The sequence below is a fragment of the Diceros bicornis genome, chromosome 4 (genome assembly GCF_020826845.1).
Source record: "Diceros bicornis minor isolate mBicDic1 chromosome 4, mDicBic1.mat.cur, whole genome shotgun sequence".
Lineage (NCBI taxonomy): Eukaryota > Metazoa > Chordata > Mammalia > Perissodactyla > Rhinocerotidae > Diceros > Diceros bicornis.
The window spans coordinates 61,792,865-61,864,953 of NC_080743.1; the positions used below are offsets into that span (position 1 = coordinate 61,792,865).

The 72,089-nt window shown below is 37.5% G+C and overlaps 1 protein-coding gene and 1 pseudogene across 1 annotated transcript; both read right to left on the reverse strand.

Moving 5' to 3' along the window:
* Window positions 1-12,551: 12,551 nt before the first annotated feature.
* FCRL3 (Fc receptor like 3) lies at window positions 12,552-44,415 on the reverse strand. The gene is made up of 14 exons (XM_058539515.1): window positions 44,348-44,415; window positions 43,023-43,043; window positions 41,684-41,926; window positions 40,961-41,221; window positions 40,427-40,711; window positions 39,320-39,607; window positions 31,753-32,031; window positions 23,642-23,920; window positions 23,163-23,330; window positions 18,662-18,689; window positions 17,648-17,760; window positions 17,378-17,446; window positions 15,862-15,893; window positions 12,552-15,774 (listed from the first exon to the last, which is right to left on the reverse strand). The coding sequence occupies exons 1-14, from the start codon at window positions 44,376-44,378 to the stop codon at window positions 15,631-15,633; spliced, it is 2,241 nt and encodes a 746-aa protein (XP_058395498.1). The 5' UTR covers window positions 44,379-44,415; the 3' UTR covers window positions 12,552-15,630.
* Window positions 44,416-72,030: 27,615 nt separating this feature from the next.
* LOC131401329 (voltage-dependent anion-selective channel protein 1-like) overlaps window positions 72,031-72,089 on the reverse strand; it is a 6,901-nt pseudogene continuing 6,842 nt past the window's right edge.

Genomic DNA, 72,089 nt, shown 5'->3' on the forward strand with positions numbered 1-72,089 from the left:
AAATGCACATGGAACATTCTCCAGGACTGATCACATATTAGGCCACAAAACAAGTCTCCATAAATTTAAGAAGATTGAAATAATACCAAGCATCTTTTCTGACCACAATGATATGAAACTAGAAATCAACTATAGGAAGAAAATCAGAAAAGTCACAAATACGTGGAGATTAAACAAAATGCTACTGAACAACGACTGAGTCAATGAAAAAATCAAAGAAGAAATCAAAAATACCTGGAGACAGGTGAAAATGAAAATACGGCATGCCAGAATTTATGGGATACAGCAAAAGCGGTTCTAAGAGGGAAGTTTATAGCAATACAGGCCTATCTCAACAAACAAGAAAAGTCTCAAATAAGCAATCTAAAAATGCACCTAAAGGAACTGGAAAAAGAAGAACAAACCAAGCCCAAAATCAGTAGAAGAAGGGAAATAATAAAAATCAGAGCAGGAATAAATGAAATAGAGACCAAAAAAAATAGAAAAAAACTAATAAAACCAAGAGCTGGTTCTTTGAAAAGATCAACAAAATTGACAAACCTTTAGCTAGACTCACCAAGAAAAAAAGAGAGAAATCTCAAGTAAGTAAAATCAGAAATGAAAGAGGAGAAATTACAACAGACACCTCAGAAATACAAAATATTATAAGAGACTACTATGAAAAGCTGTATGCCAACCAATTCGACAATTTTGAAGAAAAGGATAAATTCTTAGAATCATACAACCTTCCACAACTGGATCAAGAAGAAGTAGAGAATTTGAATAGACCAATCACCAGTAAGGAGATCGAAACAGTAATCACAAACCTCCCCAAAAATAAAAGTCCAGGACCAGACGGCTTCCCTGGTGAATTCTACCAAACATTCAAAGAAGACTTAATACCTATCCTTCTCAAACTCTTCCAAAAAATTGAGGAGTGGGGGAAGCTCCCTAACTCATTCTATGAAGCCGAAATTACCCTGATACCAAAACCAGACAAAGACAACGCAAAGAAAGGCCAATATCACTGATGAACATCAATGCAAAAATCCTCCACAAAATACTAGCAAATCGCATACAACAATATGTTAAAAAGATTATACACCATGATCAACTGGGATTTATTCCAGGTATGCAGGGATGGTTTAACATTTGCAAATCAATCAATGTGATACACCATATTAATAAAATGAAGAATAAAAATCACATGATCCTCTCAATAGATGCAGAGAAAGCATTTGACAAGATACAGCATCCATTTATGATAAAAACTCTGAATAAAATGGGTATAGAAGGAAAGTACCTCAACATAATAAAGACCATATATGACAAACCCTCAGCTAATATCATCCTCAATGGTGAAAAACTGAAACCTATCCCTCTAAGAACAGGAACCAGACAAGGATGCTCACTGTCACCACTCCTATTTAACACAGTACTGGAAATCCTAGACAGAGCAATCAGGCAAGAGAAGGAAATAAAAGAGATCCAAATTGGAAAGGAAGAAGTGAAACTGTCACTATTTGCAGATGACATAATTTTATATATAGAAAACCCTAAAGAATCCACCAGAAAACTTTTAGAAGTAATAAACGCGTATGGTATAGTTGCAGGATACAAAATGAACATACAAAAATCAGTTACATTTCTATACATTAACAACGAAGTAGCAGAAAGAGAAATTAAGAATACCATCCCATTTACAATTGCAACAAAAAGAATAAAATACCTAGGAATAAACTTAACCAAAGAGGTGCAAGAGCTGTACACGGAAAACTATAAAACATTGCTGAAAGAAATTGAAGAAGACACAAAGAAATGGAAAGATATTCCTTGCTCTTGGATTGGAACAATTAACATAGTTAAGATGTCCATACTTTCCTAAAGCAATCTATAGATTCAATGCAATCTCTATCAAAGTTCCAACAACACTTTTAATGGAAATAGAGCAAAGAATCCTAAAATTTTTATGGAACAACAAAAGACCCCGAATAGCTAAAGGAATCCTGAGAAAAAAGAACAAAGCTGGAGGTATCACACTCCCTGATTTCAAAATATACTACAAAGCTATAGTAACCAAAACAGCATGGTACTGGCACAAAAACAGACACACAGATCAATGGAATAGAATCGAAAGCCCAGAAATAAACCCACACATCTATGGACAGCTAATCTTTGACAAAGGAGCCAAGAACATACAATGGAGAAAAGAAAGTCTCTTCAACAAATGGTGTTGGGAAATTTGGATAGCCACATGCAAAAAAGTGCAAGTACACCCTTACGTTACACCACACACAAAAATTAACTCCAAATGGATTAAAGACTTGAATGTAAGACCTGAATCTATGAAACTTCTAGAAGAAAACATAGGCAGTACGCTCTTCGACATCAATCTTAGCAATGTATTTTCAAGCACCATGTCTGACCAGGCAAGAGAAACAATAGAAAAAATAAACAAATGGGACTACATCAAACTAAAAAGCTTCTGCACAGCAAAGGAAACCATCAGCAAAACAAAAAGACAACCTAACAATTGGGAGAAGATATTTGCAAACCATACATCTGATAAGGGCTTAATCTCCAAAATATATAAAGAATACATGCATCTCAACAACAAAAAACTAAAAACCCAATTAAAAAATGAACAAAAGACCTGAACAGACATTTCTCCAAAGAAGATATACAGATGGCCAACAGACACATGAAAAGATGTTTAAAATCATTAACTATCAGGGAAATGCAAATCAAAACTGCAATGAGATATCACCTCACGCCCGTCAGAATGGCTATAATTAACAAGACAGGAAACAACATGTGTTGGAGAGGATGTGGAGAGAAGGGAACTCTCATACACTGCTGGTGGGAGTGCAAACTGGTGCAGCCACTATGGAAAACAGTATGGAGATTCCTCAAAAAATCAAGGATAGAACTACCATAGGATCCAGCTATTCCACTGCTGGGTCTTTATCCAAAGAACTTAAAAACACCAATGTGTAAAGATACATGCACCCCTGTGTTCATTGCAGCGTTATTCACAATAGCCAAGACTTGGAAGCAACCTAAGTGCCCATCAAGGGACGAATGGATAAAGAAGATGTGGTATATATACACAATGGAATACTACTCAGCCATAAGAAACGATGAAATCCAGCCATTTGTGACAACATGGATGGACATTGAGGGTATTTTGCAAAGTGAAATAAGTCAGAGGGAGAAAGTCAAATACCGTATGATTTCCTTCATTAAGTAGTAGACAATAACAACAATAAGCAAACACTTAGAGACAGAGATTGGATTGGTGGTTACCAGAGGTGAAGAGGGGAGGGAGAAGGACGAAAGGGATAATTGGGCACATGTGTGTGGTGATGGGTTGTAATTAGTATTTGGGTGGTGAACATGATGTAGTCTATGCAGAAATAGAAGTATAATGATGTACACCTGAAATTTATACAATGTTATAAACCAATGTTACTGCAATAAACAATACAAAACAAACAAAAAAAAAGAGCACAGTTGGTAGGTGGAGGAGTCTTCTGTAGGGGCAGATTAGTGCCAAGGTTCCCACAGCATCCCACCTTCTGATTCCAGTTCATTCCTAACCTTCCTTACCAGTATTCTAAAAGCCATCCATTTTTAATGTAATAAATTCTCATTTCTATTTAGGGTCACATAAGTTGGTCTATGTTCCCTGATAGGAAAAAAGTCCTGTCAATATTTTATGAATAAAAGACAAATTCCTACTTTCAGTAGATTTAAACCTGTGTGGAGAGCTTGTCTATTTTCTTTTCCATATTAGTGTTGGGGGCCTTTCTTTCAACAGGTACTGAGGGACAAAAGGAGTCTGTATAAAGAAATATTTGAGGCACCTGGTTAATCTGAAGCTGAAGCTAAATACCAGGGTTGGATGTTGAAAACAGATGATGATCACAATGATACTACTTTATTCTGGACATGGAACATCAATTAATCTGTAAGATTCCCTTTATGCATATTTGTTTTCAGGATCCATCTCACTGCAGTCTGTCAACGGCTGAACCCAAAGGACATTTATAGCACAGACATTGTTCCATCAATAGCCACCTGTAAAACCTTCCCTATCTTTGAAGATCTCTTATCCCTTTCTCAGAGTTCCTTGGCAGATATGGTTACCGTTTAGGTTGGGCCCTGCTCACAAAGAATAACAGGTAGGTAACTGGAGTGCCGATGGGTGTCACTACAGAGCTCTCTTGGTCTCAGGTGACAGGGGACCACACTCTTGTAGCTGTTAGAGAGAAGGGCTTAGATAGATATTAATGAGTCTCCTGGGCACTGACCAGCCAACCTTGTCTGGAGATTGTGAAGAAGAGACATAAGTTGCAGACTTTTTTTTCTTCTTCCTAGAAGAAGAAGAAGAAATCACAGAGAATAAACCAGAGACTTGTACAGAATTGTTCATTTTCTAATCTTTTCAATTTGCAACTTTCTGAGCACTTTCTCAGCAACCCACTAATTACTACTTCTTTCTTTTGTGCCTACTTCCCTGTCTTCCTTTTTTACTTCTAGCACCCTACGTAAAGTAGCCCTGTCCTAGTTAAAAAGCTGAAGAAATAACAACTGTTGAAGCAGAATCACATTGATTATCCATTGATAGGGAAGAGGGGAGAGATTGATTTTAAGAGTGACTTGTGCAGAAAAGTCCGTTCAACATTCTTCAACCCAAGGAAGAGAAAGAGAATTTACAATTGTCAGGAGAGTAATTTGTAAAAACGATTTCATCTACAAAAAGTTTAGCACTGGAGGAAACTGAGACATCAAAGGGACCTGCGAGAGGCTACGGCATTGTCAATTAAAATTCTTGATATAAATGTCTCTTTATTGATCAACAAGATACTGCTTATGGCTTGCATATTAAGAGTATTTCCCCTATAAGTGCGTAGTACAGACAAAATGGATGTGTCAATCCATACTTCACCATTTTTGGAAAAATGTAGTTGTTCTCTAGGTGGAGTAACCCAAAGATTATGGTTCTCTTAAACAGTAACCCTTACTCAATGATTCTGGAATGATCTTTTGCTGTTAGTGATTCCCATCTTTAATTCTTTGTCTGTAACACCTAATTTTCAGAGGTCTTGACCATCAAGACACTCTGCTTTGGAAAACAGAGTTGAAGAAGTGGCTTGTTTTCCACATTACACATGGGTATTTCCTCTCTTCAAACCAAGTTTTGGTTTCAAGTTTAGAGAAATTTAGAGAAGTCTCAGCAAGACATCCTTATGTCCCTTAAGCCATGGCTTGAAGAGGGCAGCTTAGTAAATGAATATGTCTTCATAATCTATTAGATAACTTTGGAATGTTAAAATACCATAAACAAAAGTATAATACAAATGACATACCATGAATATCTACACCACACATAATGGATAAAGGTTTAGTATCCTTAGTTCATGAAGAACACATATAATTCATTAGGAAAAGAGTATTCCAATTTCTAGAAAAATTGTAAATTTCTTATCCTAAACTGACAATTAATTTAAAAAAAGAACACTACTCAAAACACATAAAATGATATTCAACTTCACTAACAACCAAATATGTCAAAATTTAAACAATAAAATATAATTTCTATCATTTTTGTAAAAATAAAAAATTTAAACCACCTACTGTTGAACATCATGTACAATGTTTCTGGACATTATAAATTATAAAGCTTTCCTTGATTAAGAGCCATAAAGTTCTTTACCTTCCTTTTCCCAATAAGAATTTATTGTGAGAAATAATCAGAAATGCAGACAAAAGTTTCATCTCTAATTTACATTACAGTACATCTATATGATACAATATTATAAAGCTATTAAATTCAAATTTTAGAAGAATATTTAAAAGCATGAAAAATGTCCAAATATATTAAGCTAACAAGTATTTAATACTTGTTGGAACCCATGTGTGTAAAATACATAAACATACATATGTGCACATATTCTGAATGACCCAGACTTCATCAACCAATGAGTACAAATGTGTCAATTTATAGTAAAGCTGGAATCTCACTTCTGGTATAATGTTGTAAACTCCCTACAGTCAAGCCTTCCAGCTGATAACAATTATATATGCTGATTAAAATGCAGAAAACAACTACCCGAGGATTCTGTAGAGTAAAGGAGCAGGAAGCCTGTAGAGGAAAGTTGAAATTTGGAGAAGTGACTGACACAAGGGTGAGTTTTCCACTTTTTTGTGGATTTTACCTAATGGCAGGTTACAGCATGAAGAGGTACTTTGTAGGAACTTTAATAGAAAGCTTTCAGTCTTTCTCTCCAGAGAAAATAAGGAATGGAGCCTGGTTAATTGCAGCTACTAGAAAGTGAGGGGAGAATTCTAGAGAGGAGAGAAACAAAGAAGGAGATGCCTTAATTTCCTGTATGAATAATGCACAAGTCTTGGACCCACACGTGAACCATATACACAGAGAACAGTCTTAAAGCAATGCAACAGAAAAAGTAAAGAATTGAATTAAGATTTGAGCTACCACCTATAGAAATAAACACAGAACTACACATTGGGTCTAGCTGGGTTAAATGCCTACTAAAACAAAACATCAACATTCTTCAGATGAATTTAACAGAGCACAGAATATACACACCATAACATTTCTAATGTCCAAGATATAATTCAAAATTACTTAATATACAAAAGACCAGGAAAACGAGATCAATTTTCTAGGAAAAAGACAAGTAATAAACACCAATTTCAAATGCCTCTAATGTTGGAATTATTAGACGAGAATTTTAAAGCAGCCACTGTAGTTATGTCCAATGAGGTAAAGGAAGACATACACAAAATGAATGAAAATGCAGAAAATCTCAGTCAAGACATATAAATATTAAAAAAACAAACAAAAATTTTAGAAATAAAATTTATAATATTTGAAAAATTTACTGAATTCACTTTATAGCAGAATAGATAATACAGAGGGAAGAGTTAGTGAAATTGACAATATATTAATAGAAATTATTCAATCTGAAAAATAGAAAAAAATTAGAAAAAAATGAACAGAACCTTAAGGACATGTGGAACAATATAAAAAAGTATAACATACACGTACTTGGAATCCCAGCAGGAAAGGAAAGAAACAATTGGACAAAAAAAGATATTTCAAGAAATTATAGCTTCAATAGTCCAAAATTTGGTGAAAAACATAACTTTACAGACTTGAGAAATTCAATGAACTCCAAAGAGGATAAATTCAAAGACAATCATAACTAAGAACATCATAACCAAACTGCTGAAAGTCAAAAATAAATGGAAAATCTTGAAAGTAGACACAGAAAAATACCATATTATTTGCAGAACAATTATTTGAATGAATTACAAACTTCTCTCAGAAACCATGGATACAATAAGACAGTGGAATAACATCTGTAAAGTATTGAAAAAAATAACTTGTCAAACCAGTTTTCTATATCCAGAAAAAAAACCCTTCAAAAATGAATGCCAAATTAAAGAAAAAATTCTTAGTTAAAGAAAACCCAGAGACTCATTGCCAGAAGACATGGGCCAGAAGAAATTCTAAAGGAAGCTCTTCAGGATGAAAGGAAATGATATCAGTGGGGCACTTTGATCTTCAGAAAAAACTAAGAATGTTGAAATGGTAAATATCTATGGAAAAATAAAAGATTATGTTTTTCTACTTAAAATATGTATGGCTACTTAAAACATAAATTATAATAATTGTTTATGTGATTTTTTTAATGTATGAGATGTAATACCTATTACAACTATACCATAAAAGATTAAAGGGGCAGGGATATAAAGATACCTATATGGTTTCAAGATATCTACATTTTTTTTGGAGAAGTAGAATATTAATTTTAAGTAGATTAGGAAAGGTTAAGAATTCATATTCTAATTTCTAGATCAGCCTCTAAAAATAATACAAAGACATATAGCTAAAAAAGATAATTATATTAAAATAGAATACTAAAAAATATTCAAACAATCTAAAAGAAGGAAATGGAGAACAAAGGAACAAAAAACAGTGGAGACAAATAGGAAGCAAAAAATAAAATAAATAGATCCAATCATATCAATAATTACCTTAAATGTAATGGTCCAAACACTAATGAAAAGAAAGAGATTATCTGAATGGGTAAAAAAGTAAGATCCAACTATATGTTGCTTATAAGAAACATGCTTGAAATATAAAGACACAAGCAAGTTGAAAGTAAATTAATGGAAAAAGATATATTATTCAAACAGTAAGCATAAGAGAACTGGAGTGGTTACACTAATGCTGGATAAAACAGACTTCAAGACAAAGAATATTTTTAGAGATAAAGAGGGATAATTCATAATGATAAAAGTGACAATTTCAGGAAGACAATTATTAATGTGTATGCATCTAGTGCCAGAGCCTCAAAATATTTGAAGCAAAAATCGATGGTATAAAGTGAGAAATAGATAATTCCACATTTATAGCAGGGAATTTAACATTCTTGTCTCAGTCACTGATAGGACACTGACAAAAACTCAATAAAGACACAAAAACCCAACTTGCAATGGCTCGACTTACAATTTTTTGGCTTTATGATGGTGCGCAAGTGATACACATTCAGTAGAAACTGTACTTCAAATTTGAATTTTGATCTTCTCTTGGGCTAGTGATACGTGGTACAATGCTCACTCATGATGCTGGGCAGCAGCAGTGAGCCACAGCTCCCAGTCACTCCCGCGACCAGAAAGGTAAACAACTGATACACTTACAACTATTCTGCACCCATACAACCATTCTGTTTTTCACTTTCAGTACAGTATTCAATAAATTATGTGAGATATTCAACACTTTATTATAAAATAAATTTATGTTAGATCATTTTGCCCAACTGTAGGCTAAAGCAAGTGTTCTGAGCGCATTTAAGGTAGGCTAGGCTCAGCTATGATGTTCAGTACGTTAGGTGCATTAAAGGCATTTTTGATTTATGATGTTTTCAACTCACAGTGGGTTTATCGGAATGTAAGCCCATCATAAGTAGAGGAAGATCTGTATGCATGAGATACTTGGGAAAATCCCAAATACTTGGAAATTAATAACACATTTTTAAATAATTAATGTGCTAAAGAAAAAAATCATGTACACTATTAGAAGCTATTTAGAACTGAATAAAATACTGACAAATATACAAACAACCTAGAAGAAAGCAGGAAGAGTGAACAGAGAAATAAAAATCAAGAGAACAAAAAACAAATAATGAAATGGAAGGCCTAAATCTAACCATGTCAATAATAATAAAATGTATGGGATGCACCTAAACCAGTATTAGTAACAAAATCTTATAGCTTTTAATGCTTATATTAGAAAGAAAGAAAGGTCTAACATGAATAATCCAAGGTACCACTTTAAGAAGCAAAAAAAAGAGGAACAGAGCAGACAATGCATTCACTTTCTATTATTGTGTAACAAATTACCACAAATTTAGTAGCTTAAAACCACAAACATTTATCTCACAGTTTTGATGGGTCAGGAGCCTAGCACATTTCAGCTGGGTCTTTTGCTCAAGGTTTCACAAAGCTGAAATCAAGGTGTCAGCTGACTGCACCCTCATAAGGAGCCTTAACTTGGAAGAGATCCACTTGCAACTTCCCTTCATTTCCTTTCGATTGTATGACTGAGATCCTCTTTTTCTTGCTAGCTGTTGGCTGGGGACCACCCTCAGCTCCTAGAAGCCACCTCTCTCTTCATAGGCATTTCTCAACATGACAGTTTGTTTCTTCTTTGAGGCCTGTAGAAAAATCCCTTTGCTGCTTCATTTCTTTCTAAAGACTTACATGATTAGGTAGCCTAGGAAGATCTCCTTTCTGATAAGTCAAAGATAAATGATTAGTAATCTAATCACTGAGTGACATCCCATCATATTTACAAGTCCTGATCATACTCAAGAAGAAAGGATAATACAAGGGTGAGGGTCATGGGGAGCAGGAATCTCGGAAGCCATCAAAGAATTCTGCCTGCCACACACAAAATAAGTAGAAGGAATAAAATAATAAAGATAAAAGCAGAAATCAAAAATATAAAAAACAAAAAAAGATAGATTCAATTAACAAAGACAAGGTTGATTCTTTAGAAATCAAAATTGAGAAACTCTTAGCTAAACAGCTGAAAAGAAAAAGAGAACAAATACATCAACAATCTTAGGAATAAAAGAGAAGTTAACACTACAAACGCTTCAGATATTAAAAAGATAATAAGAAAATACAATGTAAAATTTTATGCTAACAAATTTGACTACTAGATGAAATGGACATTCTCCTTGGAAAATACAACTTGCCAATATTGATACAAAAAGAAAAAAATGTATAAAGACTCCTTTATCAGTTAAGAGCTTAAATTCCTTATCAAAACACTTTCTCACACAAAAAACTCCAGGTCTAAACAACTTCATTGGTGTAGTCTATCAAATATTTAAGGAAAATAAAATATCCATCCTACACAAACTCTTTCAGAAAATTGAGGAATATTACCAAATAATATTAGAAATTATAAAATGAAGTAAAAACTTCCCTTATATTAACATACAATATAAAATAATTAGGAATAAATTTAATAAAAGATGTGCAAAAAGGAAATTAAAGAAGAACTGAAGAAATGGAAAGTTATATAAATATATAACTTTATATAACATCACAAAGTTCTTGGATTGGAAGACTCAATGTTGTTAAGATGGCAATTCTCTTCAAATTGATGTATAGATTCAATGCAATCCTAATCAAAATTCTAACAGGCTTTTTCAAATAAATTAAAAAGCCAGTGTAAATGCTTACATGGAAAGGCAAAATACCTAGATTAGTTTAAACAGTTTTGGGGGAAAAAAACCCACAAAGTTGATGAGTTTATACCAACTGATCTCAATTCTTAATACAAAGTAACAGTAATCAAGAAGGTGTGGTTTTGGGATTAGGATAGATGTATAAGATCAATGGAATGGAATAGTCCAGAAGTAGACCCACATTTATGTACTCAATTGATTGTTGACAAAGGTGAGTAGATATTTCATTGGGAAACAGGTAGTTTCTTAAAGAAATGGTGGTGAAACAAATAGATATCTGTATGGGAAAATATTGACATAAACTCTCACCTCATGCCATATACAAACATTAACTTGAAATGCATCACGTATCTAAATACAAGAAGTAAAACTATTAAATTTCTAAAAGAAAATGTAGACAAAAGTCTCTATGACATTCAGTTAGACAAATTGTTTTTAAACAGGATCTACAAAACATTAACTATAAGAGAAAATAATGATAAATAATTTCCATTATATTAAAAGTGTTTGCTCTTTGAAAGACACAGTAAAGAAAATGTAAAGGAAAGTCACAAACCAGAAAGAAATATTTGCTAAGCATAAATGTAACAAAGGGATATATATCCCAAATATATAAAGAACTCCAGTAACTCAATAATAAGAAGGCAAACAACTCAGATTAAAAAGAGGTAAAAGAGGGGCTGACCCAGTGGTGTAGTGGTTAAGTTCACATGCTCCACTTCGGCAGCCCAGGGTTCACTGGTTCAGATCCTGGTGTGGACCTACACACCACTTGTCAACCCGTGCAGTGGCAGGCATCCCACATATAATGTAGAGGAAGATGGGCATGGATATTAGCCCAGGGCCAATTTTCCTCAGCAAAAACAGGAGGATTGGCAACAGATGTTAACTCAGAGCTAATCTTCCTCACCAAAAAATAAAAAAGAAGTAAGAAGGTTTATTCAGCAAATAGTGCTGAAACAACTGCATATACACAAGAAAAAAATGAACACTTTTCCTCACACTATGCACACACACACACAAATTCACTTTAAATGGCACATAGACCTAAATGTAAAAGAGAAAACTATAAAAAATAAGAGAGAATCTTTTGACCTTGGGAGGGTGTACTTTATAGACAGGAAACACAAAGCGTACTCATAAAATAAAAAAGTTGATAAACTGGAATTTATCAAAACTAAAAAAATTGCCCTAAAAATAACACCATTAAGAAAATTAAGGACAAGCTACAGACATGGAGAAAATATTTGCAACATATAAATCAGACCAGAATATATTTTTAAAAAACTCTTGCAACTCAATAATAAAAAGGCAAACAACTCAACAAAGAAGAGATGAAAGGTGTGAACAGACACTTCACAAAAGAAGATCTATAGAGAGCCAATAAGGACTTAAGAAGATAATCAATAGCATTAATCATCAGAGAAATTAAAACCACAATAAGATAACACTAGACTGCACTACACACTCCTTAGAATGACCAAAATTAAAGACTGAAAATACCAAGTGTTGGCAAGGATGTGGAGCAACTGTAACTATCATACACTGTGCTTGGGAATGTAATATGGTACAGTCATTTTGGAAAAGAGTGTTGCAACCTTTAAAATGTTAAACATAAATCTACTATGTGACCCAGCAATTACACTCCTAGGTATTACAAAGGAGCAATAGAAACATATGTTCACACAAATACTTGTACATGAATTTTTATAGCAGCTTTATTTTTAATAATGACAAATGAAACAATCCAAATGTTCATTAACAAGTAAGCGGATAAGCAAATGTGGCATGTCCATACAATGGAATATTACTTAACAATGAAAAGGAATATACTATGGATACATGAAACAATGTGAATGAATCTCAAAATCTTTTTGCTTAGTAAAAAAAGCCAGACACAAAAAAAAGTATATACTGTAGGATTCTATTTAAATAAAATTTCAGAAAATACACATTAATCTGTAGTGACAGAAAGCATATTTGTGATTGCATAAGATGGAGGTGGAGGGAAAGATGTATTGCTTAGGGGACAAGGAAATTTTGGGGGGTGATGGAGATATATGGGATCTTGATTGTCATGGTTGTCTCATGGATGTATATTATCTGTCAAAATTCATTGAATTGTATAGTTTAAATATGTGCAGTTTATTATGCATAAATTATTCATCAATAAATTTGTAAACGAATAAAATGAATAAATTGTAAAGAAAGAAATTATAGTAACGCCTCAAATCTTGATGCCTCAAATGATACCTTCTTGACTAGTTGGAAACATAATTTCCTCTTCGATCTTTTCCCAAATATTCCTTAGACTCTTCCTGACTGCTTACAAGTACTACTATTTGCCCTCAGTTTGAGGACGTGGATAAGAAGTTCTGGGAGGGAGGTCCCCACACACTTGGAGTTATTCTGTGCACTGTAGAGTCCCTCTGGTCCCCATCTCTTGCTGGCATTTGTCGATTCTCTTTGTCTTAGAGGCTGCTGTCCTTGGTGCTGATGCACCATTGTTATGCATTCCCGGAGAGTGACTCTCACCATCCATGGGATGCTGCCTAGAAGCTGTCGTTCTCCTTTAGGAATTTTCTCTCTCTTAAGTCAATAAAGAAACATTTGTCTTTTTTCACCACTCTTTCAGATGGATTTCTCAGAGCTGGCACTTAGTGACATGTCCCCCTCCGCCATTATACAGCTTTATTCTTCCTGGATCCCAAAGTGGGGAGGCATTTGGAGAAAAATTTAAGCACAGAGATAGATTACACCTATAGATTACAAAGATTACATGAATTCTTTGCACCTCTAAAGGTCAAGCATACATTCTAGATTTAATTTTGTACCTACTAATATGCAGACAAGACATTTAAGTCCTCTTTCATAATAAAAATATGTATCTCCTCCTTAAGAAAGAAATATTTTTTTTCCTTGGCAAATTAGCTTGCTAGTTGAATTCATAAGCCTATAATTAAAAACCTCAAATAAGATTGCATTTTTCTAAAGTATATGTTACACTTGCTGTTGTCTAAGCTTCTGACCCCCAAGGGGAAAAGCATAAAATTGGAAATACATTTAATACTTTTATGCTTGAGCTCTTTTCCAGGTTCTCAAAGCATTATTGTGTTATTTATTTAAAGTCATGAACAATGGCTGGTGTAAAATCAATGACGTCCATAAATTGTATCAGTTGATATACATCAGTCATCAGTGAACTTACCAGCTTCTTTTCTTCAGGTCTATTGTTTTCAGAGCTATAAAACGTTCAGTGTAATACTGGGTGATAGAGGCTAACAATTTCAGTTATTCCTTTCCTGCCTAAGCAGAACTTATAAATAAAAGTGATTCTGCCATTTTTCCTGAAACTTAAGCACAAACGGCATGCTTTTTTAAAATTTTTTCTTCAGTGGTAGTTGCTCAATATTTGCCAGTCAGTTGAGGAAAGGGTTAGGAGTCTTTGAGCAATGGGAGGGAGTGTCCTCCCTTGAGCCCACTGATTGCCTTGCATCTATCTCTACATCCACCGTAGCTCAGGTCATGAGGGCTCCCAAGTGATGCTAAGCTTTGTCATCTGAGTCATGTGAATCATTGGCTCTACTGGGCTTCCAACGTTGGTGCTGATGCTTCTGTAGCTTTCAAATAGTGGATGTTTCATAATTAGACAGTAAAACTGAGCTGCTACAGGTAGAAGGAATGTTTAGTCTTGTGAAAGAGGAAGTATCTTGAAGACATAAAATTCTGCGTAGGCTGGGAGTGTGTGTGTGTCATATATTTGCATCTATTTTATTTATCTATCATCATCATCATCATCATCACTAATCATTTATCATCTATAAATCTATGTTTAAATCTGTTTTAGTCTGCTCTGGCTGCCACAACAAAATGCCACAGACCAGGTAGCTTAAACATCTGACATTTATATTCTCATAGTTCTAGAGGCTGGAAGTCCAAGATCAAGGGGCTAGTAGGGTTGCTTTCTGGTGGGACTTCTCTTCCTGGCCACCTTCTGGCTGCGCAGATGGCTGCCTTCTTGCTGTGTACTCACGTGACCTTTCTTCTGTGTGCATGAAGAGAGACAGAGATATTCCCAGTGTATCTTCTTCTTGTAAGGACACCAGTCCAATTGGATTAGGGCCTGCCCTTATGACCTCATTTAACTTAATTACCACCTTAAAGGCCCTGTCTCCAAGTATAGTCACACTGGAGGTTAGGCTCGAACATATGAAATTTGAGGGAACACAATTCAGCCCATAATACTATTTAGTCAGATAATTTGGAAGCTCTCTCCCATTAAATATATTGGGTTATTTTTTAAAAATTTCTTAGTACTGATGCACATTGCATGAAGAAATAGTACACATGTAGATAGAATCAATCCTTTAGGTCATTTCCAATTTGGTAGCTGAAACATAGTATATACACCAGAACATCAGCAAAGCCACTATCAACCACACACAAAAGGAAAAAAAATGTTTAGAGCGAATTGTTTATGCAGAGATAGTACTTTAAAAGCTTTTGATCATGCTTAGATCAAATGACCATGTAATACCCTCTTGATCCTACCTAGACCTTTTCCCCCTCCTCCTCTATTCCACAGGCCCAGGTGCCAAAGGCCCACCTGCCTTCATATGTATCTCTACTGTGAAAAGAATGCAGCATTTACTCAAATGCTGCCCACTCTGTTCCTAGAGATCACACAGACTTGGGGACAGAGCAGGCTGGCAGATATTTCACACAGTCTCACATCCCCCACTGCCCAGCCTCCTGGGAGACTGGGTCCTGGAGGCAGAGGGTGCACGGTTGGAGAAAACAGGGAGAATGGCACGGGCTGCTTTGCAGGTTCTCTGGGGGCCGCTCTGGTAAAGGGCTAGTGGTCCAAGGCTGATGATGCACATGGGACATTCTCATAGTTTTCTGTAGCATCTCCATGGGTGCTGCCTCTACTGCTAGCCTGCACTGCAGAGTCATCTGGATGTGCCTTCTTCAACTCTGAATAGATGACTGTAGGTCCCTAGTGGGAAAAAAAACATAAACAGTAAGTACTTAAATATAGGTGAGGAAGAACAGAAGGGAAATAAAGCCAGTAAAAGTGACCCACCTTATGCTCCCAATGCATCCTTGGTGCACTTGCTGTTGGATGGGAGGGGGAAAAAAAGTATGAAACTGTGGGTGATATATTCTAACTTAAAATCTACTCACAGTGCATTCTGAGACAATCTTTTCTCTGCTGACTCCTCTCTTGACTGTTTCCTCTGCTGAATTCTTCCAAGTCCTCACAGACAAAGCATTCTACCAACACCCTCCCCTCCACACACACACTCATAAGCCTTTCCCTTGCCTATCAAATGCCCAGAATGACTTTCTTGATGATTTCCTTCTTTCTCCACTGCCATCACAACCCCAGCAGAGAAGCTTCCCACAGCACCCCCCAGAGCCTCTATGACTATACTGATCATCTGGGAGAAGGTGGCAGATATGATTCACTTCATTTTGCATAGGGAAATTGGAGGAGGACAGAGAGGGGGTTGGTATTCTAAGGCCACACAGCAATTTCCCAGGAAGCCAAGGATTTGCAGTAGAGCATTAAGGAAATTCAGTATGTGTATTTCTTCCATTCTTCCTAGGGGTTCTTTGGATCTCTTTCATTTATTTATTCAGCCAATAAGCATTCATTGAACAACGACCTTCTATTAAGCCTTGATAAGCTGTAAGGAGACAGAAACCACACAAACTCAGTCCATATGATCAAGAAGCCTATAATTTTTAAAGGGAGGAATAGACATGGAAAAATGCAACAAGTATTATGGGCACCAAGATAGACATACACATTGAACTACACTACGTAACTATGAAAAGGTAATCAGTTTCTCCCAGGTTAGGACATAAGAAGGGCTGGTGGAAGTCACTCAAAGTTTCACAGTGGCTCCTGAACTGTGTCTTGAAATGTGAGCAAGGGTCAGCAGATAAACTAAGGGCAAGGACATTGCAAGACAAATAAGAAGCATGAGTACCAAAGCATGAAACAGCCCAGTATGATCCGAAAAATGCCAAGAGTTCAATATGGCTAGAATAAGGACATAAGGAAGAGCTTAGAGGAGAGCCAAAGTGCAGAGGGAGGTGAGGGTCATGCTTGAGGATAGACAGTCATTGCAGGCAGTTAATCTAGCCAATGATGTGAACAATTGTGCATCTCAGAGGGATCATGCTGGAAACAGATTGTTGGAAGGTTGGAGGAGAACAAGATTAGAAATAAAGAGACTAGTTAAGAGAATTACAGTTGTCTGCACATTAGATTATGAGAAGCTTAATTTAGCAATTATGTTCATTCATTCATTCATTCAAAAAATATTTTAGTTTTCTAAGCATTGTACTAGATGCTATTGATACATTAATGAAAAATTATAGTGTCTGTCTTCAAAGAGTCTGTGGGGTAGTGGTAGCAGTGTAGACAGGTAAGAGGGAATGGATATGATTATATGATTGGCAATACAAGAGAGGCAGGTAATTTCTTCCATTTTGGACTCACAGTTGAGATGACTTTTTGATCAAAGACTTCTTGCTAGATCTGATAACACACTGTCACCTCACCTCTACTTGGCTGGAAGGTGTCTTACCTAAATTTTCTTTTGTATGCTGGATGCTCCAGATCTGGGAATAAACCAGTTCACTATCTCCAGGATTCACTGTGAGAGAATAGATCATAGCTGGCTGTACTCAAGAGCCCACATTCTAGATCCTTCCTCCCAGCCACCAAGTTCTATCCCCAACATAGTAACAGGAATGCCACTTTTAAATTTAATGTGACTGGGCCATGGACTGTTGCTCAATCTCTCCTCCCTCCCTGGCTCGTCTCTGGAGCCCTTTGCACCTTACAAAGTTCTCACCATTGCTGTACACTGGCTGCAGCTCCATTAAGGCTGGTGGCTCAGAATGAGTGGGCTCTTGGGGGTCTATCCTGAAGGGCCTGGATGAGGAAGGCTCCTGACACTCATTGGGACTGTAATTGTGACAGAGGGGGAAAGAGACAAGGGAGAAGCATTTGTATATTATACAGAGTCTCAGGGAAATCAATACCCAGGAAGAGACTAGCAGTTCATGCAAAATTATCATGGCTGCTTACTCTAAGAATCTGCATGACTCTTTCGAGAAAATGTCAGAAGGGATGTGGCACAAGATGAGGCCCAGAGCAGCAATACAGAGAAAGCTGGCTGAGGCAAGGTCAGAGGGCAAATGCTACACAGTCTCAAGGTCACTTTGATAGAGTAAACACTTGTATTTGCCTAATTTTTTATTTTGAAAAATTTAAATGCTTCAACATTGATACACAAAGACTTCTGCATTCTCACAGAATTTGACTTTTGTCTTTTGTAAAAGATCCCTTTCAATTTTCTATCTCATATTACAATAATCTACCTTTCTTGTAAGTTACCATGCAGGCTCTTCATGAAAGGTGTTGTGGTTTTCTCCCACAATTGCATTTCCTTCTACAGTTAATATTATGAATTGAACATTGCAGGCATTCAATAATCATTTCTTGAATGAGTGTGTGAGTGGAGGAATGGGCAATAAGGCAATGAATGAATTGTAGCCCTATGAGATATGATGTCATTAAGATGTTAGTGGTCAATTCTCTACTGGAGCACAACTAAGGAAGCAGATAAATTAACATGGATAGCAAATAACATGAATTCTGTGTATAAGTAGGTATAAGTGAGTATTAGTCACAAATGTGATTGAAAGTGGCCTTCTTAATCACAGTTTTGGACTTAATAAGAATTTGAAAATGTTAATAGGAAGTCCCATCAAATATTTTTTTAATGAACGTAATTCCATGGCCCTATCTTGTGAGTATAAATAAATCATGAAAATGTTGACAGCGCAAGAAACAGAGACCTCACCTAGGTGTTCCAGTGGCAGAAAGTCCTCCTGAAAAACAAACAAAGGAACATTGATGATAAGTGAGCTGTGTGGATAACATGCTCTATGTTAGAATGCCCTTTCCTAGATATCAGATTCATTCTAGATCTCAGCTACGGTGAATCTTAGAAAACATCCAACCCCACCCGCCATGTCATGTTGTAGATAAGGAAGGTGGGGTTTTGAAAGACATTTGCCCAGAATAATGATTATTCTGAATCTTTATTCAATCAGTAATAGCAGCGCGAACTCTAAGTAGTTGTGACCAAGTAGCAGAAGAGAGACAACTAAATGTTTAACCTGGGCCAACTCCTTGCCTCACTCCCACTCATCTATCCTGACTGCAACCTTATGAGGAGAGACAAGGACACTAAGGCCTCAAGAGGGGTTAAAACTGATACAGAATTCTTAAACAAGCATGAATCAATAGGACTACCATAATAAGCTCAGATCTCTCTTTATTTATGACTCTTGCAAAGCCATTCCAACACTAGGTGCATATTGTTTTCTCCATACCCTTTCTTTCCTTCTCTTTTCCCTGGCTAATTCCAACTTACATTTCCTTCTCCAGAGCTTTCCCTGATACCAGCTGGCTGGATTAAGTGATCTATCTCCATGCACATAGAACCCTGCAATATTAAAATTACTATATGTATTATAATTATCTATTTCTACATTTGTCTGTCTCTCCTTCATGAAATGGTGTGTAACTTGAGGCTGCAAACATTGTCTTAATTATTTTCTATTCCTAGTGCCTAGAATGTTGAAAATATTCTCTTCATTTGTAAAAGAGAAAACAGACCCAGAAGGTGGCTATTTATAATACAAGCTAATATTCACTGAAGATATATGGGCCAGGCACTGTGCTAAGCAGTTTACATAGATTGTCTCATAGCACCTAAAATGTAGGTACTATTATTATGACCATTATATAGCTAAAGAAACTGGGGTTTGGAGAATTTAATTTAGTTGCCAAATACTTGATACTGGAATTATAAACCATGCAGTTAATTATAGAGTCAATAAATTTATCACTCCCTCTGGTAACTTGTATGATACAGTCAGACTTAAGGAGCAAAACTGTTCACTTTGAGAAAAATTTGGAAGGGCTGAGCTCCTCCCTGAGAAGTCTGGCCAATAATGAGAAGGAAGAATTTACTATGAGGAAAGTACAGTAGGCAAGATTTTGAGATAAGAAAGGAAGAGAACCTCTGATTGGTGGACTGTCAGAATTCCCTAGTTGAGTTTGCTATTTAAAATAACACTTCCCCTAGATCTGGAATGACAGGACTTCCTGGGCTCCTGCCCTCATGGATCACATAAAATGATGGTTGTTGATCTTTCCTTCCCTGGTGGTGTTGGTGTTGGTGTTGTGTTGACTGAGCAATCTGTTTTTTGAATATTATCAACTTCAACACTGAGGTTCTGATGTCTGCACTTCTAGTATATTAGGGATTAATAAATGACATCCCAGATAAGCAATGAGATATAAAAGTAATTTTGAAAGTAGGAGGTGTGACCAGCCTTCTACAAGGCATCAAGGTGTAATGAAGAGAATATGGACCCAACGGTTAGAAAGACCCAAGTTAAGCCCTAACTCTGACTCTTAATAGATATGTGAATTTGGAAAGGTTACTTAACTTCCCAAAATCTCTATTTCTTCTCTCTAATATAGTGATAATAATATCAGTTGAATTGAACTGAAATGTACTTATTGAAAAATTGGGAAAATGAGACAAACTATAAAATTGCATGTAATAGACCCCCCAAAAATGACAGATTTTGTGATGAGTACTATTGGGATTAGTGCTCTGATTCTCTTTACATATTTTTTAAAATTATATATACACATAATTTTATATGTAATTTTATTTAAGAAAATACTAAGTAGCTTTAAATTATCAATCACAATGTTGATGCCATTTTTCATACAAAGAAACAGAAGAATGGAAGCTCATTGATTGACATGAAAAGAGGGGTAAGAAGACAATGCTTGAGCAGCATCATTAAGAAAAATATGTAAGCTTTTTCATTGAACTGAGATCCATATCTTTCATTATACATTTATTTGCTTGATTTTCAGTATGAACCTTGAGAAAGGGAGAACAGAAAGAAGCATTTAGCCTGATAGAAAAGGAGTCGCCATGTTACACCACATAGAGAGAAAGACAGAAAGTAAAGGATTAGTAATTCCAAAATATAAAGTCTTGAAACCTTAGAAGCACCCAAAGCACTGTGTAAAACAGTCCATACATTCAAAGATTCCTGATCCACAAAAAAAATATTCAGAGAGAAAAATAAGTAGTCTCACATTGAGGGTATTATGCAAAGTGAAATAAGTCAGAGGGAGAAGGTCAAATACCGTATGATTTCCCTCATTAAGTAGTAGATAATAACAACAACAAACAAACACATAGAGACAGAGATTGGATTGGTGGTTACCAGAGGGGAAGGGGGGAGGGAGGAGGGCGAAAGGGATAATTTGGCACAAGTGTGTGGTGATGGGTTGTAATTAGTATTTGGGTGGTGAACATGATGTAATCTATGCAGAAATAGAAGTCTAATGATGTACACCTGAAACTCATACAATGTTATAAACCAATGTTACTGCAATAAACAAAAAATTAAAAATAAATAAATAAATAAATAAATAAATAAATAAAATAGAAGAACAAAGATAAGAATAATAGCAGATTTCTTGTCAGAAACAACTCACACAAGAAGACAGTAGAGCAATATCTTTAAAATACTGAAAGAAAAAAATTTTCAACCTAGAAATATATCTTTCACAAATGAATGCAAAATACTTTTACAGACACACAAAAGCTGAAATAATGCATCACCAGAAGACCCATACTATAAGAAATGTTAAATGAAATCTTTTGGGCAGAAAGAAAATGATACCAAATGAAAATATGGATATACAAAAAGGAATGAAGGACATTGGAAGTTACTACATGAATAAATATATAAGATTTTAAAATTATGTTTAATTTTCTTTAAAAGATAATTGTTTGCAAAAATAAGAATGATGTAGCCAGGAGAGGAGAAATGGAGTACACTACAGTAATATTTTTATACTATATGTGAAGTGATATAATATCACTTGAAGATAGACTGTGATGTTACAAATGCATACTATAAACCCTAAAACAATGACTAAAATAACAAAGAGTTATATAGCTAAAGCCAACAAAGGAAATAAAATTGAATCATGAAAAATACTCAATTGATCCAAAAGAAGGTAGAAGAAAAGGAAAACAAAGAACAGCTGGTACAAATAGAAAACAAAGAGCAAAATAATAGACAAATCTAAGCCTATCAATAATCACATTAGTGAATGGAATGTGGTAAATAAGTAGGTATTGCCTTGACGTCAATTCAGAAAAAAGCATGACAACAAAAAGCAACTACCAACCAATATCCCTTATGAACATAGATGCAAACATTCCTAACAAAATTTTAGCAAATCAAATCCAACAATCACGGCCAAATGAGGTTGATCCCAGAAATGCAAGGCAGGTTCAGTGTTCAAAATTAAAAATCCATAGCAATAGACTAGAAAAGAAAATCATATGATCATCTCAAGTATGTAGAAAAAATATCTGACAAGCATTTTTGCCTATAAAAACTCTCAGCAAATTACAAATAGTAAGGACTTCCTGAGCCTAATAAAGAGCATCTACAAAAAATCCATAGCTAACATATATTTAATGGTGAGAGAAAAAATACTTTCCTCTTAAGATCAGGAACAAGACAACAATGTCTGCTCTCACCACTTCTGTTTAACATTGTATAAGAGGTTCTAGCCAGTGCATTAAGGCAAGAAAGAAGTAAAAGGAATCCAGATTGAAAAGGAAGGAGTAAATCTATCTTTATTCGCCAATGACATGATCACCTATATAGAAAATCTGACAAAATCTACAAAAGAGATGCTGCAACTAATAAGTGTGTTTAGTGAGGTTGCAGGATATGAGGCCATACAAAAATCAATTGTTTCTATACACTAGCAATAAACAAACAGAAATTTTAATTTAATTTAATTTCATTCTCAGCATTCTGTGTTAATTTTATCCAAATTACACTATATTTGACAAGAATTCCAATATATCTCAGAGTTTATGGTTTACACCTATGGCTATTGGCTTTTTGTTGTTACAAATAGAGGACTTTATTCTTCATTCTTTTTGTTTTCAGTAAGCTTTGGACTGGGGGTAGAACAGTAAGTACTTAACTTTCTAATTTTTAATTGGAAGCAAAACTCTGCTACCTGATTTAAATCTCAAACACATGGAATAACAACTTCATTGAAAAACTCATTCTATCTTTTTGTCACTATTGCCTACAGAGTGGCAGTGATTAGAACTGAGAGCCTAGTACTTGGAGGGAATAATTGACATTTATCAGATGCACCACACAAGTCCAAATTATTATAGCAATGGCGTAAGTCACAATATCAAAAGGTAAGAAGTAGATACCCACCTGATTTCCTTTGGGTCTTGAAGTTGCCCACCAGAGCAGCAGTAGCAGCAAGGCCAAGGATACTTAGCAGCCCCCCGATGACTCCCACAGTGATAAGGATTATTTTGTTCCTGGAAGACCCTAAGTGGAGAGACCTACACGTGAGTTCCAGTGGCAAATATTTGTGATCTAGATAAAAACCATGTAGGTGGGAGCTAGAGATTGATAGACAGATTTTTGCCAGGTTCTGATTTCTCCATTTTAATTATCACTAGCATATTTCATAAATTTCAAAATAATGGCATATTGATTGGCAGCATCTAAGATTAAAATTTATTCCCTTTTCCTCTCCTCCATGAAATCAGTACCAATCTCCAGAAGTCTCAAGCCTTGGTGTCATGTTCAAAAACTCTTTGACATTAATAGTATTCATACAACCTGTTGGAGAAATATTTTATTGACCATAACTGTAACCTATGGCCCAGATACCACCAACCCACCTGTAAAGTTGAGTGTCACCATCTCACTGCATTTGACCCCCAGGCCATTGTCGGCCCCACAGGAGTAGTTCCCAGAATGCTGTGCCATCAGAGAGAGGTTGAAGGATGCTCCTCCTCCAAAGGGGGCCAAGCTGTTCCCCAGTGTGTCATTGTCATGATAAAACCAGTACAGGATTGGGGGAGAGCCTCTTTGGGCCTCACAGTGAAGCTCCAACAGTTCTCCCGCCACAGGCTGGGCCCCAGCAGGGTTGACAGTGAGGACAGGGCGAGACACTGGAACTGAGGAAGGAAACATAGTTCACCGGAAGTTTTAGTTAAGTATATATACAAGATCACTTAATAAAGGAAACACCCAGCATAGTTTTGGAATTCAGGAAAACCTGAGTTTGAATCCTGTTTCTGTCCTTTATTAGTTCTGTAATCTTGGTGTTTTAAAACTTTTTTATCTCTCTGAGTCTCAGTCTATTCCTTTGTAAAATGGAGCTAATAATGATTATATCTCAAGCCATTAGTAAAAAGAATCATATATGTAAAGTGTTTGATAAATCTTAGAAATTATTATTGATAGAAATAATAACTAAAAACAAGGTTCATTTCTCAACATTACTGACACCTGAGTCTTAGCTTTAAACCTATACTTCCACACCTATCTAAAGTAGGATCTCATTACTCTCTATCCAATTACCTTGCTTTATTTTTCTATACAGCATTTAGCACTAACATCTATCTATGTATGTATCTGTCTCTCTCTCTTCATCTGTCTATCATTGTTGTACATCTGATGCCCGCAATAAAATGTAGGTTTCGTAAGAGTGAGAACTTATCTATTTGTTCATTGTTGTATTTCCAGCTGCTGGAACTTTGCCTGGCATGCAATAGTTCCTCAATAATTAGTGATTGTATGGGTGATCAAATTGATCCAGATTGGCATAAAAATATCCAGAACAGCAATAGCAACAGTGATTTCCATTTTAATTGATGATTATAGAAATAGGACAGCCAAGAAGAACAGAAAATAATTATGTTTTTTATTAATATACGGGATTATTAATAAATAATGTGGAACGTGAACTGTAAGATTGCTGCTTCTGCTAACCTGGATGAGCCAGTCTGTGTGCAGTGCTTTAGATATAAGCTGTGTGCGTCATTGGCAAGAGAACATTGGTAAGGATCTTAAGCTCTTCTTTGCATCAGAGATTGGCTAAAAGGGAAGAAGTATGGGGACCATTCCTTGAATGGGAATGATTCGACTTGAAAATGTACCGTGTGTTGGCTGCAAAACAGGTGGCACCAGCTGCTTAATCAGGGTGGAAATGCCAAGTCCTGCTTTTGATGTAGGGTTCCTGCTAAATCTAAATAGATGGCTTGAGTTTGGCCCTTCTGTACATCCTTTGCAATATAAAGTGACCTAGGCCAAATGCTAAGGGCCTCAGGGGTAAGTCTTTACATGTACTTTGTGCATCTTAGTGTGCCTTTCCACCCATGTCAGGCCTCATATTTCTTTTTTTCCCAACTTTTTTTTTATTGTGGTAAAATACACATAACATAAAATTTACCATCATAATCATTTTTAAGTGCACAGTTCAATGTCATTAAATACATTTATAATGTGATCCAAACATAACCACCATTTATCTCCATAACTTTTCATCTTGTAAGACTGAAACTCTATACCCATTAAAAAATAACTCTCCATTTTCCCACTCTCCAGTTCCTGGAAACCACCATTCTACTTTCTGTCTCTATGATTTTGACTACTCTAAGTATCTTATATAAGTGGAATCATATAGTATTTGTCTTTTAGTGACTGGCTTATTTCACTTAGCATAATGGCCTCAAGATTCATCAATGTTGTAGCATATATCAGAATTTTTTTTCTTTTTAAGTCTAAATAATATCCCATTGTATGTGTACACCACATTTTGCTTATCCATTTACCTACTGATGGATACTTGGGTTGCTTCCATGTTTTAGCTATTACGAATAATGCTGATATGTACATGGGTGTACAAATATCTCTTTGAGAACCGGCTTTCAATTTTTGAAGATTTATACCTAACAGTGGAATTTCTGGATCAGATAGTAGTTCTATTTTTAATTTTTGGGAGAACCTCCATACTGTTCTCCATAATAGTTGCACCATTTTACATTCCCATCAACAGTACACAGGGTTCCAATTTCTCCACATCCTTGTCAACACTTGTTATTTTCCATTTTTTTAATAGTAGCCATCCTAACGGTTGTGAGGTGGTATTTCATTGTAGTTTTGATTTGCATTTTCCTAATAATCAGTGATTTTGAGCATTTTCTCACGTGTTTATTGGCCATTATATATCGTCTTTGGAGAAATGTCTATTCAAGTCCTTTACCCACTTTTTAATTGGGTTGTTTGTTTTTTTGTTATTGAGTTTTAGGAGTTCTCTATATATTCTGGATATTAATCCCTTATTATATATATTATTTATAAATATTTTCTCTCATTCTCTGGGTTGCCTCTTCATTCTGTTGATATTGCCTTTTGATGCACAAATTTTTTTAATTTTCATGAAGTCCAATTCATCTATTTTTTAATTTTTTTGCCTGTGTCTTTGGTGTGTGCCAAAAAAAAAAATGTATAAATCCAATGTCATGAAGTTTTTGCCCTATATTTTATTCTAAGACTTTTATAGTTTTAGGTCTTAAATTTAAGTCTGTGATCCATTTTAAGTTAATTTTGTCTATGGTGTTAGGTAAAGGACCAACTTCATTCTTTTGCATGTGGGTATTCAGTTTTCCCAGCAACATTTGTTGAAAAGGTTATCCTTTCCCTATTGAATGGTCTTGACACCCTTCCCAAAAATCACTTGGCCATATATGTGACCGTTTATTTCTGGGCTTGCTGTTCTACTCCATTGGTCTATATGTCTGTCTTTATGCCAGTACTGCACTATTTTGATTACTGTAGATTTGCAATAAATTTTGAAAGAAGGAAATGTGTTGCTTCCAGCTCCATTCTTTTTCAAGATTGTTTTGGCTATTCGGCATCTTTTGAGATTCCATATGAATTTTAGTATGGATTTTTCTACTTCTGCAAAAAACATCATTGGAATTTTGATAAGTATTGCGTTGAATCTGTAGATTGCTTTGGGTATTATTGACATCTTAACAATATTAAGTCTTCTAATCCATGAACATGGGATGTGTTTCCATTTATTTTTGTCTTCTATAATTTCCTTTTTTTTTTTAATTTTTTGTTTATTGCAGTAACATTGTTTTATGACATTGTAAAAATTTCAGGTGTACATCATTGTACTTCTATTTCTGCATAGATTACATCATGTTCACCACCAAAATACTAATTACAACCCATCACCACACACATGTACCGAATTATCCCTTTCACCCTCCTGCCTCCCCCCTTCCCCTCTGGTAACCACCAATCCAATTTCTGTCCCTTTGTGTTTGTTTATTGTTGTTATTATCTACTACTTAATGAAGGAAATCATACGGTATTTGTCCAAAGAACTTGAAAACACCAAATTGTAAAGATACATGCATCCCTGTGTTCATTGCAGCGTTATTCACAATAGCCAAGACTTGGAAGCAACCTAAGTGCCCATCAAGGGACGAATGGATAAAGAAGCTGTGGTGTATATACGCAATGGAATACTACTCAACCATAAGAAACAATGAAATCCAGCCATTTGTGACAACATGGATGGACATTGAGGGTATAATGCAAAGTGAAATATGTCTTCTATAATTTCTTTCAGCAATGTTTTGTACTTTTTACCGTACAAGTCTTTCATCTCCTTGGTTAAGTCAATTTCTAAGTTTTTTATTCTTTTTGATGATATTTTGAATGGAACTGTTTTCATAATTTCCTTTTCAGATTATTCATTTTTAGTGTATAGAAATGCAGCTGATGTTTTCATGTTGACTTTGTATCCTGCTACTTTGATGAATTCACTTATTAGCTCTAAGTTTTGTGTGTGTGTGTGTGTGTGTGTGTGTGTGTGCAATCTTTAGGGGTTACTACATATAAAATCATGTCATCTGTGAACAGAGATAATTTTAAATTCTTCCTTTACAATCTGGATGCCTTTATTTCTTTTTCTTGTTAAATGCTCTGGCTGGAAATTCCAATACTCTCCTGAATTGAGGTGGCAAAAGTGGGCATCCTTGCCTTATTCCTGGTCTTAGAGGAGCACCATACTGCTCCATCCTGCCTGGGACATGAATCATCCCTTCATCCAGCATATCCACATTGTATATGCTACCTGCCCATTTGTCACTTAGTAGCCATCTCGATTATCAGATCTACTATCACAGTATTGCAGTGCTTGTGTTCAAGTAACCCTTATTTTACTTAATAACGGCCCCAAAGTGCAAATTAATGATGCTGGCAATTCGGGTATGCCAAAGAGAAACTGTAAAGTTCTTCCTTTAAGGGAAAAGGTGAAAGTTCTCAACTTAATAATGAAAGAAAAAAAATCGTATGCTGAGATTGCTAAGATCTATGGTAAGAACGAATCTTCTATCCATGAAATTGTGAAGGAAAAAGAAATCCATGCTCGTTTTGTTGTCGCACCTCAAACCACAAAAGCTACGGCCGCTGTGCATGAATAAGTACTTAGTTAAGATAGAGTTCGGTACTATCTGTGGTTTCTGGGATCCACTGGGTGTCTTGGAATGTATCCCCTGCAAATAAGGAGAGACTGCTGTAGTTCTCTTAAATTCTTTGTCTAGCATGTCTGAGATCAGGTCTTTTTTTGGAGCCAGTTTCTGTTGATTTTTTTTTTTTCTTTGAATGGAGCATACTTTCCCGTTTCTTTGTATGTCTTGTGATTTTTTTTGTTGAACTGGACATTTGAAATTAGTAATCTGGTAGCTCTGAAAATCAGATTCTCCCCCTCTCCCAGGGTTTGCTGTTTTTCATTATTGTTTTTACTTTTTGATTATTGTAGGCTGTTCTCTGTGCCAAGGATCAGCCTGAGGTGTAAACTTAAGGTCTTCTAAGGTCTTTTCTGACCCTTTCCTTGGGCATGCACACTCACTTTCTAATTATTCCTGTATATGCAGTTTATGAATTTCCTAGTCCTTAATGTCTGGCTCCAAAAAGAAGAAAAAGAAAAAGATGAAGAGGGGAGAAAAGGGGTGCCAACCCTTTAAATCCTCTGGAAGTCACTTCAGCTGGAGGGCGAGGAGCTTGCAACAGAGGGAGGAGGTACAACAACCTAGGCTGCCTGACTTTTTGTACTTCTGTGATCAGAAGCAGCAATTAGGAATCAGAGCACAGATTCCCCAATATTTGGAGGCCAGGGTCCTTTTTGCCCACCCACCCCAGCTCCCCACAAGCTGTGTGCAAGCTGCTCAAGGAACACATGCACAGCTGCCTGTTACAGGGTTGAGGGTGGGAGTTGGGTAGTTGCTACCGTGCTAAGAGCTGAAATTGACTGAAGTAAACTTCAATTTACTGACCAAGCCTTTCTGTGGGAGTTTCAAGCTCTCAGTAGACTCCAGAATCCCAAAATAATTACATCAGACAGATTTTGCCAGTGCAGTTCTAGGTAAGAAGACAGATTCCTGGTGCTTCCTACTCTGCCATCTTCCCAGAATCCTCCCAGCCTCCTATTTCTCCAGGCTTTTGTAAGATGGGAGCAGTGATTCTCAGCTTCTTCCCATACATTTCTCCCTCCAGGGTTCACCAACCTTCTGGTTCTATATATACATCCCCACAAAATCAGAGAATTTTAGGGCTGAAAGAGACCAAGGTTATCATCAGGTTCAGTGATCTCCAAGATGGGGTCGAAGACAACCCAAAGGAGTGAGGGAAGAAAATATGACAATGTTTGAGTACTTAGTTTTTAACTTTAAGGTAAGAAAGAAATTCAGATTTACTAATATTCATATTGGCACTCTTACTCGGGCCATGTGTCGTACCCTGTGCTAAGATCTGTAAGGGAGTTCTTGTGAAGGCAGTGAGATCCCCACCACATGGAAGAGTGGACAGTAGAGCGTTCAGCTGTTTGTTCATTTTCAGCATATGGGAACATATTGCCCTTTTAGTTAAGTATTTTTACAGATTATTTTAACTTAAGTATTTAAATTGCTTTGTAATGAAATTGGGTAATAACCACAACATCTGTTTGTACCACATAGAAGTTTTTCAATTATTTTGTGGCAAAGTTCTAAAAAGGAGGGGGTAAATATAAAGATTATCCGTGTGTTTTTCTATGAAGAAAGATCATTATTTTATTTTTGGTGATTTTATATATTTATTTGTTTTAGTAATCAGTGACCCAATAGTATAATATTTAGTCAGACACTTAAAAAAAGATTTTTAACAGTACTCATATTATTAATGCTTTCTAAATAAACTCATGTGATAGAGATAATATTTTGTAAAATTGTTTAAAAATATTTATACTTCTATATGTTTTTATTATCAGAAAATTTCAATATATCAACTTCAAAAATTTATATCTACACATGTAAAAATGTGTGGAAACAGCATGTAGCAATGAGTTTATACTTCTTTCAAAGCTTAAACTCATTTGTAATAAATTTAAATATGCAACACTTCCCACTTATTTTATAAGAATTTCTCGACATTAATAAAAATGGAAATCTACTAGCCAAATTTCAATGAAAATCTTTGCATAATTACTGCGTGGGATTGAAAAATGGGTATCAGAGATGCTCTGTTTCCACTTGGATCTGGATGTCTTGGCAAGATAACTTTTAAGTAATAGCAGCCACTGAAACCAATTGGAACAAGCCAAACTCATAACCAGGCATCAAATAACTGTACCACAAAGAATAAACCAAGATTTTCAAAATAAAAAAATCATATTCAATTACTATTTTAGTCAAAGATTCTAAGACTATTTAAAAATATTTTATCCTTATTTAATTTATATTTCTGTGTTTTATAGTGTGCATATTTAGTACAGTAGTACATGTATATAATTAATAAACAAGTATTTAGGATACATGTTCAACACTTTTGACAGAAAATGGTGTAGGCTCAGGAATGTTTGTGCCTCCATGATTTACTTGACTCAACTACTTTATAAGTGAGGAAACTGAGGACAAGACTAGTAAAGAGACTTGTTCAAGGTCACATAAATAGATATTTTCTTGTTCGAGGCTGGAATCCCAGTTTCAGCACACTGTCTGGCTCTCCTAGGTTCTAAAAACTCCCTCAATCATAACCTAAATTTGGCCCATAGGAAGAATCATTATTAACCAAGATATCATAAGTATTCCAATAGTTCGGAATAGTTGGAGAACAAGAAGCCATGGCGAAATCCAGAGAACGTAAATATTTGAGGAGCTGGGAGTCATCGCTGTCTCTTTTATCCTGCCAATTCTTCCTAAGTTCCAGGGCTCCACCTCACCTTCCAAATGCTGGGCATTTTGGAATAATCATGGCACAGACTAGGGGTCTCTCCTAAATGGATGGGCACATCGCTAATTGTCAACGTGATAGAAGTAGGAAATAATGATTCCTTGATAACTCTGGTGAAGAAATATTTTGTTTGCAGATACTGAGAGCATCATAATAAATGATACCCTAACATTCAAAGAGTCAGAAGGCATTTGGAGAAAGTGAGAAGGCCAGACAGGCCATTAATCTGAAGACCATGAGAAAGCCCTACTGCTCTTATAGCTGTGGGTGTCCACAAGGAGAGACACTTTGTCTGGTAATCCAGAGAGCCAAGCAGGAATTTAGATTGTATGGGAGTAGGGGCAGAAAACCTTGGCAAGGAATGCTCTGGTCATTTGTTCTTGGACAAAGGAATTTAAAAATTAAGCTTTCTATATTATGTTCTTTCATCAGAAATTGCTGAACCATCATATATCTGGTATTTTGGAAAATCTTTGTGCCTCTACTAGGGAGACTGTGTGGAATATATGGCTGTTGGTGACAATGACAGAGGAAATAAAGGAATTGTCTAAGTTACTGAATGTATAGTCAGAAGGAAGAATCCCAGAATTTCAGGTGGAGGCAGAAAAAGTGGGGAGTCTGCTGGGATATTACACCAGCAAATAGCCCAAAGGAGCTCTGTTTGGGAGAGGACATAGTCTGTTCTTGGCTCTAACTGCCACGGGCATAGCCTACTTACCAGTGATGTTGAGAATCACTCTGTCACTATGTTGGGCTCCCAGGCCATTGTGAGCCTCACAGGAATAGGCTCCAGAATGTTCTGCAGTCAGAGAGAGGTTGAAGGATGCTCCACCTCCAGAGGGGGCCAAGCTGCTCCCCAGGGTGGCATCTTCATGATAAAACTGGTACAGGATTGGAGGAGAGCCTCTCCAGGCCGCACAATGAAGCTCTACCACATCCCCCACAACAGCCTGGGCCCTGGGAGCCCTGAGGGTGAGGATGGGGCGAGACACTGGAACTGAGGGAGGAAAAAGAGCTGTCAGAGAAGGACTCTGAAGCTGTGGCAGATTCATAACCCCACTCAAGGAGCCTGAAAATAGGTATATTTCTTGAGTCATGAGGAGTAATCTTGGATAATTTTGTTTTCATCACTACTCAATCCTCTCCACAGAAGTAAGGTGTCTTCGATTTATTTTGCCCTCTTTGCCTTTCCGTGGTTAGCTTTTAAATCTTCACACCTCTGTTCCTTCGTCTTCTTTAGAAGATCCTTGCTGGATTGGTATCAAGATGGTGGCATAGGCAGACTCTGAACTCATCTCCTCCCATGGACACAACAGACTTAACTATTACTCTTGGAACAATTACCTCTGAGAGAGAACAGAAAACTGGATAAGAGGAACCCCTGCAACATGCGACAGTCCTCACTGAGGTGGAAGAGGCAGAAATTCCCTTCTGGAGAGAAAAAAAGCCAACTTCATAAGCTGCAGTGCTTCAGGCTGCCCAGGAGCAATCCAAAGGTACACAGCCTTCCCTGAAGGAGTGGCGGTCCTGAGCAGCGGAGCATTGGTGCTATCAGCATTTTTTAGACCCAGCACAACCAAGGTGAATGTTATAATAACTGGCTTTGCTGGCTACTAACAACAATGGGGAATACACCCAGACAGGCTATCTGACAGAAAGAAAAAAAAGCCAACTCTTAAATGGCCCATGCACAAATTCACCCATTCTGGAAAGCAACCTAAAATCACCAGAAAGAAATATGCACAGGCCTTTTGCGAAAAGAGACTCACCCGATAGGCCCTGGGTGTGTCTCAGTGAGAGATGAGACCTCTCCAGGGACTGACATTGGAGGCAGCCATTGCTGTGACCTGGGGCAGGCATGCTGATACAGACACTGGCAGACGCCGTTAGAATTCTTCCTCCAGCCTGTTAGTGCAGAGGTCTGCCCCACACACTGGAGCACTGAGTGAATCCGGCTCAGCTGGGGGGCAGCCTGCCCTAGGTACTGGCCTCACCCAACAGCAAGCCAGTGGGCAACTTTTGGGCCTGCATAGGCTAGCTGCCTGGATTCACTGCAGGTGGTGAGTGGGTCCACCTCTGCAGGGCAGGGCCTGCACGAGGAGTGGATGGAGGGGGTGGGGCATTGGTGGAGTGTGTACGGCCTCTGTGTGGGGTGACTGAGTCTGCTTCAAGGGGTCAGAAGAGGGGGTCACAAGAGGCAGAACTGTGTTGATGGTTTTGTGGCCCTGTGGGCAGTGGCGTTCGTTGGCTGCAGAAGACTTGTGCTTCTCAAACAGCCAGACAGGGGATCGGCCCCACATTCCAAAGCCTGAAACAACTGGATGATCCCCTGCCTGGGGGCAGCCCCACCCAGCTCCAGTCCTGAGATAGCTGACAGGAGCCTTATAGGCCAGAGGCCTACAGCAATTGTAATCCCCTGAGCCTAACAACCAGTCACACAGGGGGACTACTCACTTAACAGAAAAACTGCAACAGGAATGTGCCATTAGACCTTGCAGTCAACTGTGCTGGGGTTCCTTACACCTGATAAAGAGACTGAAATATCCATAACAGCCACACCAGGTGAGCATAACAACCAGCCGGCCAGGGGAACAGCTCAGCCTCCCTGGATATCTACAGCAAGAGCAACCATGCCACAACAGAAGGACACACACAGCCCACACAGGGGTCACTCCTGGAATATTTGGAACTGGTGAGGAGAGGGAAGCACACTGCTGGGCCTCATAAGGCATCTCTTACATAAGAACACCTCTCCAAGGTCAGGAGATGTAGCTGACCTAAATAATACATAGGTACAAGCACAGAGAAAGAGGCAAAATGAGGAGGTAAAGGAATACATTCGAAGTAAGGGAACAGGACAAAAGCCCAGAAAAAGAACCAAATGAAACAGAAATGACCAACCTACCTGATAAAGAGTTCAAAGAGTCATAAGGATGCTCACTGATCTTGGGAGAAGAATGGACAAACTGAGTGAGAATGTCAACAAAGAAATGGAAAAAAAGAACCAATCAGAAATGAAGAATACAATACTGGAAATGAAAGATTCACTAGAGGGACTTAAAAGCAGAGTAGATGATACAGAAGAATGGATCAGCAAGCTGGATGAAAGTCTACAGGAAATCACCCAAGCTGAACAGATAAAAGAAAAAAAAGAATTAAAAAGAGCGAGGACAGTCTAAGGGACCTCTGGGACAACATCAAGCACACTAACATCCATGTTGTAGGTGCCTCAGAAGGAGAAGAAAGAGACAGGAGCAGAGAATCTATTTGAAGAAATAATAGCTGAAAACTTTCCTAACCTAAGAAAGGAAACAGACATCCAGGTACAGGAAGCACAGAGAGCACCAAACAAGATAAACCCAAAGAGGCCCACACCAAGACACATCATAATTAAACTGTCCAGAATTAAAAATAAAGAGAGAATCCTAAAAGTCACAAGAGAGGGGCAACAAGTTACATACAAAGGAAACCCCATAAAGCTATCAGCTGACTTCTCAGCAGAAACCTTACAGACTTGTAGAGAGTGGCATGATATATTTAAAGTACTAAAGGCAAAAAACCTACAGCCAAGAATACTCTACCCAGAAAGGTTATCATTCAGAATGGAAGGAGAGATAAAGAGTTTCCCAGCAGAGCAAAAATTAAAGGAGTTTATCACCAAGAAACCAGTCCTATAATAAATGCTGTAGGGACTTACTTAAGGGGGAAAGAGAAGACCATAAATAGGAAAAAATTATCTATTTCCATGATAAGAGTTTAACAGATAACAAATGCACAAAAAAGAGGTTAGATATAATATCCAAAACATAAAATTGGGGAGAAGGGGAGTAAAAGAGTAGAGCTTTTAGAAAGAGGTCAAACTAAAGAGACCATCAACTTAACATAGATTGCTATGTACCTAGGCCATTATATATGAACTTCCTGGTAATCACGAAACAGAAACCTATAATAAATACACAAAAAACTAAGAGAAAGGAACTCAAACATAATACTAAAGAAAGCCATCAAACCACAAGGGAAGAGAGCAAGAGAAGAAGAAAGGAACAGAGAGGATCTACTAAAACATACGGAAAAAGATTAAGAATATGGCAATAAATACACACTTATCAATAGCTACTTTAAATTTCAATGGAATAAATGCTCCAATCAAAAGGTTTGCGTTGGCTGATTGGATGAAGAAACTAGTGATGAAGATACATATAAATACTGCTGTGATGTATAAGGAAAGAGTCAGACACCACGAAGTGCACAGAATGGGATTCCAGTCACATGAAGCTCAAAACAGAAAAAACTAATCCATCTGATAGATACCCGATCAGGGATTGCTTGGGTGGAGGGAAGGGGTTGATTTAAAAGAGATTTGAGGGACTTTTATGGGATTATTTGAATGTTTTATATTTTAAGTGCAGTGGGTAAAAGAGTCATCAAAAGAAATAGTTAAAATCTTTGCATTTTATTGTATGTCAATTATACTTCAACTAAAAAATAAAGAGACTGGGGAAAAAAAACACACAAGACTCATATATATGCTGCATACAGGAGACACACTTCAGACCTAAAGACACACACAAACTGAAAGTGAAGGGATGGAAAAAGATACTGCATGCAAATGACAATGAAAAGAAAGCTAGAGGAGCAATACTTATCTCAGACAAAATAGACTTTAAAACAAAAACTGTAACAAGAGACAAAGAAGGGCTCTGCTTAATGATCAAGGGAACAATCCAACAAGAGGATGTAACACTTCTAAATATCTATGCATCAAACATAGGAGCAACTAAATATATAAAGCAATTATTAACAGACATAAAAGGAGAAAAAGATAGTAACACAATAATAGTAGGGCACCATAACACTCCACTTACACTGATGGATAGATCATCCAAACAGAAGATCAATTAGGAAACACTGACCTTAAACGACACACCAGGCCAGATGGACTTAGTTGAGATATACAGAACTTTCCAACCAAAAACCACAGAATACACATTCTTTTCAAATGCACGTGGAGCATTCTCCGGGACTGATCACATTTTAGGCCACAGAACAAGTCTCCACAAAGTTAAGAAGATTGAAATAGTACCAAGTATCTTTTCTGAACACAACAGTATGAAACTAGAAATCAACTACAGGAAGAAAATCAGAAAAGCCACAGGTATGTGGATATTGAACAAAACGCTACTGAACAACAATTGAGTCAATGAATAAATCAAAGGAGATATCAAAAAATGCTTGGAGACAAATGAAAATAAAAACAAGACACACCAGACTTGGTCGGATACAAGAAAAGTGGTTCTAAGAGGGAAGTTTATAGCAATACAGGCCTACCTCAACAAACAAGAAAAATCTCAAACAATCTAACAGTGCACCTAAAGGAACTGGAGAAAGATTAACAAACAAAGCCCCAAATCAGTAGAAGAAGGGAAATAATAAGAATCAGAGCAGAAATAAATGAAACAGAGACTAAAAGTACAATACATAAAACCTCCCCAAAAATATAAGTCCATGACCAGATGGCTTCCCAGGTGAATTCTACCAAACATTCAAAGACTCAATACCTATCCTTCTCAAACTCTTCCAAAAATTTGAAGAGAAACAGAAGCTTCCTAACTCATTCTATGAAGCCAAAATTACCCTGATATCAAAACCAGAGAAGCACAACACCAAAAAAGAAAATTACAGGCCAATATCACTGATGAACATTGATGCAAAAATCCTCAACAAAATACTAGCAAATCAAATACAACAATACATTAAAAAGATTATATACCATGGTCAAGTGGGATTTATTCCAGGGATGTAGAGATGGTTCAACATCTGCAAATCAATCAATGTGATACACCACATTAACAAAATGAAGAATAAAAATCACATGATCATCTCAATAGCAGGAGAGAACGCATTTGACAAGATACAGCATCCATTTATGATGATAACTCTGAATAAAACGGGTATAGAAGGAAAGTACCTCAAAATAATAAAGGCTATATATGACAAACCCACAGCTAATATCATTCTCAACGGTGATAAACTGAAAGCTATCCCTCTAAGAAGAGAAACCAGACAAGGATACCCACTTTCACAGCTCCTATTTAACGTAATAAATATCCTATCTAGCCACATTGCCAGAGCAATCAGGCAAGAAAAAGAAATAAAAGGGAGTCAAATTGGAAAGGGAGAAATAAAACTGTTATTATTTGAGGATGACATGATTTTATATATGGAAAACCCTAAAGAATCCACCAAAAAACTTTTAGAAATAATAAATGAATATGGTAAATTTGCAGGATACAAAATCAACATCCAAACATCAGTTGTGTTTCTATACACTAACAAAGAAGTAGCAGAAAGAGAAATTAAGAATACAACCCCATCTACAATTGCAAGAAAATGAATAAAATACCTAGGAATAAATTTAATCAGAGAGGTGAAAGATCTGTACAGTGAAAACTATAAAACATTGTTGAATGAAATTGAAGACACAAAGAAATGGAAAAATATTCCTTGCTCCTGGTTTGGAAGAATTAACATAGTTAAAATGTCCGTACATCCTAAAGCAATCTACAGATTCAATGCAATCCCTATCAAAGTTCCAACAACACTTTTCACAGAAATAGAACAAAGAATCCTAAAATTTATATGGAACAACAAAAGACCCAGAATAGCCAAAAGTATCCTGAGAAAAAAGAACAAAGCTGGAAGTATCACATTCCCTGATTTCAAAATATACTACAAAGCTATAGTAACCAAAACAGCATGGTACTGGCACAAAAATAGACACACATATCAATGGAATAGAATCTAAAGCCCAGAAATAAACCCACACATCTATGGACAGCTAATTTTTTACAAGGGAGCCAAGAACATACAATGGAGAAAGGAAAATCTTTTCAATAAACGGTGTTGGGAAAACTGGATAACCATACGCACAAAAGTAAAAGTAGACCATTATCTTCCACCATACACAAAAATTAACTCCAAATGGATTAAAGACTTGAATGTAAGACCTGAATCCATGAAACTTCTAGAAGAAAACATAGGAAGTACGCTCTTCGACATCCATCTTAGCAGCATATTCTGAAGTACCATGTCTGACTGAGCAAGGATAACAATAGAAAAAATAAACAGATGGGACTACATCAAACTGAAAAGCTTCTACACAGCAAAGGAAACCATCAACAAAATGAAAAGACAATTTAACAATTGGGAGAATATATTTGCAAATCACACATGTGAAAGGGGTTAATATCCAAAATATATAAAGAACTCATACATCTCAACCACAAAAAAACTAACAACCCAATTGAAAAATGGGCAAAAGACCTGAACAGACATTTCTCCAAGGAGATGGCCAATAGGCACATGAAAAGATGTTCAACATCATTAACTATCAGGGAAATACAGATCAAAACTAAAACGAGATGTCACCTCACTCCTGTCAGAATGGCTATAATTAACAAGACAGAAAACAGCAAGTGTTGGAGAGGATGTGGAGAGAAGGGAACTCTCATACACTGCTGATCGGTGTTTCAACTTGTGTGGCCACCATGGAAAACAGTATGGAGATTCCTCAAAAAATTAGGAATAGAACTACTATATGATCCAGCTATTCCACTGCTGGGTGTTTATCCAAAGAACATAAACACCAGAATGTGTAAAGATACATCCACCCCTATGTTCATTGCAGCATTATTCACAACAGCAAAGACTTGGAAGCAACCTAGAGGCCCATCAAGGGACAAATGGATAAAGATGTGGTATATATACACAATGGAATACTACTCAGTTGTAAGAAATGATGACATCCAGCCATTTGTGAGAACATAGACGGACCTTGAAGGCATTACGCTAAGCAAAATAAGTCAGAGGGAGAAAGTCAAATACCACGTGATCTCACTCATAAGCAGAAGATAAAAACAACAACAAACAATCACATAGTGACAGATTGGATTGGTGGTTACCAGAGGAGAAGTGGGGACGGAGGAGAGTAAAAGGGATGATTAGGCACCTGTGTGTGGTGATGGATTGTAATTAGTCTGGGTGGTGAACATAATGTAATCTATACAGAAATTGAAATATAATGATGTACACCTAAAATTTATATAATGTTATAAACCAATGTTACTGCACTAAAAAAAAATACTCCACTAATGTAAAAAAATAAATAAATAAAGATACATACTGAAATATTTACAGATGAAAAAAACAAAAGATCCTTGTGGCTGACAGAGAACCTAAACCATGGCTTGCAAATCAAGGCTGAGTAAAAGGAATTGGGAACTTACTTTTCAGTGTGACTGTAATCCATTCACTGAGGATGGGGCCTTGAAAGTTGTCAGCTGCACAGTAATATCTCCCAGCATCGCTTTCCTTCACAGTGGGTATCCAGAGCTCTGCTGACAGGGAACGCTGGGTCTTTCTTCCCAAACTTCTTATTATGCCCTCTCTGTGCCAGGAGAATGTGATAGTCCCTGTACCCTTGGCTGCTGAGCAGATAAGGACCAGATTTTCTCCTTCAATCAGCTGCCCCCCAGGGGGCTGCATTTCTATATTCACATCAGATACAGGGACTCCTAGGAGGACACAAGATGACACATGAGGGTCTCAATGGCAGGGACTTCAGGGTCAAGGGGAAGGCTGGTGCTGCCATGAATAAGCCAATAGCAATAGGTGCTATAGGCAGGGGTCCAAAGTAGGAAATAAGGAATTAATTATATATGTTATTATAAAGGGAGCAACATCCCCTCCTTCCACACACAACAATTACCATCCTTGGGAAATGTGGGCACCAAGCCCTTAATCTTAAACCTAATGTTGACTGCAGTCACATTTTATGGACATTTATCTCTAAGGAATCTTTGATGCACCAATGGACAACAAAATAAAAGAGATCACAGGAATTACTTCTATCCTAAAGTGACTTTACTCAGAATCCAACCCCTCTCCTATCTTTCAAGACTCTTCTTCAGTATCACCTCTATCTTCCCACGTTCTTTTCTGACTATTCCAGTTCATGTTTGTCTTCCTCTTTTCTGATTATTTTGGAGCAATTTTAGGTCAACACATGGAAGCACTATAGGGACCTCTAAAGAATGCATGTGGTCATCTGTGCTTCTAGTTATCTATTGACTCACGAGAGAACATATCATATGTGTCTCTGTAGCCCTCAGGGGGCTGGGAACCCAGTAACTGATCAATAACTACTATTACCTGACTTAGATGGAAGAGGATATTCTAGGGAGATTAGGCTAATGTTAGTCCTAAAGAGAGAAGGATACCAGGATGGCTGGAAGCACCTCTCTGTTATGTTCACTATCCCAGGGAGCAGAAGATGTCATTGTTCTGTTCTCCTCTCCCTAGCTGTGAATCTGAAAGAGCCACAGAACACTCACTCTGCACATGTATCTGGGATTTCAAGCTTCTTTTCATGACACTGTGAGTCACTGTCCCTGCCTGACACCAGTAAGACCTTGAGTCTTCACTCCATATGGCAGGGATCTGAAGCTCTGGGGAGCTGCTCCAGCCTGACCCCAGGACTTTGTCTTCTCTGAAGAAACAGAATTGAAGCTGAATGTATGACTTCTGTGGAGGGAGCCAGGTCTCACACTTCAGGGTTACTGGGTTCCCCTCTGTGGGCTGGGAGGAGCTGGCTGTCAGCAGAGGAGGTGGAAACAGCTCTAGAGAGAAGAACAAATACAATTCCCGGGCCAGTGAGGCTCAGAGCTCCTGGGGAGATGCACCTGTGTTTTCAGCACCGGCCATCAGGGGATAGGGACCCACACAGATGGAATCACTTCTCATCTCCCCCCCATGGCTAGGCCAGAAGAGGCTTTTCATGAAATCCCCCCTGATGAGCACCCTCTCTCAATCCCCATGCACTCAATTTCCCTGCCAAGCCCTATTACCCACAGGAGTGTAGCCATTACCTTGCACTTGGATCCTTAGAGGTTTTGAGGTTTGTTCCCATCGTCTCCAAAAACCTCCCCCAGAAGCAGTACAATGATATTTTCCACTGATCCTGGAGATTGAATTTAGTCTGACGGAGCCTGAGTCATAACTAACAACAAGTTTTTCTCCATCTTTGTAGTAAATCTTTTCCCTAATATCTGCTTCTTTCTTCCCCCGGCATCTCAGAGTTATATTATCTCCTTCAAAGACAGGGTGGGAAGCTTGGAGGATCAGCCAATCTGCAAAGAATGGAGGAAAATGCTTAATTTATCCTTGCTGCTTCTTTCTTCAAGCTCTCTTTTCTTCCCATGAGGAAAGAACTACAGTCCTATACACACTTGCAAATGTCCTCCATCAACATTTCCATGTGGTCCCAATACCCGATTCTCCCTTGTCCTGGGTTAGTGAACTAATCCCAGGATATGTCCTTAAGAAATTTCCATACATATCATTAAAAGAGGAATTTTATACCATATCTTTCTTCAGACCTGGATCCCTTTTTGCCTAGCAACTTCTGGGTTACCAACACTTCTCTGGGTGGAGAAGATAGACAATGCAGCATCCTGCTGCTGCTATATCTCGTTATTTTCTGGGGCAGCACTTCCCATATCTTCATGCCTCATGGGCCCTCTGCATTAACCCAGCCCTCAGACATGCTGCCCAGTGGCTTTATTTCAGAAACTCTTCCTTTCTTTCCTTACCAGATAAAAATTCCACATGCACAGGGTCACTGAAGGAAGATCTTTGGGTCTTGCATTTGTAATATCCGGACATATTTATCTGGAGATCTCCAGATTCTTTTTTCCAAAAATTGTCATTATAATACCAATATATGTCCCCCTTGGCTGGAGAATGGGAATCCCAGCATGTGAGAGTCACTTTCTCTCCTTTGAAGTTTGTGGTCCATGAAGGAGTGAGGAGGAGAAAAGCTTTTGGAGCTAATCCTGAACAGGAAATAGAAAGATGAAGGCAGGTGAATGGGAAGAGAACAGGTAAATGGGAAGTGAAGAAGGAAGGTGAATGGGAAGAGAACAGGGGAGGGCCTGGCCTGCAGCTGGGAGTTTTCTTGGGCTAATTCTTATTAGGACCAGGATTAGAAATGGGATAGAAACAACCTGGGGAAACGCCTGGGACAGGATCTGTTCTTCCTCATTCTTTGCCTAGCCTGGAGGTGGACAGGTGGGTGTCATAGGAGATAACTCTCAGGTCCCTGGTGTGGGCTCAGAAAAGCTCAGGAAATGTGATTTGTTGTTAGGCAAACACTGTGAGGGCCTCCAAAGGTGGGCTGATTCTGCAATGATCTTGTCCTATACATTCTTGTCAAGGTAAATGTGAGCCTGGGATGCATGTACCTCAGAGGCAGCTTCTAGACTTTGAAAAGCCGCTTCCTACTTACTTGTTAATATTTGAGGAACAAGTGTTTTTTAAATTTTCATTACTTTTAAACCTTCTTAATTTGAGATTCTGTGGGGAAAACAACTTTTTTCTACTCTCTGTCTAACTTGGAGGCAATCAGTAATTGAGGGATACAAGAATTTGAATGAAGGGGCATGGGGCTGCTTGAGAAGTCATATATACAAATCGTATTTGTGTATAGAATTGCAACTGACCGATGTGACCAGAAGTCAAAGCATGACAGTGACATCAGCTCCTTTTGGAGATGTATAAAGATTTGGCTGTAGCATTTTCCTCTGTGGATGGGAGCTATTTCTATGTCCTTTGATAGTGGCACTAGCTTGGACATGCAGAAGGAGGGGTCTTAGGGAATAAAAGAGATCGTATCTAAGGTTCTCTCAACATCAGTCTCCTGCCTCTGCCCTTCCCTCTGTAAACGCTTCCTTCTCCTACACTGAGGCATCTGAAGATTGGAGAAATCAAAGGAGAGTCTGTTCACCCACCGTAGCAACAGGCGTGACCTCAGAGTAGCAACACCACTGATGTTGGCACAGCCCTGAAGCCTTCATTTATGGAGACAGGCTGTGCTTACCAAGAGGACAAATGCCCAGAGACCAAGAGGAACAGAGAGAAGGGAAAACTGACCTGATTGTTCTCTTCCAGGAGCTGTGAGGGGGCCAAGATTTAAAGATTAGCACAGAGCAATGTTTTTAAAACATTTTCAGTTAGATATTCTCTGAGAAATTTTCCAACAACCCAGCCACAACCACTTCTTTAGTTTTTCCTTCCTGTTTCTCTGCCCCAGTTCTATACCACCATAGCCTCCAGACAAACAGACAAAGTCACCTATATTTTATAAACATGAATGACCGTATCCACAGCCCTGACTCACCTCTTTGCTCTGCATACTTCATTCCCTCCCTCTCTTCTCTAGCCTGACCTTAGCAGTAAAGAGGCAGAGAAGGGCTTGGAGAAATGATTTATCCTCCCCCTCATTTCTTGGACATTGTTCCTCCTACTTTTTCAATCTCTGGTTAAACAGTGGCTTAAAATCTCAGGAAGAGAGTCATGTTTCTCAGTAGGTCTTCCCTCACTTGCCTAAGTTTTGGAGGTAACGTTTTATCTGAGGGACTTAGAGTGGTTTGGCAGAAAGAAAAATCCAAGCTTCCTATGAGATTAAAAAGAAATGGATGAGAAACCAAGGGTAACATTCTTGACTTGCCCTGATAGCTGTATTCAAAGCCTTTGGTTTTCCTAGTGATAAATAAATGGCAAGCAATAGGATATATTGGAGTATATGAGGAAGCCAATTTGTGTAAAACTAATTCAGCCTGAATTGTTTTTCCAAAGGTCTGACATAGCCATCGAGCATGCATTGTATATCTGCTTTAAGTATTTACTATGTCCCAAAGACAAGAACGGTACTCTTAAAGATAAAGATGTAACATCCCCCCCATTGGTATTTCCTTAAGGATAAACATCTCTCCCTAGGCTACAAATTAACTGTTGGCTGCTGCGTTCACCTTGTGACCACGCAGCTTGAGACCACAGACCTGCTACTTGCTGTATTCACCACTTGCTGTGTGAATCGCTGTGCCAGCAAAGCAATCTCATGACTATTGTAAAAGAGACATTCCAATCGTATGCGATACATGCTCTTTGATGGTATATAACCACTCTGTCAACCCCCACTTCTTTGGAGTGCTCCATTCCTTTGTGAAAAGACTCTCCTAGACTATATGGTCTTCAGATCTGGCTCATAATACACTCAACCTAGTTTTGATTTATAGATTGGTTACAGATTATTTTCATTGACATTGGGAACCCAGCTCTGCTCATATTCATTCTCTTGCTATCTGTCTCTGAACCCTAAGTGGAAGTGGAGACAGAAGCTCCTTCTTTTTTTTTTTTTTTCCTGGCTGACATTAGAAACTGATTGGACCCCGTCCCGGTCCGATCAATCTACTCACCCAGGATCAGCAGCAGCAGCCACAGAAGCATGGGGACTTGGCCTTTGGGTGAGGGCAGGGAAAGTCTTTCTCACCGAAAGCCAAACTTATCTTCCATGCACACAGGAGGACAGGAGGGTTGTACTCAGATGAGATCTGCAAGAATTATAAAAGGGGAAGTAAAGAATCATATCTTGCCCTGGATTCTAAAAATATTAACGTAGCTCTCTTTCTGAACACTGTTTGTATTTCAACTCTGGCAGCTGTGCATTTCTAGATGTTGGTTGTCATATTCCAACAGTTCAAGTCTCTCAGAAGAAATATCTCCAAGGTTGTACCTGGGTTCTCTGAGAATGCCAAGCCGTGGATTTTCTAGTATTCAAATAACTTTTTCTTTATTTTTCAAATGGAAAACCCCTTTATTGCCATGAATTCACACAACCTTTGGTTCCACATGAGGCTCCTAATATGGGCACACCTGGTGAGTGTGGTGTCTTGCTATATTTTATCGTGTGAATCATACAAAGTCAATGTGTCAAAGCAGATACCAAAGACTTTTTGACATTTACATAGGCTGACATGAAGCTGCTAGAGAGGAAAATAAGAGAAAATTGCAAATTAGTAAAAAGGCTGCTCCTAAGTATTACACAGATCTGTGCAAATTAGGAGATAAATGAACAGGCATACAAATAGGAACTTGCCTTGTGTTGGTCTCAGTCTATGGATAATCAGTATTGTGGCTGGAGCATCCCTTGTGGTTCTTGCTATGATTGCAAGATGCCCTCAGCAGAAGCCATAAGGAAACTTTGAAAGAAAAAAAAATGTTTATTACTCATAGGTCCTGGAAAGCACATGGCACACGTGGGGCCATGCATTGAGGTCACAAGTCTGGCATTCTGCTTTTATTGAGGTTGAGGGTGGGGCCTAGGGTGGCGTGGGCTCACTCTTTTTTGGTGAATTTAAAACATAAGAGTGAGAATTTAAAGCATGGGAAGAGAAAAAACAACCTTCCCAAATGATCAGTTATCAGAAATCAACCAAGTTCTCTAAAACGAAGGAGTCTAGGGGGCAGGGGTGAGGGAAGGTGGCCTGGCTCTTTGTCTGGTGGCTGGCAGTGTCTTTGTTCAAGATAGCCATCTTTGAGGTATAGGCCTTGGCAATCAAAGTTTAGGGGAGGCACTTGCGTTACAAAAAGGAAAAAACAACCACCAGGGCTTATACTACAGAACCCCTGTTTTCAAAGCCAGGGCCCTTCTCAGAAAGACCTCCCATGGCCTTGCCATCAAAGAGGTCTAATCTTATTATTTTCTATTTCAGGCCCTGTGTGGTTTTTCACAGCATTTATCATAATCTGTAATTATTTCCTCTACTTTCTTGCTGTTTTTGTGTTTTCTCCCTGACTAACACTCATGGGCCCATGTTTACCCTATCCATCATTATATCCCCCCTGCCTCTAACAATTCTTTCTTGAAAGCAGCCTCTAAATAAATATCTTTTGAGAGGCTGGAGAGAGTCTGGACCAGTGTTTCTCAACACTTTTTTCATTATCACTCCATGAAGGGGCCTTTTCAGACTTTTTTTTCTAGCCACCTCCCTCCTCCATGAAACATTAAGACCACAGATATACTGTATATCTGTTTATGTACTGTATATATACCTATTTTTTATACCTAAAAATAGTAAGGTTTTTTTACCTTCCAAGAATCAATTTTTGCTGCCTTAACGATGATAACACCACTGCTGGGAGTGCATGCTCTAGACATAGAGACAGACCATTCTCAACAATCTAAGTACCAGGATGGAAATTTAGGGCCATTCAAAGACACCTTTATATCAGAAACATAAAATAATCTCAGGTCAAATGTTTCTTCCTTGGGGAGGTCATCTTGAGTTTATAATGGAAAGAGGTCCTCTTTAATCAAATAGCATTCCATTCTTTCCCCCATGATAGTGTGGGGGATCAGAATTGGCCATCCCAAAATGTGTCTCTTTGTCTTGGTTTGATTATTTTTAAGAACAAAAGACTATGAAAGAAACCTTGGCCTTATCCCTAACTGCCTAAAAGAATTTAAGATAAAAGACCTGTCCCCAGGCCAGGTCACCACCATAGATAGCTCTGGGTATCAATAGACAGGGAGGGTCCTTGCTAAGCCCATTCTTATCAAAGTTCTGTTTACCAAATATTTGCTTTTCCTTTCCACGTGAATTACCTCCCTTTCCTTTGAAGTCCCAAACCACTACTCCCAACATCCTCCTTTGTCTTTAGCTGAAGCTGGCATTTAAGATGAGACCCTCCACCATTTTGTTGAGTTGCTCAGTTTTCCTGAGTCTCTCCCATGTATACATGTTATATGGCTTTGTTTGATTTTTTCCTGTTATTCTGTCTCATATCAATTTAATTCATAGCTCAGCCAGAAGGACCTAGAGTAGGTAGAGGATATGTCTTCCTCCCCTACAGTTTGGCAACTTGCACAGGATAAAACTTTACTGGCTGGATGCTCTTCACTCCTGGACTACTGCAACTGAGAGATCCTGGACCCCTGACAAGAGCCTACAGGAGACAAGAGTTCTTACCACATCAGTCTATCAGATCGCTGCCTGGAGGGTCCAGTGCAAGTGAGAGTGGTGAGTTTTTTTCCTTTTCTAAATTTAGAATAGCAGGAGAAAATATTGATGAAGCTAGCTTCTTGGACTCAGCGACTCTGAGATTTGGTTGAGTACTCATGGGTTGTAGACCCTTATCCTCCCAGAAATAGTATTTTTCCTTGTCTCTGTCTTTTTTGTCATTTGTCATAAGACATAGGTATCTCTGTAAGCCCATTGTCTTGGAATATGCACATGAGGTGAAAGCTGTTGCTAAGGGCATCTGGAAACAAAAAAGGCCACAAATTTGGTGGGTGTGGGTTGAGCAGTTAAGAGCCATTAGGGAGTTCACCACCTTAAGAAGTCTCCCATGAAAGGATGAGTTGGGTCACAGAATGGGGTAGATGACACATGTCCCCCACCAACTTCAAGAAAATGTCCATGCAACAATGAGGTACTCTGTAAAGCACACATCATCCCCAACCCTGTGGCACCTCCCTCCTAGGTATTATTCTGGCTCCAAGAGACCAAAGGCTTAGCCAAAGCTGTTAACATGTATATCAGATGAGGTTTTTTTCTTTTGTCTTGTTCTATGTCTTGAGAGCTTGGCTTTGTGACCTCGTTGGTCTCTGCCATCTAGAGGATACATGTGCTGACATGTATCTTGGTGGTCAGTTGAGTAGACTGGGGTTCTGGGACACACTCTCTTTGTCTGGCTGTGCCAGCTCTCAGGGAAGTGTGTAATAAGGGGTCCCAATTGCTTTCATTAGGGGCTTTTGTCATCTCAACCTTCATTGCTTGTTGTACAATGATGGCCTTTGCTTTCTTAGGTTATTTTGGGCAGTGAGTTTTCTGGATCTCTTTTGGGGACACCTCTTGCATCCATGGTTAAGCTTATAGGTATGAGTCACTGTTAAGATCTTACTCATCAATGTGGCCAGACGATGGATCACTGAAATTGGAAAAACTTCTAAATTGGGGAAGAAAAATTATGGGAGCTCTCATCATAATTGTTTTATTGGTACATATAAAAAGGCCAAATTAAAAAAAGGAAATACAAAACAAATAATGACTAGCCTTAAGACCCCAACTCAGGTTACAATTAAATTGAGAAAATGTAAACGTGTCAGTGTTGATAACATTATAAAGGTTGGAATGTTTGAGCTAATTTTATATACAGAGATTATATCAATTTTGCCTAACTATGTTTTAAAATGTCTGACTGGGAATGTTTCCCTTGTCCAAAATTATAAGACCAAGACCTATTGATAAAGTCCTAGTGAAAAGTATGACTAGAGGTATAAGAGTTTGACAAAATTCAGAGGAAATTTTGTACAGACATTGATATATTTATGGACTTTTATGTGAAGTGATTGTATCTCTTTTTGCCTGATTATATTACAGATTGTGTTGTGGGGATAGACATTGTGTCTCCCTGGGGAACGTTTCCCCTGTCCGATTGTAAAACAGCATATAAATCTGCCCTTAAGACAATGGTAATTAAATTCCCAAAAGGGAAGTCAATAGGATTGCCTGAGCCCACACTGTATGAGATAAAACCTAGAGGCTAATATCAGGTACTAATTAAAAATATAAAATAAATGCTCCCCCTCCACAAGGTAAATTGGTCTAGGGTTGAATTGTACACTTAGAAGATAGGGCCTCTGTTAAATGCTTTGTACAGACTTTTAACGGTGTGATACATTGTCCTGCAGTTTTAGAACATACAAATCTTTGATTCACCTCTTAAGTTAAAAATTTCCCTGATATAAAGAAGCAATTGGAAAAACAATGTAGCTGGCAAGGTGGATCAACCTCTTTTTGTCACTCGAAATGTACTCCAGTTCTTTTGGGAACTGGAAGCAACCATCTTTGTCTTACAAATCTATGCAAGGCTGGAGGTATGGCCCTAGAAATCAATTAAAAGTTCACCAGTGTTTTGCCAATCCCAAAGCCTCCTGTTCCTCAAAATGCTCCTAGATATTGAGACAAAATATTGAAACATTAGAAACAGATAAGGCAAATAAGCCCCACAAACTCCATCTTGAAGAAAACTGGACTACTTTCTCTGTGCCTATATGACGTAGATTTTATGCTCCCATCTTCTCTAGGACCTGAAAGGCATTCTTTGAAATGCACATATTTCTCACAAAATAGTGAGTTTTGTATTGCACCTGATTCATAACAAAAATTTAACATCTCTGTCTCTCTTCCTGTGCGTTTATGTGTGTCTATATGTATTATATACGTGTGTGATATTTTAGCTCTGGATGCTATAGCCAAAATTAAGACCTCTGTTTAATTGACTTAAAGTAAATGCTTACATGTCTTTCAAGTTAATGTGATATGAAATAATCTTTGGTAAACGAATGCTTTAAGTTTGTTGGTTTGATTAAAATAGGCATGTCTCTAGAGTTATCAGCATTGGATACGATGCAGACATGCAGCCTTTATTCTACATTTATTGGTCAAAGAAGCTGATGTTATCTTTATTACAAAACTGGTTAATAAAAATAATAACTTAAAATAGGTTATTTTTGTCTAATGTCTCATGAAGTTTTCTTGTGTAATCTAAACATAATTGTTTGGAACAAATGATTTAGAATTTATAGATAAACTTTTAGCAATAATTATATTTTATGACATGCATTTAATCTATCTTCTAAAATCTCTTTGTTTACTTGATACTTTGAAGTTTTGCTAGGTTAAATTAAATGATAAAAATTCATTAAGTATTTAGATCATTTTGAAATAAGGTAAGATATTAGATATTAATTACTAAATGTAAGTTTATCTACTTTTGGCTGCTTATTACAGAGAAACTAAAAGGTATTTTGGGTCTATTGGTAAACATGTCTTGTATTTTATTAAAAGATTGTATTATAAAGCAACATGTTTCCAGAAATTATAAAAAACATTTATAAATTTTCCAAGCCACAGAATGCTAGTGTAAAAGAAAGTTTATAATTGTTTACTTAGTTTTCACTAAAAATTAAATTTTCCAAAGGTTAAAAATTCTAATGTGATTAAAGCTACTTAAAAAAAATAAGGAAAATATGTTTGAATTCAAGTAAAGTGAGGTATTTTTTCATTAAAGAAGGTATAAATAATGGAAATACTTTTGTTTGGTTGGTTAAGAAAGAAAATTTGATATGAAGTACTAGAAGGAAAAAAGGAAGGCATGAGACAAATTCTGACTATAAAAAGAAAGTTATAAAAGATTTGTAAAAGAGGAATTCTGAAAAAAGAGTTTTGTACGTGGTCAAATTGAGTAAGATTAAAATAAATTAATTAAATGAGTTTTAATATCAAAAGTAAACTGGTGGGCCGGCCCAGTGGCTTACCAGTTAAGTGTGTGCTCTCTGCTACTGGCAGCCCGGGTTCAGATCCTGGGCACACACGGATGCACCGCTCCTCTAGCCATGCTGAGGCCGCGTCCCACATACAGCAACTAGAAGGATGTGCAACTGTGACATACAACTATCTACTGGGGCTTTGGGGAAGAAAAAAATGAGGAGGATTGGCAGTAGATGTTAGCTCAGAGTCGGCCTTCCTCAGCAAAAGAGAGGAGGATTAGCACAGATGTTCTCTCAGGGCTGATCTCTCTCACAAAAAAAAAAAAAAAAGTAAACTGATGCAAAATTAGAATTTGTTTTTTTTCCTCTCTTAAAAGGATAATTTTCTTAAACTTTTAGTCTGCTCTTGGTAAAAAGATTATGAAAGGTTTTTTCTTTGAATAGTCTGCCAGAAGGGTAGGAGTTTTATGATTTATCAAAATAAATTTCTTGTATTGTTTTTATCAGGTTTTTAATCACAGGTGCTAAGGGTTTTCTTACAGCTGTTTAGTCTTCTACATTCACCTGAAAATGTTTAATTATCTCCATGGTTAGGTAGATAACTAAGCATTGTTTGAAAGGGACCTACAGTATTATGTGGGTAAATGTTACTAATATACGTGTTTTAAAAATTATATATCATTCCTAGAATTCTGATCTGTCCTGGTAATCAGTCATAATTCTAGTTACTATCTTAAAGTGTTGTATGCAACCGAGATAACAAAGTTTCTTTGTCAATTGTCATTCTTAAGTCTTTTGGTGTTTACAGATAGTTATTATTTTAGTCTGATGCTTTTGCAAATATTTTCCTCTTCAGAGAGATTCATGGAAAGGACTCTGACATTTACTTTGGAATACAGGTTTCTGACAAACTTTCAGATTATAAAACTGAACTGGATAAGAAATTACAAAACTCTAACTGAGAAATTGATGGTCCCATAAAACTGCTAACAGAAGATTAAGATCAAAAATCAATTACACAAGGCTGAATGCACTGATGTGGATGATTACGACTTTTATGACTTTTTGTTTAAAATATTGCTCATTTCTAAAAAGAATATTTTGCTTTTTAAGATTTAAGAAAAACTATTTCTCTTTTCTCATAAGCTAACAATGAGATAACAATTTGATGTTATATTTCTTTTATTGTGGTAACATTGGTTTATAACATTATATAAATTTCAGGTGAACATCATTATGTTTTAATTTCTGTATAGATTGCATCATGTTCACCACCCAAAGACTGATTACAATCCATCACCACACACATGTGCCTAATCATCCTTTTCACTCTCCTCACTCCTCCCTTCCCCTCTGGTAACCACCAATCCAATCTCTGTCTCTATGTGATTGTTTGTTGTTGTTTTTTTCCTTCTGCTCTGAGTGAGATCATACAGTATTTGACTATCTCCCTTTGACTTATTTCACTTAGCATAATATCTGCAAGGTCCATCCATGTTGTCAAAAATGGCTGGAGTTCATCATTTCTTATGGCTGAGTAGTATTACATTGTGTATATATACCACAACTTCTTTATCCATTTGTCCCTTGATGGGCACATAGGTTGCTCTCAATCCTTTGCTGTTGTGAATAATGCTGCAATGAACATAGGGGTGGAAGTATCTTTACCCTATCGTGTTTTCTTGTTCTTTGGAAAAATACCCAGCAGTGGAATAGCTGGATCATATGGTAGTTCCATCCTTGATTTTTTGAGGAATCTCCATATTGTTTTCCATAGTGGCCATACCAGTTTGCACTCCCATCAGCAGTGTATGAGAGTTCCCTTCTCTCCACATCCTCTCCAACACTTGTTGTTTCCTGTCTTGTTATTTATAGCCATTCTGACAGAAGTGAGGTGATATCTCATTGTAGTTTTGATTTGCATTTCCCTGATAGTTAATGATGTTGAACATCATTTCATGTGCCTGTTGGCCATCAGTATATCTTCTTTGGAGAAATGTCTATTTAGGTATTTTGCCCATTTTTCAATTGGGTTGTTAGTTTTTTTGTTGTTGAGAAGTATGTGTTCTTTATATATTTTGGAAATTAGTTCATTATCAGATGTATGGTTTGCAAATATATTCTCCCAATTGTTAGGTTGTCTTTTCATTCTGTTGATGATTTCCTTTGCTGTGCAGAAGGTTTTTAGTTTGATGTAGTGCCATTTGTTTATTTTTTCTATTGTTTCCCTTGCCCAGTCAGACACAGTACTTGAAAATATGTTGCTAGGACTGATGTCAAAGAGTGTACTGCATATGTTTTCTTCTAGAAGTTTCATGGTTTCAGGTCTTACATTCAAGTCTTTAATCCACTTTGAGTTAATTTTTGTGTATGGTGTAAGATAATGGTCTACTTTCATTTTTTTGGCATGTGGTTGGCCAGTTTTCCCAGCACCATTTATTGAAGAGACTTTCCTTTCTCTATTGAATGTTCTTGCCTCCCTTGTTGAAAATTAGCCGTCCATAGGTGTGTGGGTTTATTTCTGGGATCTCAATTCTGTTCCATGATCTGTGTGTCTGTTTTTGTGTCAGTAACCTACTGTTTTGGTTACTATAGCTTTGTAGTATATTTTGAAATCAGGGAGTGTGATACCTCCAGCTTTGTACTTTTTTCTCAAGATTACTTTTGCTATTTGGGATCTTTTCTTGTTCCATATAAATTTTAAGATTCTTTGTTCTATTTCTGTGAAAAATGTCTTTGGAATGTTGATAAGGATTGCATTGAATCTGTACATTGCTTTAGGAAGTACAGACATTTTAACCATTTTAATTCTTCCAATCCAAGAACAAGGAATGTCTTTCCATTTCTTTGTGTCTTCTTCAATTTCGTTCAACAGTATTTTATAGTTTTCACTCTACAGATCTTTGACCTCTTTGGTTAAGTTTATCCCTAGGTATTTAATTCTTTTTGTTGCCATTGTAAATGGGATTGTATTCTTAATTTCTCTTTCTGCTACTTCATTGTTAGTGTATAGAAATGCAACTGATTTTTGTGTGTTGATTTTCTTACCTGCAACTTTACCATATTCATTTATTATTTCTAAAAGTTTTTTGGTGGATTCTTTAGGGTTTTCTATATATAAAATCATGTCTTCTGAAAATAGTGACAGTTTCACTTCTTCCTTTCCAATTTGACTCCCTTTTATTTCTTTTTCTTGCCAGATTGTTCTGGCTAGGATTTCCAATACTATGTTAAACAGGAGCAGTGAAAGTGGGCATCCTTGTCTGGTTCTGGTTCTTAGAGGGCTAGCTTTCAGTTTTTCACCATTGAGGATGATATTACCTGTGGGTTTGTCATATATGGCCTTTATTATGTTGAGGTACTTTCCCTCTATGCTCATTTTATTCAGAGTTTTTATCATAAACAGATACTTTATCTTGTCAAATGCTTTCTATGCATCTATTGAGGGGATCACGTAGTTTTTATTCATTTTGTTAACGTGGTGTATCACACCCATTGATTTGTGGATGTTGAACCATCCTTGCATCCCTGGAATATATCCCACTTGATCATGGTGTATGATTGTTTTAACATATTTTTGCATTTGATTTGCTAGTATTTTGTTGAGGGTTTTTGCATCAATGTTCATCCGTGATATTGGCCTGTAATTTTCTTTTTTTTGTGTTGTCCTTGTCTTGTTTTGGTATCAGGGTGAATTTGGCTTTGTAGAATGAGTTAGGAAGCTTAACCTCCTCTTTAAATTTTTGGAAGAGTTTGAGAAGGCTACGTATTAAGTCCTCTTTGAATGTTTGGTAGAATTTACCAGGGAAGCCGTCTGGTCCTGGACTTTTATTTTGGGGGAGGTTTTTGATGACTGTTTCAATCTCCTGACTGGGTATTTGTCTATTCAAATTCTCCTTTTCTTCTTGATTCAGTTTTAGAAGGTTGTATGATTCTAAGAATTTATCCCTTTCTTCTAGATCATCCAATTTGTTGGCATACAGCTTTTCGTAGTATTGTTTTTTAATCTTTTGTATTTCAGAGATGTCCATTCTAATTTCTCCTCTTTCATTTCTGATTTTATTTATTTGAGCCTTCTCTCTTCTTTTACTTGGTGGGTCTAGCTAAAGGTTTGTTAGTTTTGGTTATCTTTTTGAAGAACCCACTCTGGGTTTTATTGATTTTTTTTCTAATTTTTTTTAGTCTCTGTTTCACTTATTTCTGGTCTGAGTTTTATTGTTTCCCTCCTTTTACTGATGTTGGGCTTTCTTTGTTCTTCCTTTTCCAGTTCCTTTAGGTGCACTGTTAGATTGCTTATTTGAGATTTTTCTTGTTTGTTGAGGTAGGCCTGTATTGCTCTAAACTGCCTTCTGAGAACCGCTTTTGCTGTACCCCATAAAGTCTTGCATGTCGTATTTTCATTTCCTTTTTTTTCCAGGTATTTTTTTTATTTCTCTTTTGATTTCTTCATTGAGCCAATCGTTGTTCAGTAGCGTTTTGTTCAAAATCCACATACTTGTGACTTTTCCTATTTTCTTTCTGTAGTTGATTCCTAGTTTCATACTGTTGTGGTCAGAAAAGATGCTTGGTATTATTTCAGTCATCTTAATTTTATGGAGACATGTTCTGTGGCTTAAAATGTGATCAGTCTTGGAGAAAGTTCCATGTGCACTTGAAAAGAATGTGTATTCTGCAGTTTTATGATGGAATGCTCTGTGTATCTCAACTAAGTCCATCCGGTCTGGTGTGTCATTTAAGGTCAATGTTTCCTTATTGATCTTCTGTTTGGATGATCTATCCATCAGTGTAAGTGGAGTGTTACGGTGCCCTACTATTATTGTGTTACTGTCTCTTTCTCCTTTTATGTCTGTTAATAACTGTTTTATATATTTAGTTGCTCTTATGTTTGGTAAATCAATATTTACAAATGTTATATCCTCTTGTTGGACTGTTCCCTTGATCATTAAGCAGTGTCCTTCTTTGTCTCTTGTTACAGTTTTTGTTTTAAGGTCTATTTTGTCTGAGATAAGTATTGCTCCCCCAGCTTTTGTTTCATTGTCATTTGAATGCAGTATCTTTTTCCATCCCTTTGTTTTCAGTTTGTGAGTGTCTTTAGGTCTGAAGTGTGTATGCAGCATATATATGGGTCTTGTGTGCTTTTTTCCCCATCTCTTTATTTTTTAATTGAAGTATAATTTACATATAATAAAATGCAGATATTTTAACTATTCCTTTTGATGACTTTTTTACCCACTGCACTTAAAATATAAAACATTCAAGTAATCCTATAAAAGTCCCTCAAATCCCTTTTAAATACCTCCACCCAGGCAACCCTTGATCTGGCATCTATCAGATGGATTAGTTTTTTCTGTTTTGAGTTTCATGTGACTGGAATCCCATTCTGTGCACTTTGTGGTGTCTGACTCTTTCCTTATACATCATAGCAGTATTTATATGTATCTTCATCACTAGTATTTTCATCCAATCAGCCAACCCAAGACTTTTTATTGGAGCATTTAGTCCATTGACATTTGAAGTAAGCATTGATAAGTGTGTATTTATTGCCATTTTTTAACTTTTTCTGTGTGTTTTAGTAGTTCTTCTCTGTTCTTTTCTTCTTCTCTTGCTCTCTTCCCTTGTGGTTTGATGGCATTCTTTAGTATTATGTTTGAGTTCCTTTCACTTAGTTTTTTGTGTATTTATTACAGGTTTCTGGTTTGTGATTACCATGAAGTTCATATATAATAACCTATGTATATAACAATCTATGTTAAGTTGATAGTCTCTTTAGTTTGACCTCTTTCTAAAAGCTCTACTCTTTTACTCCCCTACTCCCCAATTTTATGTTTGTGATATCATATCTAACCCCTTTTTGTGCCTTTGTATCCATTACCCTATTATCATGGAAATAGATAATTTTTTCCTATTTGTGGTCTTCTCTTTCCCCCTTAAGTAAGTCCCTTTAGCATTTCTTGTAGGACTGGTTTCTTGGTGATAAACTCCTTTAATTTTTCTTGTCTGTGAAACACTTTATCTCTCCTTCCATTCTGAATGATAACCTTTCTGGGTAGAGTATTCTTGGCTGTAGGGTTTTTCCCTTTAGTACTTCGAATATATCATGCCACTCTCTTCTAGCTTGTAAGGTTTCTGCTGAGAAGTCAGCTGATAGCTGTATGGGATTTCCTTTGTATGTAACTTGTTGCCCCTCTCTTGCCGTTTTTAGGATTCTCTCTTTATTTTTAATTCTGGACACTTTAATTATGATGTGTCTTGGTGCACGCTTCTTTGGGTTTATCTTGCTTGGTGCTCTCTGTGCTTCCTGTACCTGGAAGTCTGTTTCTTTCCTTAGGTTAGGAAAATTTTCATCTATTATTTCTTCAAATAGATTCTCTGCCCCCTTGCCTCTCTCTTCTCCTTCTGGGACACCTATAACATGGATGTTAGTTTGCTTGATGTTGTCCCAGAAGTACCTTAGACTGTCCTCACTTTTTAAATTTTTTTTTTCAATCTGTTCAGCTTGGGTGCTTTCCTGTAGACTTTTGTGCAGCACGCTGATCTGTTCTTCAATATCCTTTACTCTGCTTTTGAGTCCCTCTAGTGAATTTTTCTTTTCCAGTATTGCATCCTTCATTTGTGATTGATTCTTTTTTATATTTTCCATTTCTTTGTTGATGTTCTCACTGAGTTCATCTATTCTTCCAAATTCAGTAAGCATCCTTATGACTCTTTGTTTGAACTCCTTGTCAGATAGATCGCTCATTTCTGTTTCATTTAGTTCATTTTCTGTGGTTTTGTCCTGTTCTCTTACTTGGAATGTATTCCTTTCCTTCCTGATTTTGCCTCTTTCTCTGTGCTTGTGTCTGTGTATTAGGTAGATCAGCTACATCTCCTGATCTTGAAGAGGTGACCTTATTTAAGAGATGCCTTATGAGGCCCAGCTGTGTGCTTCCCTCTTGTCGCCAGTTCCAAATGTTCCAGGAGTGAACCCAGTGTGCTATGTGTGTGTCCTTCAGTAAGAGAGTTTCTCTCACTGCAGACGCCCAGGGAGACTAAGTTGTCCCCCTGGCTGGCAGATTATAACGTTCAGCTGTGTGGGTCTGTTAGGGACCCTTCACTCTCTTTATCAGATGTGGGGAGCCCCAGCACAGTTGGTTGCAAGGTCTAATAGCACATTCCTATTGCAATTTTTCTGGTAAGTTAGTAGGTCTCCAACGTGGCTGGTTGTTAGGCTCATTGGCTTACAATTGCTGTAGGCCTCTGGCCTATAAGGCTCCTCTCAGGTGTCTCAAGATTGAAGCTGAGTGGGGCTAGCCCTAGGAAGATGTCTTGACATGAGTGGAGCCATGTTTGGCCATTCCATTAACCTACAGCCACCAGTACACAAAGAAATATAAAGCTGATTTCTGTGTGGTGGGAACTGGCCTTTTTCCCAGGAACTGGCCTTTCTCCCACGGAGATAGTTGCAATTTGTAAGAATTTTAAGGTCCTTTGGGCATCATGGCCTGGGGCGGACTGGCCACCTGTGCAGGGCTGGGATGATGACCAGGGAAAACAATGCATGTACACAACTGCCGGGCTGGGACAATAGCCAGGAGGCTCAGCTCATGTATGCCACTGATAACCATTTGTGCATGGAAACACTGAATGCTTGCTCTGTAAACTCTGTAACTGCTTATATAAACTGCTGAAAACCAGGGCCTGGTGAGAGTCTCACCTGTGGAGGAGACGCCTGGCCCAGGACCTCTGAGGATCGGATTCCCACCCACGCATGTCAATTGAAGGGACTCTCCCCGGCAGTGGGGCGTGGATGTTGTGAGTAACCAATCTGAGGTGTTCTCTTTTCGGTCAACCTGGTGTTTCTCTTTCCAATTGATTTGTGTCATTTCCCTTCAGTTGATGTGGATGTTTTCCCTTTCCAGTCGATCTGATGTTTTTCCCTCTCATTATATGATCTATTCAAATCTGCTGCTATCTCAGTCGATGTGGATGTTTTCCCTTTCCAGTCAAGCTGATGTTTTTCCCTCAATATTTGACCTATTCGTATCTGTTTGTGGACTATCGCCTTTACTCTCCTCTATGTAATAAAATATACCTTCAGTCCATTTGTTTGGAGTGGAAAGTTTCTTTTATATCTCCAATCAAATCCCTTAACCTCTCATAACAGAAGGGGAGCACCCAGTTGTTTCAGGATTTCTAGGATGGGGCCAATCCCCTGTGTGGCTGTTTGAGAAGCACAAGTCTTCTGCAGCTGACAATTCCTACTGCCCACAAGACTATGCACACTGTCGACACAGTCCTGCCCCATGTACATATCCTGACCCTCTGAATTGGACCCAGTCACCCCACCCAGTGTCCCCACACACTCCACCTGCTCCTCACACATGCCCTTCCCCACAGAGATGGACCTACTTTCCCAGCTGCAGAGAATCCAGTCACCTAGCCTATGCAGGCACACAAGTTCCTAAGAGCTTGTTGTTAGGTGGAGCAAGTCCCCGGGGCTGGCTGCTTGCCATCGCTGAGCTGGATTATATTGGTGATCTAGTGGGTTGGGCGCTCCCTGGGCAGAAAGGCCATGAGAAGAACTCCAATGGGATCTGCCAGGGTCTGTGTCAGCACATCTGCACCAGATCACAACAATGGCTGCCACCAATGTCTCAGTCCCTGGAGACGTCTCACCTTTCACCAAGATGCACTCAGGGCCTATCAAATGAGTCCCTTTTCACCAAAGGACTGTGCACCTTTCTTTCTAGTGATTCTAGGTTGCTTTCCAAAATGGGTGAATTTGTACATGGGCCCTTTAAGAGCTGCATTTTATTTCTTGTGTCTGATAGCTTTTCTGAGGGTATTACCCATTGTTGTTAGTAGACAGCAAATCCAGATATTATGACACTTGTTTCACTTGTGCTGGGTTCAAAAAATCCTTATAGCAGCAATGCTCCCCTGTTCAGTTTGCCCACTCCTCTAGGGAAGGCTGTGTACATTTGGATTGCTCCCAGGCAGCTCTGAAGCACTGTTGCTTGTGAAGGTGGCTTTTTTTCTCTCCAGAAGGGAATTTCTGTTTCTTCCACCTCAGTCACGATTGTCACATCTTGCAGAAGTTCCTCTTATCCAATTTTCAGTTCTCTTGCAGAGATATTTGTTCCAAGAGTAGTTGTAAGTCTGTTGTGTCCATGGGAGGAGGTGAGTTCAGAATCTACCTATGCTGCCATCTTGACACCAATCCAAATTATACTTTTGTAGTCAGAACTGAAACATTTACTTTTTTCTCTCTACCTGATCCCTCCTGAATTTGGAGACTCTTAGTAAGTGAATATTCTTGTTTCATGGCAATATAGCTATTTGCATAAGTTAAATAAGAATGTGTTCGCCTATTCTTTAAAAAATTAAAAATAGAAATACCCTGTGATCCTGCTATCCCACTACTGGGAATCTATCCAACAAACCTGAAATCAACAATCCAAAGAGGCTTGTGCACCCCTATGTTCATTTCAGCATTATTTTCTATAGCCAACAAGTGAAAGCAACCCAATTGTCCCTTGACTGATGATTGGATAAAGAAGATATGTTGTATGTATATACAATGTAATGTTACTCAGCCATAAAAAAAGACAAAATTGTCCCATTTGCCACAACATGGATGGACCTGGAGGTATTATGTTAAGTGAAATAAGCCAGAGAGAGTAAGACAAACACCACATGATTTCACTCATATGTGGAAAATAAACCAACATGTGGACAGAGAGAACTGCATGGTGGTTACCAGGGGTAAGGGGGTTGGGGAGTGGGCACAAGGGATGAAGGGAGACATGTAAATGGTGACTGACAAACAGTAATGTCTAACCAAAATTTCACAATGTTATAAACTATTAAGATATCAAAGAAAAAAAAGAATGTGTTCTCTTTATAACAGGACATAATTGGAAACATTGGTTATATGACCAAAGCTTTGACTGTTATGTCATATTTGAAAGAAACATACATAGACTCAGCTATGATCAGACAGCTTTTGAGAGACAAAGATTGGTCTTTATGGAATAAAGCTACTTGGAAATATTGGCCTGGTACCTTGTTTACAGTGTTTCCAGCCACCTTACTGGGTAAGTAAGGAAGATCACTTATCTGGCAGGTGCCTGGAACTTCAATATTTTGGGGAACCACAAAAGAAGGGAGGAATTCACCTAAATCTGTAGGTATTACAGGAAAGTCTGATGAAGAAGTCCTTTGCTTGGCTTTCCTGTCCCTGAGAGGTCTTTAAGGTTCAATCTGAGATTCCTTGTAAAAAGTTGCAGCAAAGCAGATTTAAAAGAGACTATATGGGCCGGCCCCGTGGCTTAGTGGTTAAGTGCACACGCTCCCCTGCTGGAGGCCCGGGTTCGGATCCCGGACGCACACTGACGCGCTGCTTCTCCAGCCATGCTGAGGCTGCGTCCCACATACAGCAACTAGAAGGAAGTACAACTATGACATACAACTATCTACTGGGGCTTTGGGGGAAAAAATAAATAAAATTATAAAATAAAGAAAACCTTTAAAAAAAAAGAGAGACTATATGATCAGTTGCTACTCTTGCCGTACTTATGTAAATAATTGAGTCAAATTTATTGAAACTAGACTTATTTTACAAACCAGTTAACCTTATTTTGGCTGTTTTTGATAAAAATGAGGGTGATTTTAGAAAGAAAAATGATTTCAGTAAAAATGATAGTATACATTTGTGGATATTAGATCCTAGTTTTGTTAATTGTCTTTGAGGTTTTAGTTTTTCTACCTGTAAGCTTGACTGGATGCTGAATTCTTCCAGTCTCCTGAAATATCTGGCTACAAATCTCCAAGCTAACACTTCCAATTTTTTCCATCATTTTTATTTGGAATCATTGAGAACTGAAACCACTCTTGTCCTTGAAGCCCTACAGACTGAAGCTGGAGAACTTGATATAAACTTAAGAGAGATTACCACAATAGCATACCTGTTGCTATGTAAGCCACTCAAAAGGATACCTGAACAACCGATGACATCATCAGAGACATTTCAAGCTGTAAAAGATGCTTTGACACTGACATCGAGCAATCTTCTTAGTGGCTGTTCTCTAAACTCAGAAACTGGTTTATAATTTGCTCCAGCCATTAACCTTGTTTTTCTTTTTGTTTCCATAGAAATACTTCTTATTAAATACCTGATTGCTTGCTTCCACAATATACGACTAACTTTGGGAGCCCATCTGCATCACTGCCTTCTAAAATGAATTTAATTGGACTGATCTATTATCAGGACTAAGACATGTGTTCAGTGAGATGGAACAATCTACCACTCAGGTTCTGGACAAAGAAACTTCCTAAAGTTTCAAAGGTAGGACTGTGGGTGATCAGAATTGGCCACCCCAAAATGTGTCTCTTTGCCTCGGCTTAATTATTTTTAAGAAAAAAAGACTCTGAAAGAAACTTTGGCCTTCCTCCTAACTGCTTAAAAGTATTTAAGATAAATGTCTGTCCCCAGGCCGGGCCAGCACCATAGATAACTCTGGGTATCAATAGACTGAGAAGGTCCTTGCTAAGCCCATTCTTATCAAAGTTCTGTTTACCAAACATTTGCTTTACCGTTTCCATGTGAATTGCCTTCCTCCCCTTTGACGGTCCAAACTGCTACTCCCAACACCCTCCTTTGTCTTTAACTGAAAATGGTATTTATTGAGTTGCTCAGTTTTCCTGAGTTTCTCCCATGTATACAGGTTATAAGGCTTTGTTTGATTTTCTCCTGTTATTCTGTCTCATGTCAATTTAATTCGTAGCCAAACCAGAAGGACCCAGAGTGGGTAGAAGATATGTCTTCCTCCCTTACAATAGTTACCAAATTTTTTCTTTCTATATATATTTGCGTGATTGTATGACATCCCTTTCTCTCATTAGACTGTAGTGTCACAAGAGCCAAATAGAGTCTGGCGTATTCTCCATTGTGTTTTCTTTCTTTCCTTCCCTCTTTCCCTACTTTCTTTCTCCCTTCCTTCCGTTCCTGCCTCCCTCCCTCCCTCTCTTCTTTTCTTCTTTCCTTCATTTTTTTATTGTAGTAAGAACACTTAACACGATATCTATCTTCTTAACAAATTTTTAAGTATACGATACATTATTGTTGACTAGAGATGCAATGTTATACAACAGATCTCTAGAGCTTAATTTAACTTAATCTTGCTTAACTGAAACTTTATGCCCATTGATGAGTAACTCCCCGTCTCATCCTCCTGGCAACCACAATTCCACTCTTTGATTCCATGAATTTGACTATTTTAGATATCTCATATAAGTGGAATCATGCAATATTTGTTTTTCTGTGACTGGCCTACTTCACTTAGCATAATATCCTCATGGTTCATCCATGTTGTCACATATTGCAGAATTTCCTTTCTTAAGGCTGAGTAGTATTACAATGTATGTGTATACCACGTTTTCTTTATCTACACATCTGTTGATGGACATTTAGGTTTTTCCCACATTGTGGCTATTGTGAATAGTGCTTCAATGAACATAGTAGTGCTAATAATATCTCTTCAAGATCCTGAATTCAATTATTTTCGATAAATACCCAGAAGTGAGATTGTTAGATCGTATAGTTCTGTTTTCAAATTTTGGAAGAACTTCTATTCTTTTTTCCATAACCACTGTGTCATTTTTTTTTTTATTCCCACCAACGTTGTCCAAGAGTTCCCTTTTCTCCATATCCTCGCCAATATTTACCTTTTGTTTTGTTGATAATAGCCTTCTTAATAGGTCTGAAGTGATATCTCATTGGTTTTTGACTTGCGTTTCTCTGATTATTGGTGATGTCAAGCACATTTTTATATATCTGTTAGCCAGTTGTAAGTCTTCCTTGGAAAAATGCCCATGCCCATTGCCTTTTTTTTTTTTTTTTTGGTGGGGAAGATTAGCCCTGAGCTAACATCTGTTCCCATCTTCCTCTATTTTGTATATGGTACACTACCACAGCATGGCTTGATGAGCGGTGCATAGGTCTGCACCTGGGATCTGAACCTGTAAACTCTGGCCCGCTGAAGCGGAGTGCACAAACTTAACCACTATGCCACCTGGCTGGCCCCCATCTATTTTTCAACTGGATTATAAATTTGTTTACTATTGAGTTGAAGAGTTCATTATATATTTTGGAGATTAACTTCTTATTAGATACATGGTTTGCAAATATTTTATCATATTCTGTAGGGTGCTTTTCACCCTGTCATTTCTTTTCTTTGCTGTGCAGAAGCTTTTTAGTTTGATGTAGTCTCATGTGTCTATTTTTGTTTTTGTTGCTTGAGCTTTTGGTGTTATACCCACGAAATCATTGACAAGACCAATATCAGGGGTTCTTTCCATATGTTCTTTTCTAAGTGTTCTACAGTTTTGTGTTTTATGTTTAAGTCTTTAATCCATTTTGAGTTGATTTTTGTGTATGATGTAAGATAAGAGTCTTATAAAAAATTATTCTTTTTCATGTGGATATCCAGTTTTCCTAACACCATTTGTTGAAGAGACTATCTTTTCTCCATTGTGTATTCTTGGCACCCTGGTCAAAGATAAGTTGATTATATATGCATGTGTTTATTTCTGAATTCTCTATTTTGTTCCATTGGTCTATAGGTCTGTTTTTATGCCAGTACCATACTGTTTTGATTACTTTAACTTTTGCCATATATATATTTATTGAAGTAACATTGGTTTATAACATTATATAAATTTCAGGTGTATTATTTTGACTTCATGTACATTATATCATATTCATCACCAAGAGTCTAGTGTCCATCCATCACCATACAAATGTCCTCCTGTACCCCTTTTGTCCTCCCCCCACTCCCCATTCCTTCTGGTAGCCACCAATCTAATCTCTGCATCTATGCACTTGTTTGTTGTTGCTGTTTTCTATCTTCCACATACAAGTGAAATCATATGGTATTTGTCTTTCTCCATCTGACTTATTTCATTTAGCATAATACCCTCAAAGTCTGTCCATGTTGTCGCAAATGGCAAAATTTAATCTTTTTTATGGCTAAGTAGTATTCCATTGTGTACATGTGTGTGTGTGTGTGTGTGTGTGTACACACTTCTTTTTCCTTTCATCTGTCTACGGGCTCTTAGATTTTTCCCATGTCTTGGATATTGTAAATAATGCTGCAATGAACATAAGAGTGCATATATCTTTTTGAATTAGTGTTTTTATATTCATATTGTAAACTAATAATTATGGAGTATGAGTGCTACTTCTTCTAAGAGGTCTTCTCTGACTTTCTGAATTTAGGCTAGGTGTTCCTCTCATGTTTCATTAACACTTTCATTTCCTTCGTCACAGAATTCATCACAGTGCAGTGTAATTTCCTGTTTCTTTGACAATATTTCTCAGTAGTGTAAGCATCTTTAGGGAAGGAAATGGCTTTGGCTCACTTTGATATCTCTGTGCCTAGAACAGCTGTCAACAAAATGAAGGATCAATTGAATATGGATAGCTTTGAGATGTAGTGTGTCAAATTCAGACTTATTCCACACTTGACTAAATACAATGCATTTCATGGTCAAAGGTGAAGATGTTAATGATTCCTGCTAACAATTGTTTCCTATAGTTGGAAAGAGATGCTCAGAAAGTAGCTTTTTGAATGTTATTACCTATCTAGTGCCAAAAATATTGGATTTTCTGTCTTCCTCTCTATTAGGCAGGGACTATGTCATGTTCACATTATAGTGCCAGCACCTAGCACAAAGCATGAGATTAATTGTAGTGTTGCCAGATAAAATACAGCGTTCCCAGTTAAATTTGAATTTCAGGTAAAAAACAAATAATTTTTACTATAACTATGTTCCATACAATGTTTAGGATACGATTACACTAAAAAGTAGTCATTGTTTATCTGAAATTCAAATATAACTAGAAGTCTTCTATTTTTATTTGCTAAACTGGCAAACAACTGAACAGAATCACTTTTAATTTGCATGAATAAAGTAACGAGTGATTGTGCTGGGGGAACACTTGTTTTCTTCCATGTATGTACAACTCCAACTCTGCTCCTCTCTCTGCTCCTTAACTCACCCTGCCCCAGGAGAAGCGAAATTACTTATCTGCTGGGTAAATTTTGGGGAATAATAAATGAGATATGCTTAACTCAGCTCCATGATTTTCATCTCGGATGCAAGACTGCTGGTAGAGAGGTCTATATACAGTGCAGGTCTATATACTTGCCCTTCATTGTAAGGGAGAATATAGAATTTTGAGAGCAAATTCTCAGAGACACAAACAACTGGGGCATGGGCTTAAGTTTAACAGAAATAAAAACAAAAGAACAAACATATGGAACAAACATATTTATAAGGTGAGGCTTTTGGCAGGACCAGGCCCTGTGGCTTTCAGCCTTGGGCTTTAATAAGAGAGCAGGGCATTTTGTAGATTGAAGAGGCTCATACTGGGTCTTTTTAACTTTACTGAGCTTGAGCAAGAGGCTGGTTTTGTGACCTTGATGGGTGACATCAGTGTGTGATGGCTTTGTTTATAGGCCAGTGGATGTTTCTATAGAGGCAAGACTGCATTCACGGATATCAATAAGCAAAAGGTACAAACACCTCATCAGGGGCCTGAAGAGAGTAATGAAGGCCTTTGTAAATAGGAACAAATGAGGCAAAGGTTTAACTGTGCTCAGTAGGCATATGGATGACCACGAGAGGTGCCCAGCAACAGAGCCTTGGGGGCTACAAGGTGGCTCAACAAAGGCCCAGGGTAGCCTGCTTAGCTTTTTTAGGGAGTCATTGTTGAAGCAGATAATCTTTTTTCGAGAAAATAGAAATCTCTATAACTTTTTAAGGCACTGGTGACTGGAATAATATTTTTTAGCTATAAGACTCCTTGTGTGCTACAAAACACCAATAAAGATCTAGCTCCAAATTGCTACTGTCAAGCCTAGAAAGGCTCCCTGTATCAGTCACCCCAAATTCCACCCTGTATTCAGACCCAAGGAGCAAACTGGAGGGATCACTCTCGAATTCGTGTGGTGTTCCCTAGGCTCAAGAGTGGAAAATATTTAAAGAATTACTGGGTAAGTTTCAAGATTGCATAGTTATTATAAATGGGCATGCAGATCTTACCTGTATCCTTTGGGAATGTGACTGATAAATTTGTGGAATTAATAAGGGGAGGAAAGTCAGGTTCTTGGCATGCACATTCGGGAAGGCATAGTTCTCACTGGACCCATTGTGGCACGGGCTTCAGAAACATACACAACATTTTCATTTCCAGAATCTACTGAGATATACTTCCCCACTGAAATAAATCAGGGGGCAAGGTGAAAATGTCTCCCAGGTTGCAGGCTTCTTAGGCCAATGCAATTGCATAACAAGCAGCAGCCAGTCTGCTTACTCGAGAGTGCAGATGCCATGTCACTTAAGAGATCCCCCACTCGGTTCAGAACCAAGGTATGAGAAGCACTTCACTCAATGGGGAAGTGAAAACGAAGAGGTTTTGAATAGATTTAACTGGAAAAAAGGCACAGAAGAGGTGGTTCCACACACCCCCAAAATAGTTAATGCTTAGTGTCAATATTGTGCTGGAAGATTTCTCATAGTTGAGTTTAAATTCAAAGGTTCTAGGTTAACTGGCATCAACTGACACCAACTGACTGGCATCCTACTGAAGTTAAACAAAGGATTTATCTACTCTTCTTTCCTCCTATGTGACTAGATCTCTGTTATGGTCTTTGGAGACATTAAATATGGGTTCTAGGAGTATAAGTCTGCTTGGTATAACATCTCTAGTGTTGGAGATTAAAATCAGAGGATTTTAAAAAAGTAAGTGAGTATGGGGCCTGTGCTGTGATAATTTTTTATGTCTTATTAACTCTTTGAACTTATTAAAACTGTAGCTCATGAGAGTCTTGGCATTGAACCAATACAACCTCCAAGGTCCTGAAAGAAATTATTCAAGTCTTCTATGAGATGGTACAGACAGTAATTACTCAAACAATCTCAGCTCCACCCAGACATTGAGAACCTTCTTTTGGCTGAAATTGAGCAGAATAAAAAATCAGAGGTGAGGGGTTACTTTAATGTCTTTAAACTTTTAACTCACAAAAGATAATTTGATTTAAAAATTTAATTTATTTTTATTTTAATGTGTCTGGAATTTTTCTTACAAAGGAATTTAATCTTTAAACTTTAATTTCTTCCTAGGGATGTTAAAAAAGGGAAGGAGTTGACAGTAAAATTTATGGCATCTCAGTGTTGTAATTTAACTGTTAGAGGATCTTATGTTGTTTTTTAATCTCACTGCAGAACCTCTGAACAGCTTACTGGACTTAATTTGGGATGTAAAACTGTACTAAGAAACAAATTTTCAACCTTCAATGCCAATAAAATTGGTCTTATGTGATTAAATTTTTTTTTCTGAGTCTTTTGGGAAAATTGTACACCACTGCCCACCAACAGTACCGTGAGGATACCCACGGGAGCAAAGATGGTCCTGGGGAAGCAGCTTCATCAATGTGGGTGATACCTTCTGGGAATTCCAATAGCAACTATCAGCAATACAAAGAGTAATGAGATAGGATTCCTAAAAATCTGCAAAGAAGTACACAAGTTCTATCAGCGAAGGGCAACAAATGTGATAAAAATTATGCTTGCAAAGTATATTACCTTTTTCAAACATTTGCAAGTATTTGTGTAAATTTGGTATTATTTCTTTCAAAATATTTTCTAGAATTACTAAGCAAAGCTGTTGAGAGCCTGGAGTTTTCTTTATAGAAAGTTTTAAATCATTGGTTCAATTTCAATAGTTACAGCGCAATCTAGGTATTCTATTTCTTCCAATGTCCTTTTCAGTTTATTGTTCAATTTTTCTTCCTGGAAAAAATAACAGTTTTTCTAGGAACTTGTCCATTTCATCTAATTTTTATTTTTTGATAAAATTACGTATTATCCTTTTATTTTATTTTTTACTAACTGCAGAATATATAAGCACGGCCTGTTTTTCATTCCAGATATTGGGTATTTGTGCCTTCTCTCTTTTTTCATCTTAATCAGCCTAGCCAAAGGTTTGATTTTTCTCTTGTTGTTTCTTCTGATTGTTACTCACAGTGTCCTGTTTCCTTGTGTGCCTATCTTTGTGTGCATGTTGCACTTGACGATTTATTTACAGAAATTTTCTAACTTGAAGTATAAGTTGATTTTATTTTTTCCCAGGCACATTTAGTTTGCTATAACCCAGTTTGTGAAAACTCAGTATTCTGGAGACACTAACAGTGTGGGACCACTTTAATTCAAGTCTAAGCACTATGGTTTCCTAGGCCACCCAAGTGACTTGAAGCCAGGCATCAATTTGTATGAGGGCTAGCTTACTTCCAATTCCCTCTTATAGCTGTAGCAGACTCCTTTGACAACTCAACTCAAAAGAAAGGATGATTTACCAGGTTCTCAGAACTTTACAGACCCTAGTCTTTGATTTTTGTTGCCAGCCTTACAAGGCTATCTCAATCTCAGCTCAGCTTCTTGCCAATATTTTTATATTGGCTTCCCCCACCCCTTACTGCCACAGGGCATAAACTGTCCTAAAACAGCTCTTTGCATTCTGATCTTTTCCAGATCTCTGCCCAGTAACTCCTTATTGTTTTGTTAGCATGTTTATGTTTTGAACTTATATAATTTTGCTTTCTCAGTTCTCTTTTACCTAATGATTTGTAAAAATTATCTTGCTTTCCATTGTGGGAAGTAGAGGACCCTAATTTAGTCTTTACACGTAACCAAAGAGATCTTTCTTTAGCCTAACAGTCTGCTTTTCACGTAAATCAACTTTTTATTTTAATGTCCATATCTCAGTAACTCAAGAGCATTTCCTTTTGACTGCTTTATAAAGTCATTTATTTGATCAGGTTTCCCAGCCCCAGATATTTCCATTTTTCCATGGGAAATACTAGCCTTATCCACAAATCTATATTTATTGTCACTCCACCTCAGTCAGGCATCTGGCTATGGATACTAGCCACTCTTTCCACATATCTCTGATTTCTGTGCTCTAGATTACCTCCAGCTACCTTAAGCTGCTACCATCTTTTCTTATATCATTTACATCAAGCCTCAGCCCAGAATTTAATCTCCACAAAGATGACTTAAACCTAAATGTAACATGACGCAAATGTATTGAAGACTTGGGGGAAAACAGAATGGACAGAAGCATAGATAACTTAAAATTGGATACTAGATGTGGTGCTTCCCAATTTCTTTCAGAGGGTCAATTTCTGATTAAGATGCTGCCCCCTATGAGTTCTTCTTACCCTTTGATTTTCGGATACCATATCATTGTCATTGTGGAGCCTGGACTAGAGGTTCTTCACCCTGCCCACGCCTCTGCTACTTGTGCAGGAGGCACAGAGCAAGAAGCTCTTATCAGTACCCCAGATCTGGGAATAAACCTCATTGACACCGCCAAGATTCACTGGTGAAGGGCCGGCCCCGTGGCTTGGCGGTTGGGTGCTCGCGCTCTGCTGCTGGCGGCCCGGGTTCGGATCCCGGGTGCGCACTGACGCACCACTTCTCCAGCCATGCTGAGGCCGCGTCCCACATACAGCAACTAGAAGGATGTGCAGCTATGACATACAACTATCTACTGGGGCTTTGGGGGGAAAATAAATAAATAAATAAATAATCTTTGAAAAAAAAAAAAAAGATTCACTGGTGAAGAAGATAAGGATTCACAGATGTCTCCAGGACTATCTTCCCAGCCCTTAGGGTCATTTTTTATGGGGAGAAACTAAGCTTCAGCAGGGTCTGGCAGCCAGAAAACCTTTCATCCGTGATCGCTTCTCCAGGTTCCTCCTTTCTCTATTGCCCTAGCCCAGAGCCCCTCCTACACAGTAGAGTCTCACCATTTCTTTACTCTGGCTGTAGCTCCCCCATCTCAGCAGATGGGCTTTTCAGGGCCAGAGCTGAAAGCCCACCACTGTGAGACACAGAGACACATGAAAATACTGGGGACAGTGACTGATACCAAGAAGGAGAAAGTCTGAGGAGAAAGGGTAGGAGAATGAGCCAGGAAGACACAGAATCTATATGATTCACTGAGTGATATTATGACTTTATAGACAGACTGGTTGTGTGAGGCCTTTCAGGAGAAACACTTGAGATATGGAATGACCCCAGATGAAACCAGGATGGCACTGCAGACAGAGCCAGAGATTATTAATTAATACTAGCCAATTAGAGCTTCTAAAAAGAGAAAGACAATAGCTTTAAATATCTGTGTGCCTAGATGATCTGAAGCCTGCTTTTTTCTAATCTTGCTTTCCCATGTGCTGGCTCTAAAGTTGTTGATGCCACTTGGGGAAATAAAATTGAGAAAAAGAGATGAAACTAAGCACATTCCACACTACTTTTTCACTGTAGGCTTTCAGCATGAGACACACTGAGGCTGAGAGAAGGGGGATGATTTGATGTAATTCAAGTTTTGAATTTTTATTAATATCTGAGAATGTGACATCCTAAGTAATAAATTGAGAATTAAGTATGCAACTTACCTATTATCTAAGATTGTGAAGAAAAACCATGTGGCCTACCTGAATTTTATCTGTGGAAAAGGAGAATTTTACCACCATAAAATTCATTTTAATAGTAAAAAGGGGACAAAAATAGTTTGATTTTGAATTAGTAATTCAAACAGTATTTATTTGAATTGATTATATTGAACTGAAATCATATTATTTGTGTTTAGCAATTGTGTTCTATATTTCTGAATGTATTTTTGGTTCTTGTTTTAAAATTGAATCTGAAAGTCCATGCCTTTTGATTGCTGAGTTTAACTCATTTATAATTATTGTAAGTATTTTACTAGCGGAATCTAATTTCTGCTGTTTTATTTTGTCGTTTCTGTTTACCTATATTTTCTTTTTCATGTCTTTTTTCACCCTTGTCTACCAGTTTTCATTACAGAGATTGAACTTTCTTTTTACTTTTTTAAGGTTTCAATATTTTATTCAAGTTTTATTTTAAGTGATGTTAACTACAGAATTTGAAAGGAGGATTATCTAATTCCACACAAAATAGAAGACTCAAAAGTGTACCAAATAAACCGCTAAAAAATAAATCAAGTGATAAGAATACAACAGAAGTCCAGTTTAGATTCTGAGTATTGTAACCATGTGATTACAGCTGAAAAGAGTCTTCCCAGCTTATAGCTGGAGCTCTTGGAAGCTATTCCATACTCTGGTGCATGAGCAAAAAAACACATGAGAGGGAATTAAGTCCTGAATTATTGGCTTCATCATATCTACCCTCTCTACCCCAAAATGGCACAAAAGAAACAACTACCACACTCTGCAGACTATTTTTGGTGTAAAAGAGGTGTGATGGACTAGAGTGGAAACAGGTCATGAAGATCTGTCTAAAAAAAGCCCCTTTCAGATGATTTTGTACACACCATTAAGCAGTGAGCTGCTCCTCAATTAGGGTAGGAAACCAAGTTTCAACTCTCAGGAAGTCACAATTTCACTCATTTACTCAATAAGAATTTACAAAGTGCCCACACATTTTTAGTTTTCACTTATAGCCATTTCTAGGTAAAAAAAGAAAACTGATATATCTAGAGGGCCCGTCAATTCCCCCCAAGTCTATAGCTACCAGAAAAGACCTTTTTTTGGAACTGGATTTCCTCTGTACCTCTGAAATTATAACACGTTTGAGCTGAATTGTCTTTAATCTGGAGGTCTAGCATGATATTTAGCAATAGTGGCATCTCAGCTATACAATATTAAAATGTATACTAAATTCCAAATATAGTTATGCTGAAAAACAGTTTAAAATTAAATGATTTTACAATATTCATTTATGCTCAAAATTCCAGCCTTAACTATGCATGTGGCGACCTGCGTTGACATTCTTCCCATCCAGCAGAGCTGACAGGT

Excerpts from the sequence above, each read along its gene's own strand:
- FCRL3 (XM_058539515.1), bottom strand. The coding sequence starts at position 44,378 with ATGCTTCTGTGGCTGCTGCTGCTGATCCTGG. Across the intron at positions 17,761-18,661 it reads TCTGCCACTGGAACACCTAG|TCCCAATGAGTGTCAGGAGC; the intron begins GTGAGGTCTCTG and ends TCACAATTACAG. Across the intron at positions 17,447-17,647 it reads GCAGCCAGTGTACAGCAATG|TGAATCCTGGAGATAGTGAA; the intron begins GTGAGAACTTTG and ends ATTCTCTCACAG.